The 72,089-nt window shown below is 46.0% G+C and overlaps 2 protein-coding genes across 2 annotated transcripts in view; both read right to left on the reverse strand.

Annotated features, from left to right (window-relative positions):
- Positions 1-13,835: 13,835 nt before the first annotated feature.
- LOC109884359 (transcription regulator protein BACH1-like) lies at positions 13,836-43,317 on the reverse strand. Its single transcript, XM_031809057.1, has 5 exons — positions 43,147-43,317; positions 33,166-33,420; positions 21,608-23,467; positions 17,003-17,209; positions 13,836-16,356 (listed from the first exon to the last, which is right to left on the reverse strand). The coding sequence occupies exons 2-5, from the start codon at positions 33,418-33,420 to the stop codon at positions 16,114-16,116; spliced, it is 2,565 nt and encodes an 854-aa protein (XP_031664917.1). The 5' UTR covers positions 43,147-43,317; the 3' UTR covers positions 13,836-16,113.
- Positions 43,318-51,080: 7,763 nt separating this feature from the next.
- Positions 51,081-72,089, reverse strand: part of LOC116358323 (MAP3K7 C-terminal-like protein) — a 29,495-nt gene continuing 8,486 nt past the window's right edge. The window contains exons 2-3 of the mRNA XM_031809636.1: positions 65,831-65,946; positions 51,081-52,818 (exon numbers count right to left, since the gene is read on the reverse strand). Of these exons, the coding sequence (XP_031665496.1) occupies positions 52,626-52,818; positions 65,831-65,946 (309 nt within the window). The 3' untranslated portion in view covers positions 51,081-52,625. The remainder of the gene's footprint in view (positions 52,819-65,830; positions 65,947-72,089) is intronic.

Genomic DNA, 72,089 nt, shown 5'->3' on the forward strand with positions numbered 1-72,089 from the left:
AAATTCCTCTCCTTCCCTGGCCGAGGCAAGTTGTCAGACTTGTCTCAGATAATTACTGAGATAAATTAGATAAGTCATGTTTTTAAATCAGCATTTTATCTCTGCAGGCTTTTTATTTGAAATAAATGGCGGCTTAATTGACCCTGATCAGTCAATCGACTGTCTGCTCTTCTTCTAGCCTCTCCCCAGGGTCTGGAAAGAGGCCCATAGACTCCCCCTGGTACCCTCCCCAGGGTCTGGAAGGAGGCCCATAGACTCCCCCTGGTACCCTCCCCAGGGTCTGGAAGGAGGCCTATAGACTCCCCCTGGTACTATCCCCAGGGTCTGGAAGGAGGCCCATAGACTCCCCCTGGTACCCACCCCAGGGTCTGGAAGGAGGCCCATAGACTCCCCCTTCACAAAGGTGGTGACCCGTGTGACCTAAATAAGTATCGCCCCATTTACAAACTCTTTTGCCTAGTTAAAATCTTAGATTCCATGGTAAATACTCAACTAAGATCCATTTATTCTAAATGTACACCAGTAAGGTTTCAGACCAGTTCATAGCACCATCTCTGCTACTTCGTTGGTTTCGAACGATGTTGTTAAATTGTATGGATAAGAGGAGTAAACACTGTGTGGTCCTTTTTATTGACTTGTCTAAAGCCTTCAACACTGTGGATCACACATTACTCATTCAGAGACTTTCATCAATTGGTCTGAACCAGGTTGCTGTACTGTCGTTGGTTGGAATGTTATTTAAAGGACTGAACAGTGTGAATTTACTGATGTTATTGAATCAGGTTTTCTGTACATAAAAAAAAGGGTGTCCCACAGGGATCCATTCTTGGTCCAGTTCTTTTCACTATTTACATTAATAATAATGGTTTATCTGTAAAAATAAATAATATTTTTCACCTGTATTCAGATGACACTGTGGTGTATGTATTTATTGTCCTGCAGAAAGCCTTTGTTGAATTGAAATCAGTACTTAATGCAGGTAAAAACTAAGTTTGTTATTTTCCAAATCACATAAGGATGTATCTGATGATTTATTCATACATACTTTGGATGGTGCCCTCTTTGACCGTGTCCCCTCTTATAAATATCTGGGCGTCTGGATTGACAACAAAAAACTATCTTTCAAAAAAGCATATTGATGAGTTAGTTAAGAAATTAAGAACTAAAATAGTCTTCTTCTATCGGAACAAGACATGTCTTTTCATTAAAAAGCAGAAAACAAAATCATTCAGTCAGCATTCATTCTGGTTATTGACTATGGTGATGTCGTCTATATGACTATATGGTGATGTCGTCTATATGACTCTATGGTGATGTCGTCTATATGACTCTATGGTGATGTCGTCTATATGACTCTATGGTGATGTCATCTATATGACTATATGGTGATGTCGTCTATATGACTCTATGGTGATGTCGTCTATATGACTCTATGGTGATGTCGTCTATATGACTCTATGGTGATGTCGTCTATATGACTCTATGGTGATGTCGTCTATATGACTATATGGTGATGTCATCTATATGACTCTATGGTGATGTCGTCTATATGACTCTATGGTGATGTCGTCTATATGACTCTATGGTGATGTCGTCTATATGACTCTATGGTGATGTCGTCTATATGACTCTATGGTGATGTCGTCTATATGACTCTATGGTGATGTCGTCTATATGACTATATGGTGATGTCGTCTATATGACTCTATGGTGATGTCGTCTATATGACTCTGGTGATGTCGTCTATATGACTCTATGGTGATGTCGTCTATATGACTATATGGTGATGTCGTCTATATGACTCTATGGTGATGTCGTCTATATGACTCTATGGTGATGTCGTCTATATGACTCTATGGTGATGTCGTCTATATGACTATATGGTGATGGCGTCTATATGACTATATGGTGATGGCGTCTATATGACTATATGGTGATGTCGTCTATATGACTCTATGGTGATGTCGTCTATATGACTCTATGGTGATGTCGTCTATATGACTCTATGGTGATGTCGTCTATATGACTATATGGTGATGTCATCTATATGACTCTATGGTGATGTCATCTATATGACTCTATGGTGATGTCGTCTATATGACTCTATGGTGATGTCGTCTATATGACTCTATGGTGATGTCGTCTATATGACTATATGGTGATGTCGTCTATATGACTATATGGTGATGGCGTCTATATGACTCTATGGTGATGGCGTCTATATGACTCTATGGTGATGTCGTCTATATGACTGTATGGTGATGTCGTCTATATGAATACTGTATGAATGCTGTGTGAATGCTGTGTGAATGCTGTGTGAATGCTGTGTGAATGCTGTGTGAATGTTGTGTGAATGCTGTGTGAATGCTGTGTGAATGCTGTGCGAATGTTGTGTGAATGCTGTGAATGCTGTGTGAATGCTGTGTGAATGCTGCTGCCACTGTATTGAAGCCATTTGGACAACGTTTTATTGCAATGCATTGCGCTTTAATACGAGTGATATGTTCAGTACACGTCGATGCATTTTGTATCAGAAAGTAGACTGGCCCTCCCTTGAGGTCTCGTTGTTTGATGCATTGCACTCTTTTTGGCTATAAAGAGCCTCTTGCATAGACCTCCGCCATACCTTACCTCATTGTTATCCTTCAGACGTATACGTTACCAGACCCGGACTCAGGGATGGCCTGGAGATCCATTCAATCACCACCCAGTTAGGTAAATCTGCTTTTAGTTTTTTTTTCACCTCGTGGGGGTGACAGGTAGCCTAGTGGTTAGAGTGTAGAGGCGGCAGGTAGCCTAGTGGTTAGAGCGTAGAGGCGACAGGTAGCCTAGTGGTTAGAGTGTAGAGGCTGCAGGTAGCCTAGTGGTTAGAGTGTAGAGGCTGCAGGTAGCCTAGTGGTTAGAGTGTAGAGGTGGCAGGTAGCCTAGTGGTTAGAGTGTAGAGGTGGCAGGGTAGCCTAGTGGTTAGAGTGTAGAGGCGGCAGGTAGCCTAGTGGTTAGAGCGTGGGGACGGCAGGTAGCCTAGTGGTTAGAGCGTAGGGGCGGCAGGTAGCCTAGTGGGTAGAGTGTAGGGACAGGTAGACTAGTGGTTAGAGTGTAGAGGCAGCAGGTAGCCTAGTGGTTAGAGCATAGAGGTGGCAGGTAGCCTAGTGGTTAGAGTGTAGAGGTGGCAGGGTAGCCTAGTGGTTAGAGTGTAGAGGTGGCAGGTAGCCTAGTGGTTAGAGCGTAGAGGAGGCAGGTAGCCTAGTGGTTAGAGCGTAGAGGCGGCAGGTAGCCTAGTGGTTAGAGCGTGGGGACGGCAGGTAGCCTAGTGGTTAGAGCGTAGAGGCGGCAGGGTAGCCTAGTGGTTAGAGCGTAGAGGCGACAGGTAGCCTAGTGGTTAGAGTGTAGAGGCGGCAGGTAGCCTAGTGGTTAGAGTGTAGAGGTGGCAGGGTAGCCTAGTGGTTAGAGTGTAGAGTCGGCAGGTAGACTAGTGGTTAGAGTGTAGAGTCGGCAGGGTAGCCTAGTGGGTAGAGTGTAGGGACGGCAGGTAGCCTAGTGGTTAGAGTGTAGGGACGGCAGGTAGCGTAGTGGTTAGAGTGTAGAGGCGGCAGGGTAGCCTAGTGGTTAGAGTGTAGAGGCGGCAGGGTAGCCTAGTGGTTAGAGCGTAGAGGCGACAGGTAGCCTAGTGGTTAGAGCGTAGAGGCGGCAGGTAGCCTAGTGGTTAGAGCGTAGAGGCGGCAGGTAGCCTAGTGGTTAGAGCGTAGAGGCGGCAGGTAGCCTAGTGGTTAGAGCGTAGAGGCGGCAGGTAGCCTAGTGGTTATAGTGTAGAGGCGGCAGGTAGCCTAGTGGTTAGAGCGTGGAGGCGGCAGGTAGCCTAGTTGTTAGAGCGTAGAGGCGGCAGGTAGCCTAGTGGTTAGAGTGTAGAGTCGGCAGGTAGACTAGTGGTTAGAGTGTAGAGGCGGCAGGTAGCCTAGTGGGTAGAGTGTAGGGACGGCAGGTAGCCTAGTGGTTAGAGTGTAGAGGCGGCAGGTAGCCTAGTGGTTAGAGTGTAGAGGCGGCAGGTAGCCTAGTGGTTAGAGTGTAGAGGCGACAGGTAGCCTAGTGGTTAGAGTGTAGAGGCGGCAGGTAGCCTAGTGGTTAGAGCGTTGGACTAGTAACCAAAAGGTTGCAAGATCGAATCCCCGAGCTGACAAGGTAAAAATCTGTCGTTTTGCCCCCTGAACAGGCAGTTAACCCACTGTTCCCCGTTAGGCCGTCACTGTAAATAAAAATTTGCTCTTAACTGACTTGCCTAGTTAAATAAAGATTTTTTTTAAATGTGGAATGGTCTTTAAAGAACAATATGTTTCTCTCACATGATTGTATATTGTGTAATTGATGTGTATATCGATATGTATACTACCCTACCAAGCAGTAAAAAGGCAGTAACACACCTCATGTAGCCTCGCTCATTCTGTCCTATCAAGCAAAAAGGCAGTAACTGCTCAGAGTGGAACTGAGAAAAAGGGCTTTTAATTTACCTTTTGGTTTCACAGTAACTTCATCCAGTTACTGGCTAACATGACCCCCATTGTCTCCTAAACACAATACGAGGCAGGATACTTGTCCACATGATTAAGCATGTATTTAATGTAGCAAAAAATGACATTAACTCATTGTTGACCAAATGAGCAGTTACTGTCTTTTTTTGCTTGGTAGGGCAATATAGTGTAATTGATGTTTATATAGTTGTGTTGGATATTGATGTGTTTGATGGGTCATCATTGTAACTAATAATTTGTTCTTAATTGACTTACCTGTATAAATTTGATTTACCTGTATAAATACATGTGAAATAAAATACGCTGTCTTGGCACTGTAATCTGTAATCTGTAATCGACATTGATAATGAAATGTGACGCGTTGGTTAAGAGACCATGATTGAATTTAACCTTTTGTTCATCCTACCTGGTTCATCCTACCTGGTTCATCCTACCTGGTTCATCCTACCTGGTTCATCCTACCTTGTACACCCTACCTGGTTCATCCTACCTGGTTCATCCTACCTGGTTCATCCTACCTGGTACATCCTACCTGGTTCATCCTACCTTGTTCATCCTACCTTGTTCATCCTACCCTGTTTATCCTACCCTGTTCATCCTACCTTGTTCATCCTACCTTGTTCATCCTACCTTGTGCATCCTACCTTGTGCATCCTACCGTGTTCATCCTACCTTGTTCATCCTACCTTGTTCATCCTACCTTGTTCATCCTACCTTGTTTTCAAAATAAAACATTGAACATTTTTCCAGGAATATGAACTGTCTCTCAGTAAGTAGAGATTCTCAACTCCAAGGCTGTGTCCCAAGTTTGGTGCCCTGGTGAAAAGTCCTGAACTTTAGGGAAATCCTACTCTGTAAACATGTGTCCCTTGTTTGTCCTTGACATTTTAAAAGATGGAGACAGGTGTGACCTCTATAAGACAGTAGACAGCATCTTGGGTGATATCAGTAGCGAGTGTGTGAACACACACTCTGAAGCTTTAAGACCTGTGTAGAGACAGGCAGAGAATCAGAAATCAACACACACACACACAGAGAGACAATCAGCTATCCATCTCTATCTCTCCATCTATAAGTCTCTACTGTAGTTCAGAGGCTCACCCTAAACCCTATAGCCCCTTCTGGACAACAAACCCTAAAGCCACTTATAGACAATAAACCCTATAGCCCCTTATAGACAATAAACCCTATAGCCCCTTATAGACAATAAACCCTATAGCCCCTTATAGACAATAAACCCTATATAGCCCCTTATAGACAATAAACCCTATAGCCCCTTATAGACAATAAACACTAAAGCCCCTTATAGACAATAAACACTAAAGCCCCTTATAGACAATAAACCCTATAGCCCCTTATAGACAATAAACCCTATAGCCCATTATAGACAATAAACCCTATAGACAATAAACCCTATAGCCCCTTATAGACAATAAACCCTATAGCCCCTTATAGACAATAAACCCTATAGCCCCTTATAGACAATAAACCCTATAGCCCCTTATAGACAATAAACCATATAGCCCCTTATAGACAATAAACCCTATAGACAATAAACCCTATAGCCCCTTATAGACAATAAACCCTATAGACCCTTATAGACAATAAACCCTATAGCCCCTTATAGACAATAAACCCTATAGCCCCTTATAGACAATAAACCCTATAGACCCTTATAGACAATAAACCCTATAGCCCCCTATAGACAATAAACCCTATAGCCCCTTATAGACAATAAACCCTATAGCCCCCTATAGACAATAAACCCTATAGCCACTAAGTAATAATGGTGATGGAGTGGAGGGCTGCCGTTGGCACTTTTTGTTTTTTTTCACGTTGTTCGTAACTTGTTTTGTATATAATGTTGCTGCTACCGACCGAAAACAGCTTCTGGACATCAGAACTGCGATTACTCACCTCAGATTAGACAATAAGTCTTTCTTCAATGGGTCGGACGGGAAGAATATACTACAGACACCCGACCAGGCCAAGATCCCCGTCATTCGCTGGAGAAGGAAACAGAGATATTGCGTGGAAAGATAAGGGTGCCTTGTTGAGGATCAGGCGACCAGTAGCTAATCTGCTTTTGCCCTTCGTTTTGCTAGCTAACCTTCAATCACTGGAAAATAAATGGGACGAACTGATAGCACGTATATCCTACCAAAGGGACAATAAAAACTGTAAAATCTTATGTTTCACTGAGTCGTGGCTGAACGACGACATTAAGAACATACAGCTGGCGGGTTACCGCTGGTGCACGGTATCTAAGGAAGTTTCGCCGTTTTGCTCACCTAAGGTAGAGTATCTCATGATAAGCTGTAGAGCACACTATCTACCTAGAGAGTTTTCCATCTGTATTTTTCGTAGCTGTCTACATACCACTGGCTGATGCCGACACGAAAACCGCACTCAATGAGCTGTAAAAAGGAAAACAGGAAAACGCTCATTCAGAGGCAGCGCTCCTAGTGGCCGGGGACTTTAATGCAGGGAAACTTTAAATCAGTTTTACCTCATTTCTACCAGCATGTTAAATGTGCAACCAGAGGGAAAACATTTTTAGACCACCTTTACTCCACACACAGAGATGCGTACAAAGCTCTCCCTCCATTTGGCAAATCTGACCATAATTATATAATTCCAACCTCCTGATTCCTGCTTACAATCTTAAATGAAAGCAGGAAGCACCAGTGACTCGATCAATAAAAAAGTGGTCAGATGAAGCAGATGCTAAACTACAGGACTGTTTTGCTAGAACAGTCTGGAATATGTTCAGGGATTCTTCCGATGGCATTGAGGAGTACACCACATCAGTCACTGGCTTTATTAATAAGTGCATCGAGGACGTTGTCCCCACAGTGACTGTACGTACATACCCCAACCAGAAGCCATGTATTACAGGCAACATTCGCACTGACCTAAAGGGTATAGCTGCCGCTTTCAAGGAGCGGGACTCTGACCTGGAAGCTTATAAGAAATCCCGCTATGCCCTCCGACAAACCATCAAACAGGCAAAGTGTCAATACAGGACTAAGATCAAATCGTACTACACCGGCTCTGACGCTTGTCGGATGTGGCAGGACTTGCAAACTATTACAGACTACAAAGAGTAGCACAGCCACGAGCTGCCCAGTGGCACGAGTTAAATAACTTCTATGCTCGCTTCGAGGCAAGTAACACTGAAACATGCTTGAGAGCATCAGATGTTCCGGACAACTGTGTGATCACGCTCTCCGCAGTCGATGTGAGTAAGACTTTTAAACAGGCCAACATTCACAAGGCCGCAGGGCCAGACGGATATCCAGGACGTGTACTCTGAGCATGCGCTGACCAACTAGCAAGTGTCTTCACTGACATTTTCAACCTGTCCCTGTCCGAGTCTGTAATACCAACTTGTTTCAAGCAGACCACCATAGTCCCTGTGCCCAAGAACACTAAGGTAACCTGCCTAAATGACTACAGACCCGTAGCACTCACGTCTGTTGCCATGAAGTGCTTTGAAAGGCTGGTCATTGCTCACATCAACACCATAATCCCAGAAACCCTAGACCCACTCCAATTTGCATACCGCACGAACAGATCCACAGATGATGCAATCTCTATTACACTCCACACTCCCCTTTCCCACCTGGACAAAAGGAACACCTATGTGAGAATGTTATTCATTGACTACAGCTCAGCGTTCAACACCATAGTGCCCTCCATGCGCATCACTCAGCTAAGGACCCTGGTACTAAACACCTCCATCTGCAACTGGATCCTGGACTCCCTGACGGGGTAGGTAACAACACAATCCGCCAAGCTGATCCATGGGGACCACTCAGGGGTGCATGCTCAGTCCCCTCCTGTACTCCCTGTTCACTCATAACTGCACGGCCAGGCACGACTCCAACACCATCATTAAGTTTGCTGATGACAACAGTGGCAGGCCTGATCATTGACAACAATGAGACAGCCTATAGGGAGGAGGTCAGAGACCTGACCGTGAAGTGCAAGGACAACAACCTCTCCCTCAATGTGATCAAGACAAAGGAGATGATTGTGGACTACAGGAAAAGGAGGACCGAGCACGCCCCCATTCTCATCAACAGGGCTGTAGTGGAGCAGGTTGAGAGCTTCAAGTTCCTTGGTGTCCCCATCATCAACAAACTAACATGGTCCAAGCACACCAAGACAGTCATGAAGAGGGCACAACAAAACCTATTCCCCCTCAGGAGACTGAAAAGATTTGGCATGGGTCCTCAGATCTTCAAAAGTTTTACAGCTGCACCATCGAGAGTATCCTGACGGGTTGCATCACTGCCTGGTATGGCAACTGCTCGGCCTCCGACCACAAGGCACTACAGAGGGTAGTGCGAACGGCCCAGTACATCACTGCAGCTAATCTTCCTGCCATCCAGGACCTCTATACCAGGCGGTGTCAGAGGAAGGCCCTAAAAATTGTCAAAGACTCCAGCAAACCCCAGTCATAGACTGTTCTCTCTGCTACAGCATGGCAAGCGGTACCGGACTGCCAAGTCTAGGTCCAAGAGGCTGCTAAACAGCTTCCACCCCCAAGCCATTAGACTCCTGAACAGCTGATTAAATGGATACCCAGACTATTAGCATCACCCCCCCCCCCCCCGCCCCAACCTCTTCTTCACTGCTGCTACTCTGTTATTATCTATGCATAGTCACTTTTATAACTCCTACATGTACATAATTACCTCAATTACCTCGACACCGGTGCCCCCGCACATTGACTCTGTACCGGGAACCACTGTACATAGCCTCTCTATTGTTATGTACTGCTGCTCTTTAATTAGGAAGAGGGAGGGGGGGGGGGGAGAAGAATGAGTTCCACACCGAGGCTAGGAGAGGAGAAGAGTGTTTGGGAGAGAGACGCAATTGGAACAGACCGACAAACACCCAATAATGAGATCCTAGTGTGACTAGGAAAGAATGGACAGATAGCTGAATCAATGACCAGATAGCTGAATCACTGCTGAATCAATGACCAGATAGCTGAATCACTGCTGAATCAATGACCAGATAGCTGAATCAATGACCAGATAGCTGAATCACAAAACTCTAAAAACACAAGCTCTCAGGAATACTAACTTTCAATTAAATGCAGTTATCATGTCAAAGGGGGTGAATTATGTAATGGGGCTTTGTCAGTCAGTGGTATCAGAAAGAATTACAATCTCCATGATGCTTTTTGTTCTCCCAAAGAGAGAGAGAGCGAGAGAGAGAGAGAGAGAGCGAGAGCGAGAGCGAGAGAGAGAGAGAGAGATAGAGAATTTAGAGATCGATTAACACACTTGTTCCTTCGATTTTTTTTTTTTAAAGAACATTACTGCAAACTCCAATCGTAAACATACCACGTCTCATCTCAGAAATACCATTAGATCTCCCCAGAAACATTTCAAAACCCTGTGACTACGTAATATCCCAGAGCCGATCCTCAGAGGTGTATTGCTTGTGCTTGCGCACCACAGACAAATTCAACCCAGGCTTCTCCTTCCTTAATCTCACCATGTAATGAAAGATTAGGATTTTTGCTATTCAGATTAATTCCAGGATTGGGCAAGGGCCAATGTAATAAAAGCATTAGCTTGCCCTCTAATCCCCTGACCCATCATTCTTAATCAAAACCAGGAGCGTTTTTCTATCTAATCCAGCATTAGATCTAGCATTACCAATCTGAGTTTGGAATTCTACTTTAGTGACATCAGACCTCCCATGCTCCAATAGGATGGCCACACCTGACCTCCTCTGCTCCAATAGGATGGCCACACCTGACCTCCTCTGCTCCAATAGGATGGCCACACTTGACCAGCTGACCTCCTCTGCTCCAATAGGATGTCCACACCTGACCAGCTGACCTCCTCTGCTCCAATAGGATGGCCACACCTGACCAGCTGACCTCCCCTGCTCCAATAGGATGGCCACACCTGACCACCTGACCTCCCCTGCTCCAATAGGATGGCCACACTTGACCAGCTGACCTCCTCTGCTCCAATAGGATGGCCACACCTGACCAGTTGACCTCCTCTGCTTGGTTGATGGATGCAATGTCTAAGCAGGGGAACGTGAACCAAGGCTGCGTCCCAAATGCCACCCTATCCTAGTGCACTACTTTAGACCAGAGTCCTATGGCACCCCTATATCCCTACATAGTGCACTACTATAGAGTCAGAGCCCTATGGACCCCTATTCCATATATAGTGCACTACTTTAGACCAGAGCCCTATGGAACCCTACTATTCCCTATATAGTACACTACTTTAGACCAGAGTCCTATGCCACCCTATTCCCTATATAGTATACTACCCATACTCCTCTGGTCAAAAGTAGTGCACTGCACACACAGGCCCCTAAGGAGAGGAGTACACTACCAACCACCTACACCCCTACCATAGAGGGTGGTGAATTTATTTAGGGAGTGCTGCCATCTTCTGGAAGTTTCTACAGCCTGTGAAAAGTTAGGCTTTACTATAGAATAGAAAACTCCTCATACATAGTCACTGCCACAGAGCCGCTTAAGTAGGTGGTGGTCATCTATAGGTCAAACCCTCCTGACTGTAGTAAATAGCAACAATGCCTAGCCTCTTGGGGGCTATAGTGGTCATCTATAGGTCAAACCCTCCTGACTGTAGTAAATAGCAACAATGCCTAGCCTCTTGGGGGCTATAGTGGTCATCTATAGATCAGACCCTCCTGACTGTAGTAAATAGCAACAATGCCTAGCCTCTTGGGGGCTATAGTGGTCATCTATAGATCAGACCCGCCTGACTGTAGTAAATAGCAACAATGCCTAGCCTCTTGGGGGCTATAGTGGTCATCTATAGATCAGACCCTCCTGACTGTAGTAAATAGCAACAATGCCTAGCCTCTTGGGGGCTATAGTGGTCATCTATAGATCAGACCCTCCTGACTGTAGTAAATAGCAACAATGCCTAGCCTCTTGGGGGCTATAGTGGTCATCTATAGATCAGACCCGCCTGACTGTAGTAAATAGCAACAATGCCTAGCCTCTTGGGGGCTATAGTGGTCATCTATAGATCAGACCCTCCTGACTGTAGTAAATAGCAACAATGCCTAGCCTCTTGGGGGCTATAGTGGTCATCTATAGATCAGACCCGCCTGACTGTAGTAAATAGCAACAATGCCTAGCCTCTTGGGGGCTATAGTGGTCATCTATAGATCAGACCCTCCTGACTGTAGTAAATAGCAACAATGCCTAGCCTCTTGGGGGCTATAGTGGTCATCTATAGATCAGACCCTCCTGACTGTAGTAAATAGCAACAATGCCTAGCCTCTTGGGGGCTATAGTGGTCATCTATAGATCAGACCCTCCTGACTGTAGTAAATAGCAACAATGCCTAGCCTCTTGGGGGCTATAGTGGTCATCTATAGATCAGACCCTCCTGACTGTAGTAAATAGCAACAATGCCTAGCCTCTTGGGGGCTATAGTGGTCATCTATAGATCAGACCCTCCTGACTGTAGTAAATAGCAACAATGCCTAGCCTCTTGGGGGCTATAGTGGTCATCTATAGATCAGACCCTCCTGACTGTAGTAAATAGCAACAATGCCTAGCCTCTTGGGGGCTATACTGGTCCATCTATAGATCAGACCCTCCTGACTGTAGTAAATAGCAACAATGCCTAGCCTCTTGGGGGCTATAGTGGTCATCTATAGATCAGACCCTCCTGACTGTAGTAAATAGCAACAATGCCTAGCCTCTTGGGGGCTATAGTGGTCATCTATAGATCAGACCCTCCTGACTGTAGTAAATAGCAACAATGCCTAGCCTCTTGGGGGCTATAGTGGTCATCTATAGATCAGACCCTCCTGACTGTAGTAAATAGCAACAATGCCTAGCCTCTTGGGGGCTATAGTGGTCATCTATAGATCAGACCCTCCTGACTGTAGTAAATAGCAACAATGCCTAGCCTCTTGGGGGCTATAGTGGTCATCTATAGATCAGACCCTCCTGACTGTAGTAAATAGCAACAATGCCTAGCCTCTTGGGGGCTATACTGGTCCATCTATAGATCAGACCCTCCTGACTGTAGTAAATAGCAACAATGCCTAGCCTCTTGGGGGCTATAGTGGTCATCTATAGATCAGACCCTCCTGACTGTAGTAAATAGCAACAATGCCTAGCCTCTTGGGGGCTATAGTGGTCATCTATAGATCAGACCCTCCTGACTGTAGTAAATAGCAACAATGCCTAGCCTCTTGGGGGCTATAGTGGTCATCTATAGATCAGACCCTCCTGACTGTAGTAAATAGCAACAATGCCTAGCCTCTTGGGGGCTATAGTGGTCATCTATAGATCAGACCCTCCTGACTGTAGTAAATAGCAACAAAGCTCTCAGCTACTCTACACATGTACAATAGGGCCTATGTTTAACTGGCAATGTGCTAAAATGCTGAGTAGTAAACCTTGGGGGGGGGGGGGGGGGGGGGGGGGTGTTCAACGAAACATCTATGTAGTCCGTCAGCCAGGCACGCTTTTTTTTTTTTTGCAAGCCTAAATGACTGAATGGCAGAGTGACTGAATGACAGAATGACTGAATGACAGAACGGCAGAGTGACTGAATGACAGAATGACTGAATGACAGAACGGCAGAGTGACTGAATGACAGAACAACAGAATGACTGAATGGCAGAACGGCAGAGTGACTGAATGGCAGAGTGACTGAATGGCAGAGTGACTGAATGGCAGAACGGCAGAGTGACTGAATGACAGAACGGCAGAGTGACTGAATGACAGAACAACAGAATGACTGAATGGCAGATTGACTGAATGGCAGAACGGCAGAGTGACTGAATGACAGAACGGCAGAGTGACTGAATGGCAGAACGGCAGAGTGACTGAATGGCAGAACGGCAGAATGACTGAATGGCAGAACGGCAGAGTGACTGAATGACAGAACGGCAGAGTGACTGAATGACAGAACAACAGAATGACTGAATGGCAGATTGACTGAATGGCAGAACGGCAGAGTGACTGAATGACAGAACGGCAGAGTGACTGAATGGCAGAACGGCAGAGTGACTGAATGGCAGAACGGCAGAATGACTGAATGGCAGAACGGCAGAGTGACTGAATAGGAGAACAACAGAATGACTGAATGACCGAACGGCAGAATGACCGAACGGCTGAATGACCGAACGGCAGAGTGACTGAACAGCTGAATGACCGAACGGCAGAGTGACTGAACGGCTGAATGACTGAATAGGAGAATGCATACAGATAGTAGAAGAGGAGGAAGACCAATTCTCCTCCTGATTTAAAAGTTGAATAAGTTGAATATTTAATTAGTTAAATGACATTAATTTATTCCACATCAATCATTTTAAAAGACATACCATTGAGAGATACAAAATATGTTTAAAAGATGCTGTTGGTGGTTGGTTCCTCTGTTGACCCCATCGCAGCCAGTAATCACAGACAGGGGGTTCAAAGGTCACGTTTTTTTCTATGCTCACTTTTGGCGTGTTCACATGCTAGTCGGAATTAGGGGCCTCCGAGTTAAAAATGAGCTTCCTATTGGTTAACTCTTGATACTTATCAAGTGGGAAAATCGAGATCATCGTTTTATAATGAGTTAGCAAGTCGGGAAATTTCAGAGTTTTCAAGTTCCCGACTAGCTTTCCTAGTTCTCACTAGCACGTGACCGAGTTTCCTAGTTCTGACTAGCACGCGACCGAGTTGCCTAGTTCTCACTAGCACGTGACCAAGTTTCCTAGTTCTCACTAGCACGTAACCGAGTTTCCTAGTTCTGACTAGCGCGTGACCAAGTTTCCTAGTTCTCACTAGCACGTGAATGTGAACAGTAAACACATTCACGTGTAGGTCGACATCTGAGATGAAGATTAAGAAAAAAGAGATTGAGATATAGAGAGACAAAGAACAAGGAAGAGAGAGGGACAAAGACAGATGTTTTTTTAATTTTAATTTTAAAGTGAGTTCTGTACATTGCATTGCTATACCTGAGAAGACACTCTCTCCATGAGGTGTGTTGTATGTTTTGGAATAGGTCATATACTAGAATTTTCCAGAATTTAAAATAGTATTGTCCCCCAAGCCCAGTGTAATGTTTTCCGGAATCCTTCAGAGTTCTAGAACACACGGTCCAGAGGTCACCACAGCCGCCTCCTGAGATAGATATAGACGATCAATGACCACAGGTTCACCACAGCTGTCCTTAACTTAACCAAAAGGTAACCCAAAGGAATGCTCGTTATAACAAAATAAGGCACAAGTAACAAAACACTAAAATTAGCGGTTTGAGGTGTAAAGCTGTCAAAGAAGACACAGAGAAATATAACTTTAGTAGTAATTACATTCTTCATGTTCCACGAATATTCATATTCATTAAGGTGCATAGGTTTGGATTGTAATATGGTATTATTTCACACAGGTTACGTCCCAACTTTTCAACTCCTTCCTCCCAAAAGTGTGCACTTGTTCACTCCCCTTCATGGATTTCAAAGGAAAAGACTGGTGTCATGAATCGATAGGATGGTCGCCTCGATAATCTAGATGACGTCACTAAAGTTCTGCTTCTAATTTCCAACATGTTGTTGGCTATTCGTCTATGATATAAACATCAGACTAAATATAGTGCTTCTCATGTGTATATACAGTACCAGTCAAAAGTTTGGACACACCTCCTCATTTAAGGGTTTAAAAAATATATAATTATACTATTTTCTACATTGTAGAATAACAGTGAAGACATCAACACTATGAAGTAACACATATGGAATCATGTAGTAACCATAAAAGTGTTAATAAAATCAAAATATATTTTAGATTCTTCAAAGTAGCCACCCTTTGCCTTGATGACAGCTTTGAACACTCTTGGTATTCTCTCAACCAGCTTTGAGGTAGTCACCTGGAATGCATTTAAATGATCAGGTGTGCCTCGGTAAAAGTTAGTTTGTGGAATTTCTTTCCTTAATGTGTTTGAGCCAATCATTTGTGTTGTGACAAGGTAGGGATGGTAGACAGAAGATTTGGTAAAATATCAAGTCCATATTATGGCAAGAACAGCACAAAACTGGTACTGTACACACACACACACACACACACACACACACACACACACACACACACACAGACACAGTTTATCTCTGGTGGTAGATTTCAGTTCATCTTGCATAAATATTTTCATGTGGTTGAAATACTGTCAGCTTGTATGTAACCATGTCAACCGTGGGAAAATACTCTCCTGTTTCATTCATCCCTGCTCAGTGCCTACAACAATCTGATGCTTTAGTGAGTAACCGAGCGCACCTCTGAGGAAAGAGAGATTATTGGAACACAACCACAGTCTTTGCCTGTAGAAGAAAGTCTATGAAATGGTGATGATGACGATGATGAAGGTGTCCAGACTCACACTCATCCGTGGGCAGGGCATCCAAGTCAACTGATCACACAGCTGTATATACCTGAGGGCTTGTTCAATCACCTGAGAGCTCCTCCCCTGTGGGTGTGTCCCTGGAGCAGCTGGCCGAGGGTTCCGAAGGTTCTAAAGGTTCCTGAAGGCTTCTGACAGGTATCTGAGGCTAGGCCTGAGGAGGAGCAGGCCTAGGGAGAGGCCTGGGATTGTAGTAGTCCTCCTAGCCCAGGGGAGGTTGGGTCTGTAGGGGAGATGAGAGCAGAGAGCGGGCAGTCTGGGGAGGTGTACTTGGCTAGGACCTGGAGTTGTTCTGGTCTCAGGGCGGCCTCGTTGCAGACTCTCTGACAAAGAGCGGACACACTGTGCCAAGTGTTCAGCTTCATCTGGTTCAGATGGCTCCTCTCTGATATCAGCTGGTTCTTCTCTGTCCTCTGGGAGACACAGAGACACACACAGAGACACACACACAGAGACACAGACAGACAGACAGACACACAGAGACACAGACAGACACACACACAGAGACACACATGGAGACACAGAGACACCATGCAGAAATCACAAACACACACATGAAGACATTACACAAACACAGAGATACAGAGATACAGAGATACAGACAGACAGACAGACAGACAGAGATACAGACAGACAGAGATACAGACAGACAGACAGAGATACAGACAGACAGACAGAGATACAGACAGACAGAGATACAGAGATACAGAGATACAGACAGACAGACGGACGGACAGGACAGACAGGACAGACAGGACAGACAGGACAGACAGGACAGACAGGACAGTAATAAGTCTCATTCTATTCATAACACTCTCTGCTGAATGTTCCAAATCAATAGTATAATATATATAATTATATATTATATAATTCCGATAGATGTTTTTATAGGAGGGTTTCTGCACTACACACCTGATTCCACTAATCAGTAATTTGACGATGCAATGGTTATTGGAGGCAGCTGGAGCAGAAACTATATTTTAAAATGTGTCCCCGGGACAAGAATTAAACAACAAACTACTCCTAGGAAGTCATTTTAAGAAGTCATTTCCACCTCACCAGTTTGTCTATCTCACACTCCAGATTGTGTATACAGTCCAGCTTCCTCTTGCGACAGCGCTGCGCTGCGATACGGTTCTTACTCCTGCGTCTGACGTCGTGGACGAAGTCCAGCTGTTCTCTGTTCAGAGTCTGGTGCCTCAGCATCAGCTGGAAGTCATTCCTGCTCAACCCCACGATGCGACCCACAGAGAACGGCAGCTGCACCTTGAAAATATGGGGGGACGGGATCAGACATTTAACATTTTAGTCATTTATCAGATGATCAGACATCTTCAGATAGCTGGCTCTCTCTCCCTCTCTGACCAGTCATAGTCTTGACATTCATCTTCAGATAGCTAGGTGGACCAGTCATAGTCAGTACATTCATCTACAGATAGCTAGGTGGACCAGTCATAGTCAGTACATTCATCTTCAGATAGCTAGGTGGACCAGTCATAGTTAGTACATTCATCTCCAGATAGCTAGGTGGACCAGTCATAGTCAGTACATTCATCTCCAGATAGCTAGGTGGACCAGTCATAGTCAGGACATTCATCTTCAGATAGCTAGGTGGACCAGTCATAGTCAGGACATTCATCTTCAGATAGCTAGGTGGACCAGTCATAGTCAGTACATTCATCTCCAGATAGCTAGGTGGACCAGTCATAGTCAGGACATTCATCTCCAGATAGCTAGGTGGACCAGTCATAGTCAGTACATTCATCTCCAGATAGCTAGGTGGACCAGTAATAGTCAGTACATTCATCTCCAGATAGCTAGGTGGACCAGTCATAGTCAGGACATTCATCTTCAGATAGCTAGGTGGACCAGTCATAGTCAGTACATTCATCTACAGATAGCTAGGTGGACCAGTCATAGTCAGTACATTCATCTTCAGATAGCTAGGTGGACCAGTCATAGTCAGTACATTCATCTTCAGATAGCTAGGTGGACCAGTCATAGTCAGTACATTCATCTTCAGATAGCTAGGTGGACCAGTCATAGTCAGTACATTCATCTCCAGATAGCTAGGTGGACCTGTCATAGTCAGTACATTCATCTCCAGATAGCTAGGTGGACCAGTCATAGTCAGGACATTCATCTTCAGATAGCTAGGTGGACCCGTCATAGTCAGTACATTCATCTTCAGATAGCTAGGTGGACCAGTCATAGTCAGTACATTCATCTCCAGATAGCTAGGTGGACCAGTCATAGTCAGTACATTCATCTCCAGATAGCTAGGTGGACCAGTCATAGTCAGTACATTCATCTCCAGATAGCTAGGTGGACCAGTAATAGTCAGTACATTCATCTTCAGATCGCTAGGTGGATCAGTCATAGTCAGTACATTCATCTCCAGATAGCTAGGTGGACCAGTCATAGTCAGTACATTCATCTCCAGATAGCTAGGTGGACCAGTCATTGTCAGTACATTCATCTTCAGATAGCTAGGTGGACCAGTCATAGTCAGTACATTCATCTTCAGATAGCTAGGTGGACCAGTCATAGTCAGTACATTCATCTCCAGATAGCTAGGTGGACCAGTCATAGCCAGTACATTCATCTCCAGATAGCTAGGTGGACCAGTCATAGCCACTACATTCATCTCCAGATAGCTAGGTGGACCAGTCATAGTCAGTACATTCATCTCCAGATAGCTAGGTGGACCAGTCATAGTCAGTACATTCATCTTCAGATAGCTAGGTGGACCAGTCATAGTCAGTACATTCATCTACAGATAGCTAGGTGGACCAGTCATAGTCAGGACATTCATCTTCAGATAGCTAGGTGGACCAGTCATAGTCAGTACATTCATCTCCAGATAGCTAGGTGGACCAGTCATAGTCAGTACATTAATCTCCAGATAGCTAGGTGGACCAGTCATAGTCAGGACATTCATCTTCAGATAGCTAGGTGGACCAGTCATAGTCAGTACATTCATCTACAGATAGCTAGGTGGACCAGTCATAGTCAGTACATTCATCTCCAGATAGCTAGGTGGACCAGTCACAGTCAGTACATTCATCTCCAGATAGCTAGGTGGACCAGTCATAGTCAGTACATTCATCTCCAGATAGCTAGGTGGACCAGTCATAGCCAGTACATTCATCTCCAGATAGCTAGGTGGACCAGTCATAGCCAGTACATTCATCTCCAGATAGCTAGGTGGACCAGTCATAGCCACTACATTCATCTCCAGATAGCTAGGTGGACCAGTCATAGTCAGTCATAGTCAGGACATTCATCTCCAGATAGCTAGGTGGACCAGTCATAGTCAGTACATTCATCTCCAGATAGCTAGGTGGACCAGTCATAGTCAGTACATTCATCTCCAGATAGCTAGGTGGACCAGTCATAGTCAGTACATTCATCTCCAGATAGCTAGGTGGACCAGTCATAGTCAGTACATTCATCTTCAGATAGCTAGGTGGACCAGTCATAGTCAGTACATTCATCTCCAGATAGCTAGGTGGACCAGTCATAGCCACTACATTCATCTCCAGATAGCTAGGTGGACCAGTCATAGTCAGTACATTCATCTCCAGATAGCTAGGTGGACCAGTCATAGTCAGTACATTCATCTTCAGATAGCTAGGTGGACCAGTCATAGTCAGTACATTCATCTACAGATAGCTAGGTGGACCAGTCATAGTCAGGACATTCATCTTCAGATAGCTAGGTGGACCAGTCATAGTCAGTACATTCATCTCCAGATAGCTAGGTGGACCAGTCATAGTCAGTACATTAATCTCCAGATAGCTAGGTGGACCAGTCATAGTCAGGACATTCATCTTCAGATAGCTAGGTGGACCAGTCATAGTCAGTACATTCATCTACAGATAGCTAGGTGGACCAGTCATAGTCAGTACATTCATCTCCAGATAGCTAGGTGGACCAGTCACAGTCAGTACATTCATCTCCAGATAGCTAGGTGGACCAGTCATAGTCAGTACATTCATCTCCAGATAGCTAGGTGGACCAGTCATAGCCAGTACATTCATCTCCAGATAGCTAGGTGGACCAGTCATAGCCAGTACATTCATCTCCAGATAGCTAGGTGGACCAGTCATAGCCACTACATTCATCTCCAGATAGCTAGGTGGACCAGTCATAGTCAGTCATAGTCAGGACATTCATCTCCAGATAGCTAGGTGGACCAGTCATAGTCAGTACATTCATCTCCAGATAGCTAGGTGGACCAGTCATAGTCAGTACATTCATCTCCAGATAGCTAGGTGGACCAGTCATAGTCAGTACATTCATCTCCAGATAGCTAGGTGGACCAGTCATAGTCAGTACATTCATCTTCAGATAGCTAGGTGGACCAGTCATAGTCAGTACATTCATCTCCAGATAGCTAGGTGGACCAGTCATAGCCAGTACATTCATCTACAGATAGCTAGGTGGACCAGTCATTGTCAGTACATTCATCTCCAGATAGCTAGGTGGACCAGTCATAGTCAGTACATTCATCTTCAGATAGCTAGGTGGACCAGTCATAGTCAGTACATTAATCTCCAGATACAGTGCCTTGCGAAAGTATTCGGCCCCCTTGAACTTTGCGACCTTTTGCCACATTTCAGGCTTCAAACATAAAGATATAAAACAGTTTTTTTTTTGTGAAGAATCAACAACAAGTGGGACACAATCATGAAGTGGAACGACATTTATTGGATATTTCAAACTTTTTTAACAAATCAAAAAGTGAAAAATTGGGCGTGCAAAATTATTCATACAATACTCATGTTTTAAGCGTACAGAGATTTGACCTTTCGGTTAATTAGACAAAACCCAAATATATATGCCTACCTGTCTCCTTATAAATGGAGGTTTCCTCTGGTCTTATTAAAGCAGGACAACCCAGGGTGACAGCCCTGGGCATGCTCTAGTTCCAGCCCTGCTCTAACACACCTGGTCCAGATGATAAGTAGAATCAGTTCTGTTTAGACCTGGGCTGGAACATGCACTATGCACACTCAGAAGCTCTTGTCCCGTTCAGCCGAGTCCTAAGCCTCTCTCTGTCTCCCTCTAGTTTAACTCACCTCCCTGACTCTCTGGGTGTAGGAACAGGACTCCCTGTCTCCCTCTAGTTTAACTCACCCCCCTGACTCTCTGGCTGTAGGAACAGGACTCTCTGTCTCCCTCTAGTTTAACTCACCCTTCTGACTCTCTGGCTGTAGGAACAGTACTCACTGTCTCCCTCTAGTTTAACTCACCCCCCTGACTCTCTGGCTGTAGGAACAGTACTCGCTGTCTCCCTCTAGTTTAACTCACCTCTTTGACTCTCTGGCTGTAGGAACAGTACTCGCTGTCTCCCTCTAGTTTAACTCACCTCCCTGACTCTCTGGCTGTAGGAACAGTACTCTCTGTCTCCCTCTAGTTTAACTCACCTCCCTGACTCTCTGGGTGTAGGAACAGTACTCGCTGTCTCCCTCTAGTTTAACTCACCTCCCTGACTCTCTGGCTGTAGGAACAGTACTCGCTGTCTCCCTCTAGTTTAACTCACCTCCCTGACTCTCTGGCTGTAGGAACAGTACTCGCTGTCTCCCTCTAGTTTAACTCACCTCTTTGACTCTCTGGCTGTAGGAACAGTACTAGCTGTCTCCCTCTAGTTTAACTCACCTCTTTGACTCTCTGGCTGTAGGAACAGGACTCGCTGTCTCCCTCCGTATCGAAGCAGTCGGAGTCTCCATCGTCTCCAGATGTCAGGGAGGACACACAGGGACTCTTCTCTAACTGGGACGACCCCTCGCGCCCCAGCCCAGTCGCGCTCATTGTCCCACTGTCTGTCCCCTCCCCTGTCCCTCTGTCCGTCCCTCCGTCTGTCTCCCTGTCCAAGCCGTGGAGGAAAGGACAGCCCCCGGTACTGGAGCTGATGTCAAGCTGGTGAAGCCAGTCCAAGGTGGAGCTGCTGCTCCGGAGGTTCCCAGACTCAGTCCCAGGGAAGTCCTGGAGGAGGGGAGGAGAAGAGGGGAGCTCTGACCAGGGGCCATGTGCCAAGTGTTCAGCCACCTCTCTTTCCACGCTGCTCCTCTCTTCCCATCCTCGCTCTCCTCTCTCTCCCTGCTCCTGTTCTGTCTGTGGCAGGCAGGATACACCTGGATCTATCCCTTCATGGTGTCCTCTACCCTCTAGAACACAACCTCCTTCCCCCACACCTCCAGGGCTCTGCTTGTCCAGCCCGGGTGCCTCCAGGGGACATCGGTGTGGGGCTGTACCCAACCCTGGGCTCTCTTCACAGCTGACAAGCCGACCACTAGACACCTCCACGAGAGGAAGGATAGAGCTGTGACAGTCAACTCCAGAAGCCCTCTCTCCTCTCCTCCTCTCTTCTGTTTCTCCTCTGCTCCTCTCTTCTGTCTCTCCTCTCCTCCTCTCTTCTGTCTCTCCTCTCCTCCTCTCTTCTGTCTCTCCTCTCCTCTCATACTTCTCTGTGTTCTCTTCATCTGCCTCTCTCCTTCTCTCGTCCATCTCTCTCTTCTCCTCATCATCCTCTTCTCCAGTCTTCTGCTCCACCTCTCCCTGTCCTGCCTGGTCAGTCCTCTGCTCCACCTCTCCCTGTCCTGCCTGGTCAGTCCTCTGCTCCACCTCTCCCTGTCCTGCCTGGTCAGTCCTCTGCTCCACCTCTCCCTGTCCTGCCTGGTCAGTCCTCTGCTCCACCTCTCCCTGTCCTGCCTGGTCAGTCCTCTGCTCCACCTCTCCCTGTCCTGCCTGGTCAGTCCTCTGCTCCACCTCTCCCTGTCCTGCCTGGTCAGTCCTCTGCTCCACCTCTCCCTGTCCTGCCTGGTCACTCCTCTGCTCCACCTCTCCCTGTCCTGCCTGGTCAGTCTGTGTCTGTGAGAGAAGTGAATAGTTTTCTCCAGAAGTCTCCACTGCAGGACCTTCCCTAAATCCTCCACCACTGGAACAGGGTAGCAAGGACTTGGGAAGGTGCAGGGGTAGAGGGCAGCCCTCCTCTCTCACCACTGGGGAGTCATGGTTTGTTTCTGGGACACAGATCTCCACACACGGCCTCACCTTCCCACAAGCCTGCTGGAACTTACGGTACTTGGGGCATTGTAGGGAGTAGTCAGTCTGGCCGTCTGATTGGATATCGGCTTCAGGAGGATGGGTGAGATTTTTGCTTTCACGTACCGTCTCGCCATTTGCTGGTTGTCCACTCACATCCTGTTCAACGGGCGAATCAGAAACCACCTGGACCCCTTTGTCATCATCTAAGACATCCTTGTTCGTGTGGATATCGCTGAGCTCTGGCCCGGGGGACTGTCTCCTGCACCGTGTCTTACAGCAGGTCTTCCTCTGGAAGGAGGCCGAACTGCTGCTGAAGAACTTGGGCAGGAGGAAGTCAAAACAGGCCGAGTCCAGATCCCTGAAACCCAGAATAGAGGCACAGTGTCGTATCTCCATGACATTATCTTTACTGAAGAGCAGCTTGGAGGTGTAAGCAAACTGCAGCAGGGGCTCCAAGCCACTCACCGTCACCTTTAGAGAGGGATGGAAAGGAAGAGAAACAGATGGTGATGACAGTCCCATATACAACCTGTTATATAACGTCATTAGCTAGGGAGCCAGCCAGATAATGTTAGCGAGCTAGCTAACAGTACACCTTAGCTTGCAATGAAACCACTTTCTGTCAAAATTAGGGTTAGGGTTAGGGGTAGTGACACCTCTAGCACTGAGAAGCAGTGACTGAGACCACTGCGCCACTTAAGACCCCACGCTTGTGGCAACAGGTCACAAATCCTGCTGCTGTGATAGTCACACTGTGGTATTTCACCCAGTAGATATGGGAGTTTATACACTCAGCGCTCAACACTACTGTCGATTCAGAATATACCATATCTTTCCTATCTGACAGAACTGAGTTCATCTCATCTCTTAGACAAACTATGCCCGCGTGATGAATACCACTCAGTTGCCTGACAACCACTCAGTTGCCTGACAACCACTCAGTTGCCTGACAACCACTCAGTTGCCTGACAACCACTCAGTTGCCTGACAACCACTCAGTTGCCTGACAACCACTCAGTTGCCTGACAACCACTCAGTTGCCTGACAACCACTCAGTTGCCTGACAACCACTCAGTTGCCTGACAACCACTCAGTTGCCTGACAACTACTCAGTTGCCTGACAACTACTTTAATTATATATTTTTTTTTATTGGCAAACTTAGGCATGACATGCCAGCAGCACACATCCAAGTATAACTGACCAACTTATGAAAGACAAGTCGTGTAATTATGAATTCTGTAAAGTCAGTGTGGAAGAGGTGGGGGGGAAATGATTGTTGTCAATCAACCTGGGTCTGACAACTTGGATGGACATTTACTGAGCATGGTAGCAGACTATATTGCAAAAAAATATTTAGTCTAAGTCTACAGGAAAGTGTGTGTGGTCAAGCAAAAGTCATTCCGTTACCCAAGAATAGCGAAGCACCCTTTACTGGCTAAAACAGCCGACCAAAATCAGCCTGTTAACAATTTTTGATGTTTGACCAGATACATTTCACAGCAAACAGATATTCAGCACGCGTATAGGGAAGGGCATTCAACATGTATGGCACTTACACAAATGACTGATGATTGGCTGTTTTGTCAGACTGCAGCTTTTGACATTATTGATCATTGTCGATCTGTTGCTGGAAAAACTTGTATTATGGCTTTACACCCCCTGCTATAATGTGGATAAAGAGTTACCTGTCTAACAGAACACAGAGGGTGTTGTGGCTTTACACCCCCTGCTATAATGTGGATAAAGAGTTACCTGTCTAACAGAACACAGAGGGTGTTGTGGCTTTACACCCCCTGCTATAATGTGGATAAAGAGTTACCTGTCTAACAGAACACACAGGGTGTTGTGGCTTTACACCCCCTGCTATAATGTGGATAAAGAGTTACCTGTCTAACAGAACACAGAGGGTGTTGTGGCTTTACACCCCCTGCTATAATGTGGATAAAGAGTTACCTGTCTAACAGAACACAGAGGGTGTTGTGGCTTTACACCCCCTGCTATAATGTGGATAAAGAGTTACCTGTCTAACAGAACACAGAGGGTGTTCTAGAATGGAAGCCTCTCCAGCATAATCCAGGTAGAGTGAGGCATTCCCCAGGGCAGCTGTCTAGGCCCCTTCATTTTTTTCAATTTTTACGAACGACATGCCACAGGCTTTGAGTAAAGCCAGTGTGTCTATGTATGCAGATGACTCAACACTATACACGTCAGCTACCACAGCGACTGAAATGACTGCAACACTTAACAAAGAGCTGCAGTTAGTTTCAGAATGGGTGACAAGAAATAGGTTAGTCCTAAATATTTCTAAAACTAACAGTATTGTATTTGAGACAAATCATTCACTAAACCCTAAACCTCAACTAAATCTTGTAATGAATAATGTGGAAATTGAGCAAGCTGATGTGACTAACTGCTTGGAGTAAGCCTGGATCGTAAACTGTCATGGTCAAAACATATTGATACAACAGTAGCTAAGATGGGGAGAAGTCTGTCCATAATAAAGTGCTGCTCTACCTTCTTAACAACACTATCAACAAGGCAGGTCCTACAGGCCCTAGTTTCTACCTTCTTAACAACACTATCAACAAGGCAGGTCCTACAGGCCCTAGTTTCTACCTTCTTAACAACACTATCAACAAGGCAGGTCCTACAGGCCCTAGTTTCTACCTTATTCACAACACTATCAACAAGGCAGGTCCTATAGGCCCTAGTTTCTACCTTCTTAACAACACTATCAATAAGGCAGGTCCTATAGGCCCTAGTTTCTACCTTATTCACAACACTATCAACAAGGCAGGTCCTAGTTTCTACCTTATTCACAACACTATCAACAAGGCAGGTCCTATAGGCCCTAGTTTCTACCTTCTTAACACTATCACCAAGGCAGGTCCTACAGGCCCTAGTTTCTACCTTATTCACAACACTATCACCAAGGCAGGTCCTACAGGCCCTAGTTTCTACCTTCTTAACACTATCAACAAGGCAGGTCCTACAGGCCCTAGTTTCTACCTTCTTAACAACACTATCAACAAGGCAGGTCCTACAGGCCCTAGTTTCTACCTTCTTAACAACACTATCAACAAGGCAGGTCCTACAGGCCCTAGTTTCTACCTTCTTAACAACACTATCAACAAGGCAGGTCCTACAGGCCCTAGTTTCTACCTTCTTAACAGCACTATCAACCAGGCAGGTCCTACAGGTCCGCCTCTACGCTCTAACCACTAGGCTACCTGCCGCCTCTACACTCTAACCACTAACCACTAGGCTACCTGCCACCTCTACGCTCTAACCACTAGGCTTCCTGCCGCCTCTACGCTCTAACCACTAGGCTTCCTGCCTCTAACCACTAGGCTACCTGCCGCCTCTACGCTCTAACCACTAGGCTACCTGCCGCCTCTACGCTCTAACCACTATGCTTCCTGCCTCTAACCACTAGGCTACCTGCCGCCTCTACGCTCTAACCACTAGGCTTCCTGCCGCCTCTACGCTCTAACCACTAGGCTACCTGCCTCTAACCACTAGGCTACCTGCCGCCTCTACGCTCTAACCACTAGGCTTCCTGCCGCCTCTACGCTCTAACCACTAGGCTACCTGCCGCCTCTACACTCTAACCACTAGGCTTCCTGCCTCCTCTACACTCTAACCACTAGGCTACCTGCCTCCTCTACACTCTAACCACTAGGCTACCTGCCGCCTCTGCGCTCTAACCACTAGGTTACCTGCCTCCTCTACACTAACCACTAGGCTACCTGCCACCTCTATGCTCTAACCACTAGGCTACCTGCCGCCTCTACACTCTAACCACTAGGCTACCTGCCGCCTCTACACTCTAACCACTAGGCTTCCTGCCTCCTCTACACTCTAACCACTAGGCTACCTGCCGCCTCTACACTCTAACCACTAGGCTACCCTGCCACCTCTACACTCTAACCACTAGGCTACCCTGCCACCTCTACACTCTAACCACTAGGCTACCTGCCGCCTCTACACTCTAACCACTAGGCTACCTGCCGCCTCTACACTCTAACCACTAGGCTACCTGCCACCTCTACACTCTAACCACTAGAACTAGCATCAATGACATGCATGTCCATCTCTCCTGGCTCAAAGTAGAGGAGAAATGTTGAAAGCACTGAGCTGTCTGTTCATACAACTAGCACACAGATCAGACACCCATAGATACACCACAAGACATGCCAGCAGAGGTCACAGTCTCCATGTCCAGACTAGCACACACCCATGCATACCCCCACAATGCCACCAGAGGTCCCTTCACAATCCCCAATTCAAGAAAAGACTATGCGAAGTGCACAGTTTACATATTTTAATTTAACCTTTATTTAATTACATAGAGCCATGACACAGTACTACATAGAGCCATGACACAGTACTACATAGAGCCATGACACAGTACTACATAGAGCCATGACACAGTACTACATAGAGCCATGACACAGTACTACATAGAGCCATGACACAGTACTACATAGAGCCATGACACAGTACTACATAGAGCCATGACACAGTACTACATAGAGCCATGACACAGTACTACATAGAGCCATGACACAGTACTACATAGAGCCATGACACAGTACGACATAGAGCCATGACACAGTACTACATAGAGCCATGACACAGTACGACATAGAGCCATGACACAGTACTACATAGAGCCATGACACAGTACTACATAGAGCCATGACACAGTACTACATAGAGCCATGACACAGTACTACATAGAGCCATGACACAGTACGACATAGAGCCATGACACAGTACTACATAGAGCCATGACACAGTACGACATAGAGCCATGACACAGTACTACATAGAGCCATGACACAGTACTACATAGAGCCATGACACAGTACTACATAGAGCCATGACACAGTACTACATAGAGCCATGACACAGTACTACATAGAGCCATGACACAGTACTACATAGAGCCATGACACAGTACTACATAGAGCCATGACTACATGGAACTCTATTCCACAGTACTACATAGAACCATGACACAGTACTACATAGAACCATGACACAGTACTACATAGAACCATGACACAGTACTACATAGAACCATGACACAGTACTACATAGAGCCATGACACAGTACTACATAGAGCCATGACACAGTACTACATAGAGCCATGACACAGTACTACATAGAGCCATGACTACATGGAACTCTATTCCACAGTACTACATAGAGTCATGACTACATGGAACTCTATTCCACAGTACTACATAGAGCCATGACACAGTATTACATAGAGCCATGACACAGTACGACATAGAGCCATGACACAGTACTACATAGAGCCATGACACAGTACTACATAGAGCCATGACACAGTACTACATAGAGCCATGACACAGTACTACATAGAGCCATGACTACATGGAACTCTATTCCACAGTACTACATAGAGCCATGACTACATGGAACTCTATTCCACAGTACTACATAGAGCCATGACTACATGGAACTCTATTCCACAGTACTACATAGAGCCATGACTACATGGAAACTCTATTCCACAGTACTACATAGAGCCATGACTACATGGAACTCTATTCCACAGTACTACATAGAGCCATGACTACATGGAACTCTATTCCACAGTACTACATAGAGCCATGACTACATGGAACTCTATTCCACAGTACTACATAGAGCCATGACTACATGGAACTCTATTCCACAGTACTACATAGAGCCATGACTACATGGAACTCTATTCCACAGTACTACATAGAGCCATGACTACATGGAACTCTATTCCACAGTACTACATAGAGCCATGACTACATGGAACTCTATTCCACAGTACTACATAGAGCCATGACTACATGGAACTCTATTCCACAGTACTACATAGAGCCATGACTACATGGAACTCTATTCCACAGTACTACATAGAGCCATGACTACATGGAACTCTATTCCACAGTACTACATAGAGCCATGACTACATGGAACTCTATTCCACAGTACTACATAGAGCCATGACTACATGGAACTCTGTTCCACAGTACTACATAGAGCCATGACTACATGGAACTCTATTCCACAGTACTACATAGAGACATGACTACATGGAACTCTATTCCACAGTACTACATAGAGCCATGACTACATGGAACTCTATTCCACAGTACTACATAGAGCCATGACTACATGGAACTCTATTCCACAGTACTACATAGAGCCATGACTACATGGAACTCTATTCCACAGTACTACATAGAGCCATGACTACATGGAACTCTATTCCACAGTACTACATAGAGCCATGACTACATGGAACTCTATTCCACAGTACTACATAGAGCCATGACTACATGGAACTCTATTCCACAGTACTACATAGAGCCATGACTACATGGAACTCTATTCCACAGTACTACATAGAGCCATGACTACATGGAACTCTATTCCACAGTACTACATAGAGCCATGACTACATGGAACTCTGTTCCACAGTACTACATAGAGCCATGACTACATGGAACTCTGTTCCACAGTACTACATAGAAACATGACTACATGGAACTCTGTTCCACAGTACTACATAGAGCCATGACTACATGGAACTCTGTTCCACAGTACTACATAGAGACATGACTACATGGAACTCTATTCCACAGTATTACATAGAGCCATGACTACATGGAACTCTATTCCACAGTACTACATAGAGACATGACTACATGGAACTCTATTCCACAGTACTACATAGAGCCATGACTACATGGAACTCTATTCCACAGTACTACATAGAGCCATGACTACATGGAACTCTGTTCCACAGTACTACATAGAGCCATGACTACATGGAACTCTGTTCCACAGTACTACATAGAAACATGACTACATGGAACTCTGTTCCACAGTACTATATAGAGCCATGACTACATGGAACTCTGTTCCACAGTACTACATAGAGACATGACTACATGGAACTCTATTCCACAGTATTACATAGAGCCATGACTACATGGAACTCTATTCCACAGTACTACATAGAGACATGACTACATGGAACTCTATTCCACAGTACTACATAGAGCCATGACTACATGGAACTCTATTCCACAGTACTACATAGAGCCATGACTACATGGAACTCTGTTCCACAGTACTACATAGAGCCATGACTACATGGAACTCTGTTCCACAGTACTACATAGAAACATGACTACATGGAACTCTGTTCCACAGTACTACATAGAGCCATGACTACATGGAACTCTGTTCCACAGTACTACATAGAGACATGACTACATGGAACTCTATTCCACAGTACTACATAGAGCCATGACTACATGGAACTCTATTCCACAGTACTACATAGAGCCATGACTACATGGAACTCTATTCCACAGTACTACATAGAGCCATGACTACATGGAACTCTATTCCACAGTTACTATATAGAGCCATGACTACATGGAACTCTATTCCACAGTACTACATAGAGCCATGACTACATGGAACTCTATTCCACAGTACTACATAGAGCCATGACTACATGGAACTCTATTCCACAGTACTACATGGAGCCATGACTGCATGGAACTCTATTCCACAGTACTACATAGAGCCATGACTACATGGAACTCTATTCCACAGTACTACATAGAGCCATGACTACATGGAACTCTATTCCACAGTACTACATAGAGCCATGACTACATGGAACTCTGTTCCACAGTACTACATAGAGCCATGACTACATGGAACTCTATTCCACAGTACTACATAGAGCCATGACTACATGGAACTCTATTCCACAGTACTACATAGAGCCATGACTACATGGAACTCTATTCCACAGTACTACATAGAGCCATGACTACATGGAACTCTATTCCACAGTACTACATAGAGCCATGACTACATGGAACTCTATTCCACAGTACTACATAGAGCCATGACTACATGGAACTCTGTTCCACAGTACTACATAGAGCCATGACTACATGGAACTCTATTCCACAGTACTACATAGAGCCATGACTACATGGAACTCTATTCCACAGTACTACATAGAGCCATGACTACATGGAACTCTATTCCACAGTACTACATAGAGCCATGACTACATGGAACTCTATTCCACAGTACTACATAGAGCCATGACTACATGGAACTCTATTCCACAGTACTACATAGAGCCATGACTACATGGAACTCTATTCCACAGTACTACATAGAGCCATGACTACATGGAACTCTATTCCACAGTACTACATAGAGCCATGACTACATGGAACTCTATTCCACAGTACTACATAGAAACATGACTACATGGAACTCTATTCCACAGTACTACATAGAGCCATGACTACATGGAACTCTATTCCACAGTACTACATAGAAACATGACTACATGGAACTCTATTCCACAGTACTACATAGAGCCATGACTACATGGAACTCTATTCCACAGTACTACATAGAGCCATGACTACATGGAACTCTATTCCACAGTACTACATAGAGCCATGACTACATGGAACTCTATTCCACAGTACTACATAGAGCCATGACTACATGGAACTCTATTCCACAGTACTACATAGAAACATGACTACATGGAACTCTATTCCACAGTACTACATAGAGCCATGACTACATGGAACTCTATTCCACAGTACTACATAGAAACATGACTACATGGAACTCTATTCCACAGTAATACATAGAGCCATGACTACATGGAACTCTATTCCACAGTACTACATAGAGCCATGACTACATGGAACTCTATTCCACAGTACTACATAGAGCCATGACTACATGGAACTCTATTCCACATCACGTAACTGATGAAAGCAGTAGAATCAGATGAAAAAAATATATATAAAATACACCTTACGGAACAGCAGGGACACACACACACACACACACACACACACACACACACACACACACACACACACACACACACACACACACACACACACACACACACACACACACACACACACACACACACACACACACACACACACACACACACACATACACACACATACACACACATACACATGGATGTTGTATTGTAGATATGTGGTTGTAGAGATGAGGTGATAATGAACCCCAGGAAGAGTAGCTGCTGCCTTGACAGGAACTAATGGCGATCCATAATAAACCCCAGGAAGAGTAGCTGCTGCCTTGACAGGAACTAATGGGGATCCATAATAAACCCCAGGAAGAGTAGCTGCTGCCTTGACAGGAACTAATGGGGATCCATAATAAACCCCAGGAAGAGTAGCTGCTGCCTTGACGGGAACTAATGGGGATCCATAATAAACCCCAGGCAGAGTAGCTGCTGCCTTGACAGGAACTAATGAGGATCCATAATAAACCCCAGGAAGAGTAGCTGCTGCCTTGGCAGGAACTAATGGGGATCCATAATAAACCCCGGGAAGAGTAGCTGCTGCCTTGGCAGGAACTAATGGGGATCCATAATAAACCCCAGGAAGAGTAGCTGCTGCCTTGGCAGGAACTAATGGGGATCCATAATAAACCCCAGGAAGAGTAGCTGCTGCCTTGGCAGGAACTAATGGGGATCCATAATGAACCCCAGGAAGAGTAGCTGCTGCCTTGGCAGGAACTAATGGGGATCCATAATAAACCCCAGGAAGAGTAGCTGCTGCCTTGGCAGGAACTAATGGGGATCCATAATGAACCCCAGGAAGAGTAGCTGCTGCCTTGGCAGGAACTAATGGGGATCCATAATAAACCCCAGGAAGAGTAGCTGCTGCCTTGGCAGGAACTAATGGGGATCCATAATAAACCCCAGGAAGAGTAGCTGCTGCCTTGGCAGGAAATAATGGGGGATCCTTAATAAATACAAATACTAATACTTGTGTTAAATAGGCTTTAGCTCAGTTGGCTAACAGCTAAATCAGTCAAATTCCTATGTGGATCTGGAAGCCAGTTCCATTACTGATTTTCATTATCTCCCTTTAAACCAGGGACTGATTTAGACCTGGGGACACCAGGTGGAAGCGATGAATTATCAGGTAGAACAGAAAACCTGAAAACCATCAGTACTCCAGATCTCGTATGGTAAGATTGGAAAACTCCTGGCCTAAAGTGGACTAATGTGATCCTGGACTCCTAGGCTCATGGTCCCTCCCTTCTCACCTCCTGAGGCAGGGTGACGACAAGTCCCTGTGGTGCGTGGGAGGAGACCCTGTGTGTGAAGTAGTCGCTGCAGGAGGCCAGCACAGAACGGTGGGCCCTGAAACTCCTCCCTTCGGCCAGCACAGTGATGTCACACAGTAGGTCAAGCCTCCGCTGGTCGTCCAGACAACGCAGCACATGGCAGCTGTGCACGGAGGACTCAAAGGTAAACACAGAGGACCGCAGGCTCTCCAGACTAGACATGGCAACGGACATCTGTGGAACACACACACACACACACACACAGAGGTGAGTACAAACACAAAGAAAGAGAGAAAAGAAGATGACAAAATTATACTACTTCCTGTAGCTTAACCTACTACTTCCTGTAGCCTAACCTACTACTCCCTGTAGCCTAACCTACTACTCCCTGTAGCCTAACCTACTACTTCCTGTAGCCTAACCTACTACTTCCTGTAGTCTAACCTACTACTTCCTGTAGCCTAACCTACTACTTCCTGTAGCTTAACCTACTACTTCCTGTAGCTTAACCTACTACTTCCTGTAGCTTAACCTACTACTTCCTGTAGCCTAACCTACTACTTCCTGTAGCCTAACCTACTACTTCCTGTAGCTTAACCTACTACTCCCTGTAGCCTAACCTACTACTCCCTGTAGCCTAACCTACTACTCCCTGTAGCCTAACCTACTACTTCCTGTAGCCTAACCTACTACTCCCTGTAGCCTAACCTACTACTCCCTGTAGCCTAACCTACTACTCCCTGTAGCCTAACCTACTACTTCCTGTAGCCTAACCTACTCCTTCCTGTAGCCTAACCTACTCCTCCCTGTACCTAACCTACTACTCCCTGTAGCCTAACCTACTACTTCCTGTAGCCTAACCTACTACTTCCTGTAGCCTAACCTACTACTTCCTGTAGCTTAACCTACTACTTCCTGTAGCCTAACCTACTACTCCCTGTAGCCTAACCTACTACTTCCTGTAGCCTAAACTACTACTTCCTCAAAACAATGGTGTCAGTCAAACAGCTGTAGCCTAACCTACTATTGATCTGCAGGCTATCGTGGTAAATTAAAACAAATCTAATCACAACTAGTCAAATCAAAATCCCCCCCAGCAGTAAAAACAGACCTGTAAACAGAAACAGCTCGTGGTAACCAACAGATTTAACAGCTAGTTGACGACATCTCAATGTCAGTATTTAGCATAATACACTTCCAAATCCGTCACATCTGTCTGCCACTCATATCCAGTCATCTGTCTGCCACTCATATCCAGTCATCTGTCTGCCACTCATATCCAATAATCTGTCTGCCACTCATATCCAGTCATCTGTCTGCCACTCATATCCAGTCATCTGTCTGCCACTCATATCCAGTCATCTGTCTGCCACTCATATCCAGTCATCTGTCTGCCACTCATATCCAGTCATCTGTCTGCCACTCATATCCAGTCATCTGTCTGTGGCTCATATCCAGTCATCAGTCAGCCACTCATATCCAGTCATCTGTCTGCCACTCATATCCAGTCATCTGTCTGCCACTCATATCCAGTCATCTGTCAGCCACTCATATCCAGTCATCTGTCAGCCACTCATATCCAGTCATCTGTCAGCCACTCATATCCAATCATCTGTCAGCCACTCATATCCAGTCATCAGTCAGCCACTCATATCCAGTCATCTGTCTGCCACTCATATCCAGTCATCTGTCTGCCACTCATATCCAGTCATCTGTCTGCCACTCATTTCCAGTCATCTGTCTGCCACTCATATCCAGTCATCTGTCTGCCACTCATATCCAGTCATCTGTCTGCCACTCATATCCAGTCATCTGTCTGCCACTCATATCCAGTCATCAGTCAGCCACTCATATCCAGTCATCTGTCTGCCACTCATATCCAGTCATCTGTCTGCCACTCATATCCAGTCATCTGTCTGCCACTCATATCCAGTCATCTGTCAGCCACTCATATCCAGTCATCTGCCTGCCACTCATATCCAATCATCTGTCTGCCACTCATATCCAGTCATCTGTCTGCCACTCATATCCAGTCATCAGTCAGCCACTCATATCCAGTCATCTGTCTGCCACTCATATCCAGTCATCTGTCTGCCACTCATATCCAGTCATCTGTCTGCCACTCATATCCAGTCACCTGTCTGCCACTCATATCCAGTCATCTGTCTGCCACTCATATCCAATCATGTCTGCCACTCATATCCAGTCTTCTGTCTGCCACTCATATCCAGTCATCTGTCTGCCACTCATATCCAATCATGTCCGCCACTCATATCCAGTCGTCTGTCTGCCACTCATATCCAGTCATCTGTCTGCCACTCATATCCAGTCATCTGTCTGCCACTCATATCCAGTCATCAGTCAGCCACTCATATCCAGTCATCTGTCTGCCACTCATATCCAGTCATCTGTCTGCCACTCATATCCACTCATATCCAGTCATCAGTCAGCCACTCATATCCAGTCATCAGTCAGCCACTCATATCCAGTCATCTGTCACCTGTCTGCCACTCATATCCAGTCACCTGTCTGCCACTCATATCCAGTCATCTGTCTGCGGCTCATATCCAGTCATCTGTCTGCCACTCATATCCAGTCATCTGTCTGCCACTCATATCCAGTCATCAGTCAGCCACTCATATCCAGTCATCTGTCTGCCACTCATATCCAATCATCTGTCTGCCACTCATATCCAATCATCTGTCTGCCACTCATATCCAGTCATCTGTCTGCCACTCATATCCAGTCATCAGTCAGCCACTCATATCCAGTCATCTGTCTGCCACTCATATCCAATCATCTGTCTGCCACTCATATCCAGTCATCTGTCTGCCACTCATATCCAGTCATCTGTCAGCCACTCATATCCAGTCATCTGTCAGCCACTCATATCCAGTCATCTGTCAGCCACTCATATCCAGTCATCTGTCAGCCACTCATATCCAGTCATCTGTCAGCCACTCATATCCAGTCATCTGTCTGCCACTCATATCCAGTCATCGGTCTCCTGTCTGCCACTCATATCCAGTCACCTGCCTGCCACTCATATCCAGTCATATGTCTGCCACTCATTTCCAGTCATCTGTCTGCCACTCACATCCAGTCATCTGTCTGCCACTCACATCCAGTCATATGTCTGCCACTCACATCCAGTCATCTGCCACTCATATCCAGTCATCTGTCTGCCACTCATATCCAGTCATCTGTCTGTCTCTTTTCCTCACCTGTCTATCTCCTCATTTTGAATGCCATGTTGTCATTGTCACTTGTCCACTGGAGTTTAACATTGTTGTAATCTATCGCCCATCAGGTGCCCTTGGGGAGTTCCTCAATGAGCTTGATACGTTGATAAGCACATTTCCTGATGATAGCTCACCGCTCATTGGATCAAAAGGCAATCAATCGCACATCGGAACTGTTAGTTGCAGGTGCATGGTAGCAGATGAACGAGATGAGAAAAAATAAACCCGCACACTGCTCTGGAGTTAGTACCACCGCTCTAGGAGTTAGCACCACCGCTCTGGAGTTAGCACCACCGCTCTGGAGTTAGCACCACCGCTCTGGAGTTAGCACCACCGCTCTGGAGTTAGCACCACCGCTCTGGAGTTAGCACCACCGCTCTGGAGTTAGCACCACCGCTCTGGAGTTAGCACCACCGCTCTGGAGTTAGCACCACCGCTCTGGAGTTAGCACCACCGCTCTGGAGTTAGCACCACCGCTCTGGAGTTAGCACCACCGCTCTGGAGTTAGCACCACCGCTCTGGAGTTAGCACCACCGCTCTGGAGTTAGCACCACCGCTCTGGAGTTAGCACCACCGCTCTGGAGTTAGCACCACCGCTCTGGAGTTAGCACCACCGCTCTGGAGTTAGCACCACCGCTCTGGAGTTAGCACCACGCTCTGGAGTTAGCACCACCGCTCTGGAGTTAGCACCACCGCTCTGGAGTTAGCACCACCGCTCTGGAGTTAGCACCACCGCTCTGGAGTTAGCACCACCGCTCTGGAGTTAGCACCACCGCTCTGGAGTTAGTACCACTGCTCTGGAGTACTGCTCTGGAGTTAGTACCACCGCTCTGGAGTTAGTACCACTGCTCTGGAGTACTGCTCTGGAGTTAGTACCACTGCTCTGGAGTACTGCTCTGGAGTTAGTACCACTGCGATGGAGTTAGTACCACCGCTCTGGAGTTAGTACCACCGCTCTGGAGTTGGTACCACCGCTCTGGAGTTGGTACCACCGCTCTGGAGTTGGTACCACCGCTCTGGAGTTGGTACCACCGCTCTGGAGTTAGCACCACCGCTCTGGAGTTAGCACCACCGCTCTGGAGTTAGCACCACCGCTCTGGAGTTAGCACCACCGCTCTGGAGTTAGCACCACCGCTCTGGAGTTGGCACCACCGCTCTGGAGTTGGTACCACCGCTCTGGAGTTAGCACCACCGCTCTGGAGTTAGCACCACCGCTCTGGAGTTGGTACCACCGCTCTGGAGTTGGTACCACCGCTCTGGAGTTAGTACCACCGCTCTGGAGTTAGTACCACCGCTCTGGAGTTAGTACCACCGCTCTGGAGTTGGTACCACCGCTCTGGAGTTGGTACCACCGCTCTGGAGTTGGTACCACCGCTCTGGAGTTGGTAGCACCGCTCTGGAGTTGGTAGCACTGCTCTGGAGTTGGTAGCACTGCTCTGGAGTTAGTACCACTGCTCTTGATTAAGCTTTACGTATCGGCCTCGAGGCCTTCGTCAGACTTCAACCTCCCGATGTCTGCTTTCAATTCATTTCTTTCCACTTTTTTCCTTTGCCCTCCTTGCCTCTTCTGACCTCACCTTTTCCCAGTCCCCTCCCTCTCACAAGGCAGGCAATACGCTTGACCTCACCTTTTCCCAGTCCCCTCACTCTCACAAGGCAGGCAATACGCTTGACCTCACCTTTTCCCAGTCCCCTCACTCTCACAAGGCAGGCAATACGCTTGACCTCACCTTTTCCCAGTCCCCTCACTCTCACAAGGCAGACAATATGCTTGACCTCACCTTTTCCCAGTCCCCTCACTCTCACAAGGCAGACAATACGCTTGACCTCACCTTTTCCCAGTCCCCTCACTCTCACAAGGCAGACAATACGCTTGACCTCACCTTTTCCCAGTCCCCTCCCACTCCCAAGGCAGGCAATACACTTGACCTCATCTTTACTAGATTGGCTGTTTGTTCACTAATCTCACTGCAATCCCACTCTGTCATTGATCACTACTTTGTTTCAATTTCTGTCTCCCTCTTCCTCAAACCTACACACCCAGATGGTAGGGGCTGAGCGCTCTTTCTCCCACTACTCTCTCCTGTTCTATCATCTCTCCTTTCTGCTAAATCCTTCTCCATCATGTCTGCCTATTCGACCCTGCTCTCCTCCCTTTCCGTATTTTATGACTCACACTGTTCCCATTCCTTCCTCTTCCTCTTGCTCCGTGGCTGAGTGATTCATTACGAAGCTTACAGAACAGGGATGCGGGCAGCTGAGCGAAAAATTTAGAAAAACTCAACTTCTGGAGGACCTATCATCCTTCCACTCCCTCCTCTCTACCTCTGGATCTGCTGCTAAAGCCACTTTCTATCACTCTAAATGTCAAGCTTCTGCCTCTAACCCCAGGAAACTATTTTCCACCTTCTCCTCCCTCCTAAATCCTCCCCCCCCCCCCCCTCTGCGGGAGACTTTGAAAAGAAGGTTGACAACATCCCCTTTTAATTCACTCGGCAAATTGAGTCCACTGGTCTCACTCACGCATAACTACCCTCCAGATGACATCCTGTGACTAGTGAGGTCTGCCCGCTCGACCCCCCCCCCCCGCCCCCCATCCCCTCCTCCAGACCATCTCTAGAGACCTTACTGACATTCCTCACTTCCCTCATCAGCTCATCCCTGACCACTGGCTCTGTCCTCTCCAACTTCAAAATGGGCGGAGTCCCTCCCCTCCAAAAAACAAAAATTCAACAAAAACTTTCTGTATCTATTCTTTCCAAAAACACAACGAGACTCTGACCAACACTCTCGTTATCTCGCTCAGAACAAGTCAGCCTACAAGACGGGTCACTTAACCGAGACTGCTCTCCTCTTGTGTCACGGAGGCTCTCCACACTGCCAAAGCAGACTCTTTCTGCTCTGTTCTCCCTCCTAAATCTATCCCGCTGCCTTCCGACACTGTGAACCATGATCCTCTTCCTCTTCCATCTCAGAGCGTCTCCGGCTCTGCACACTCCTGGATTACATCCTACCTGGCGGGCCGCTCCCTACCAGGTGACGTGGAGAGGATCTGTGTCTGTACCACGTACTCGCACTCCTGGATTACATCCTACCTGGCGGGCCACTCCCTACCAGGTGACGTGGAGAGGATCTGTGTCTGTACCACGTACTCGCACTACTGGTGTCCCCCAGGGATCGGTTCTAGGCCCTCTCCTCTTCTCTCTATACACCAAGTCACTTGGCTCTGTCATATCCTCACATGGCCTCTCCTATCATTGCTATGCGGATGACACAACTACTTTTCTCCTTCCCATCCCCCCTTCTGAAACCCAGTGGTGACACGCATCTCTGTGTGCCTGGCAGATATCTCTGCTTGGGTGTCGGCAAAGAGCCTTGGCGTGACCCTGGACCACACCCTGTCGTTCGCTGCAAACATCAGAGCAGTGACTCGCTACTGCAGGTTTATGGTCTACAACATCCTTAGAGTACGACCCCTACCTCACACAGGAGGCAGCGCCGGTTCTTATCCAGGCACTCCTCCAGTCTGGACTGCTACAACTGTCTGTTGGCTGGGCTCTGCCATCAAACCCTTGCAACCCTTGCAACCCAGAACGCTGGAGCCCGCCTGGTGTTCAACCTTCCCAGGTTCTCCCATGTCACCCCGCTCCTCCTCACACTCCACTGGCTTTCAATCGAATCTCGCATCAACTACAAGGCCATGATTCTTTCCTACGGCGCAGCAAGAGGAACTCGGGCTATGCCCAAACGCTACACCCCAACCTAAATACACAGTTTTGGCCCTCCCACCCCTACAGGAGGGAAGCTGCCATCTCAGCCCAGTCAGAGCTCTGTCCTGGCACCCCAATGGTGGAACCAGCTTCCCCCCTGACACTAGGACAGTAGATTCTCTGCCCAGCTTGCCCCCTGACACTAGGACAGCAGAGTCCCTGCCCAGCTTCCCCCCCCTGACACTAGGACAGCAGAGTCCCTGTCCAGCGTACCCCCTGACACTAGGACAGCAGAGTCCCTGCCCAGCTTCCCCCCCCTGACACTAGGACAGCAGAGTCCCTGCCCAACTTCTCCCCTGACACTAGGACAGCAGAGTCCCTGCACAGCTTCCCTGACTGAAGTAAGGACAGCAGAGTCCCTGCCCAGCTTCCCGACTGAAGTAAGGATAGAAGAGTCCCTGCCCAGCTTCCCCCCTGACACTAGGACAGTAGAGTCCCTGCCCAGCGTCCCCCCTGACACTAGGACAGCAGAGTCCCTGCCCAGCTTCCCCCCCCCCCCTGACACTAGGACAGTGAAGTCCCTGCCCAGCTTCCCCCCCTGACACTAGGACAGCAGAGTCCCTGCCCAGCGTCCCCCCTGACACTAGGACAGCAGAGTCCCTGCCCAGCGTCCCCCCTGACACTAGGACAGCAGAGTCCATGCCCAGCGTCCCCCCTGACACTAGGACAGCAGAGTCCCTGCCCAGCTTCCCCCCCTGACACTAGGACAGCAGAGTCCCTGCCCAGCGTCCCCCCTGACACTAGGACAGCAGAGTCCCTGCCCAGCGTCCCCCCTGACACTATGACAGCAGAGTCCCTGCCCAGCGTCCCCCCTGACACTAGGACAGCAGAGTCCCTGCCCAGCTTCCCCCCTGACACTAGGACAGCAGAGACCCTGCCCAGCTTCCCCCCTGACGCTAGGACAGCAGAGTCCCTGCCCAGCTTCCCCCCTGACACTAGGACAGCAGAGTCCCTGCCCAGCTTCCTCCCTGACACTAGGACAGCAGAGTCCCTGCCAAGCTTCTCCCCTGACACTAGGACAGCAGAGTCCCTGCCCAGCGTCCCCCCTGACACTAGGACAGCAGAGTCCCTGCCCAGCGTCCCCCCCCTGACACTAGGACAGCAGAGTCCCTGCCCAGTGTCCCCCCTGACACTAGGACAGCAGAGTCCCTGCCCAGCGTCCCCCCTGACACTAGGACAGCAGAGTCCCTGCCCAGCGTCCCCCCTGACACTAGGACAGCAGAGTCCCTGCCCAGCTTCCCCCCCTGACACTAGGACAGCAGAGTCCATCTTCTGAAAACATCTGAACCCCCCCCCCCCTCTTCAGAGGATCTCTTACTAGCTCTGACTTTATTTTATTGAAGAAAAATGTAAATATTGTGATATGTGGTCGTCTCACCTAGCTATCTGAAGATGAATGTCCTGACTATGACTGGTCCACCTAGCTATCTGAAGATGAATGTACTGACTATGACTGGTCCACCTAGCTATCTGAAGATGAATGTCCTGACTATGACTGGTCCACCTAGCTATCTGAAGATGAATGTACTGACGATGACTGGTCCACCTAGCTATCTGAAGATGAATGTACTGACTATGACTGGTCCACCTAGCTATCTGGAGATGAATGTACTGACTATGACTGGTCCACCTAGCTATCTGGAGATGAATGTACTGACTATGACTGGTCCACCTAGCTATCTGAAGATGAATGTACTGACTATGACTGGTCCACCTAGCTATCTGAAGATGAATGTACTGACGATGACTGGTCCACCTAGCTATCTGAAGATGAATGTACTGACTATGACTGGTCCACCTAGCTATCTGGAGATGAATGTACTGACTATGACTGGTCCACCTAGCTATCTGGAGATGAATGTACTGACTATGACTGGTCCACCTAGCTATCTGGAGATGAATGTACTGACTATGACTGGTCCACCTAGCTATCTGAAGATGAATGTACTGACTATGACTGGTCCACCTAGCTATCTGGAGATGAATGTACTGACTATAGGTAAACAAAGGTGGAAATATGCAATATCCTTATTTAGCGTATTTGAGTATTCTAATGCACCCCGCCCCCAAACAAGACAACAATTGGTTGGTCCAGGCCAGACCACATCTGAACCAATCATAGACGTCTATGTTTTACCATTTTGTACAGTACACTATACTCTAGTGCTCTACTGTTCTGTACGGTCTGTGATTGGTTCAGATTTGGTCCAGCCAGGGCGAACTGACTAAATGTCAACTACTTTTTAATGGCTGTCCGGTGGGTGGGTGTCAGTAAGAGCTGGGATATAGGTGACATTAGCTGGAGAGAGTGAGGGGGGACGACATTATCCAATTTGAAATGTGTTGATATTAGTTGTCAGGGAGTCTTTTTCTTCTTGTCTTTCTAATGCCTTTTTAAAGACTTCTTCTGGTAGATGTTGTCTAAGACCACTTTTTAATCTGTTTGAGAAGAAATCAAGGCCTTTACTTATTCTTTTTAAGAATGGAATTTTTTAAATATATTTTTTTATTATAATAATAAGTGTGTGTAGTTTTGTCTGCATTTATTTCTCAAATACACTATTAGCTTTAAGTTGACACGCATGACAATAAATAATAATTTTTTACACAGGTGTCAGCCGTTTTTGTCAAATCAACCAATCTGTAACCATGTCGGGGTGAGATGGTCACACCCTGTCTAGCCGATGTCTGGCATATGTTTAGAAACTAGAATCCACGTTAACTAGTGTAGCCGTATAGAACTACCCATAGCACGCTGTCACATAATGTAAGTCATATTTCCAATAAGGGACATTGTCTAATAATAAGACAAAACACAACAAATGTAAGATTGTATAGCCTAAATACTGACAAATCAACCAATCTCAAAACAAATCAACTTTGTGATCAACTCCGAGTACTGACGCGTCGTGTGTTTCCCAAACAGTAGAACTATAAATGGAACTAACCTGACATTGGTTATCCTAGGACGACGGTGAGCTGAAATCCTAAATAGGTTTATGAGGCTGACATATTCAGTGTGACAACCTCCCGAACAGTTTAAACCTCGGGACGGAAACTTGGACTGTTGTTGACAACTGTAAATGACTGTACCCAATTCTGCGGAACCACAAGTCATAAGTCATATGACTTTTCCTAACTGGTATTCTGCCAGAAGCGCGCGTGATGACGTCACTTTGTATGGTAAATGAAGGAAGACTTTCAAAATAAAAGCTTGCATTTCTAAATATTGCAATGTGAATAACTCATTCAAAAGATATTGAATTTTAATCAACGGGCCACTTTTATTGTAACAACAAGAAAAGGCAATGAGTAATTTCATTTAAAAAAAATATGATGGTTTAAAAAAAGACAAACAATGGAAAAATTACTATGTTCACATGGGTATTTTGAGAATCTAAAGATAACTTCTCTACCTGCTAAAGTGATGTGGGAAATACTCCGTAGGATCTCTACTCAACAAAGACAGTTCGTTTTGGAAGGGGACTGTAATTGCCAGGCCTGCTGCTGGCTTTTAAAGGGGAATATTTTACCCTGTCTCTGCCACGGCATATAGTCATTACTATATTAACAACGTTGTGTGTTTTTTTGTCATAAACATCACAATTATCCAAGCTGGGTAGTTTCAACTTCCCTGTGTATTCGTCTGCTCATAGTGATCATAGGGTAATGCCGTAGATGCCACCCTGCTAGGTAGATGGGGACGTGCCCACAAACTTGGATAATGGTGTTGTGTACTTCGATCGAACAACACACAGTCATCTCAGAAACGTCTCTATGCATTTTTTTTAAGCGTTTGTTTTTCACTAACATTTGTCATCATGCCTGTGTGGTTTTTCTGTGCCTGGCTGTGTTAATTACAAACAAGCGTGAAGTTCTACCTACCAGAAATTTACCCTGATGCTGCCAGTTGTTTCAAATCAAATCAAATCAAATTGTATATGTCACATACACATGGTTAGCAGATGTTAATGCGAGTGTAGTGAAATGCTTCTGTTTCTAGTTCCGACAATGCAGTAATAACCAACAAGTAATCTATCAATTCCACAACTACCTAATAGACACAAATCTAAGTAAAGGAATGGAATAAGAATATATACATAAAAATATGTAAATGAGCGATGACAGAGCGGCATTGGCAAGATGCAATAGATGGTAAAAAATACAGTGTAGTCATATGGGATGAGTAATGCAAGATATGTAAACATTATTAAAGTGGCATTGTTAAAGTTACTAGTGAGCCATTTGAGCCTCTCTGTGTTAGTGGTGGCTGTTTAACAGTCTGATGGCCTTGAGCTAGAAGCTGTTTTTCAGTCTCTCGGTCCCTGCTTTGACGCACCTGTACTGACCTCGCCTTGTGGATGATAGCGGGGTGAACAGGCAGTGGCTCGGGTGGTTGTTGTTCTTGATGATCTTTTTGGCCTTCCTGTGACATCGGGTGCTGTAGGTGTCATGGAGGGCAAGTAGTTTGCCCCCGGTGATGCGTTGTGCAGACCGCACCACCCTCTGGAGAGCCTTGTGGTTGTGGGCGGTGCAGTTGCCGTGTCAGGCGGTGATACAGCCCGACAGGATGCTCTCAATTGTGCATCCGTGAACATTTGTGAGGGTTTTAGGTGACAGGAGGCTGAATAAATTTGGCTTGAGGTTGAAGAGGCGTCGTTGCGCCTTCTTCACCACACTCTGTGTGGGTGGACTATTTCAGTTTGTCTGTGATGTGTACACAGAGGAACTTAAAACTTTCCCCCCTCTCCACTGCTGTCCCATTGATGTGGATAAGGGGTGCTCCCACTGCTGTTTCCTGAAGTCCACGATCATCTCCTTTGTTGTATTGACGTTGAGTGAGAGGTTATTTTCCTGACACCACACACCGAGAGCCCACACCTCCTCCCTGTAGGCTGTCTCGTCGTTGTTGGTAATCAAGCCTATTACTGGTGTGTCGTCCGCAAACTTGATGATTGAGTTGAAGGGGTGCATGGCCATGCAGTCATGGGTGAGCAGGGAGTATAGGAAGGGGCTGAGCACGCACCCTTGTGGAGCCCCTGTGTTGAGGATCAGCGAAGTGGAGATGTTGTTTCCTACATTCACCATCTGGGAGGCGGTCGTTCAGGATTGTGTGAATGGAGTTGCCTTGATCAAGCGTGTGTGTATGTGTGTTTAACAGAGAGAGAGAGAGAGAGAGAGAGAGAGAGAAGAATAGATATGATGAATTTAAATGTATTTTAAGCCGTGTATACACTTGACGCTTTCTCAAAACATTAAGAACCTAATATTGAGTTGCACCCCTCCCTTTTTGCCCTCAGAACAGCCTCAATTCATCAGGGCATGGACACTAACAATGTTCATAATGTTTTGTACACTCAGTGTACATGCGATTTCTGCGATGAAAAAGACAGAGACTCATTGTGTTCAGATCTAGCTGGTCAGGGACTCATTGTGTTCAGATCTAGCTGGTCAGGGACTCATTGTGTTCAGATCTAGCTGGTCGGGGACTCATTGTGTTCAGATCTAGCTGGTCAGGGACTCATTGTATTCAGATCTAGCTGGTCAGGGACTCATTGTGTTCAGATCTAGCTGGTCAGGGACTCATTGTGTTCAGATCTAGCTGGGCGGGGACTCATTGTGTTCAGATCTAGCTGGTCGGGGACTCATTGTGTTCAGATCTAGCTGGGCGGGGACTCATTGTGTTCAGATCTAGCTGGGCGGGGACTCATTGTGTTCAGATCTAGCTGGTCGGGGACTCATTGTGTTCAGATCTAGCTGGTCGGGGACTCATTGTGTTCAGATCTAGCTGGTCAGGGACTCATTGTATTCAGATCTAGCTGGTCAGGGACTCATTGTGTTCAGATCTATCTGGTCGGGGACTCATTGTGTTCAGATCTAGCTGGGCAGGGACTCATTGTGTTCAGATCTAGCTGGTCAGGGACTTATTGTGTTCAGATCTAGCTGGTCAGGGACTCATTGTGTTCAGATCTAGCTGGTCAGGGACTCATTGTGTTCAGATTCCTCCTCAGTCTGGATGGAATCAGGCTACTGAAGGTCCATACAGGTCCCACAGTGTGTAATGTCATTTTTCATTTTTAAAAGGACAACTTCCGTATCCTTTTCTACAACCAACTTTACCCGTTGCACTTGAAAGATCGTCTCTTCCTTTCTGCTTGAAGTCCCGCTAGCTAGCTAATAAAATGGACGCCAGTGGTAGGAGACTTTGGACAAAGTTGGAGACCAAAATGTTTGCTGGCATTGTGGTCAGACATTACTTTACAGTAGCTACCCGGGGGAAAAGGGCCATATTTGAGGGCGTAGCCAGGAAGATTAGAGGGGAAAGGATACCTGGCTCCTGTGCCAGCGAAATATTCAACATTTGAAAGGGGTGTGCACAAGAAGGCAAAAGATGATAACAATCGGAGCGAGAATGGAAGGGTGGCATGTCCACTTTTTTTTATGTGCTGGACAGTGTGTTAGGCGGTCGACCAACAATCCATCAATCGGTGGTCCTGGATAGCGCAGACACCGATAATGAGGATGATAATGACGGGGACAGTCTGGAGCTTGAAAGTAATGTTAACTAGATAACTAGCTGGTGTAACAGTATAACTTTAGACCGTCCCCTCACCCATACCCGGGCGCGAACCAGGGACCCTCTGCACACATCAACAACAGTCACCCACGAAGCATCGTTACCCCTCGCTCCACAAAAGCCGCAGACCTTGCAGAGCAAGGGGAACTACTACTTCAAGGTCTCAGAGCAAGTGACGTCACCGATTGAAACGCTATTTAGCGCGCACCACGGCTAACTAAGCTAGCTGTTTCACATCCGTTACACTGGCTAACGTGTTGCTAAATTGCATGCTATGTTTATTATCTTGAAGTTAGCTAGCTATTGTTATTTAACTAGCTGTTATCCTTTTCATCAACATTGTTAGCTAGCTATGTTGACTAGCCGTTATAACATTAGCTAATAATAGCAATGTAGCTAATTTCTTCTCCATACAGTAATTTATGCTTGGCCTGCTAAGTTAGATGGGTAATATGACAACTCTACTGTGGGGCTCTATTAGGACACAGATAAAGCAACTTGTGATGAACGCCACGGGGGTGTTGTAAGTGCAGCTATGAGCTTGAATGCTCCTTTCAAATAAATATTTGAGGGTCTTATTCCAGTGACACGATGATCGATGCTTGACAGGGGTTTGACAAATACAAAACATTTCGCTTTTATCCATAATAATCTCATCATGTAGACTAGCCTACCCAGCACTGTACTGTATGTGTGAGCTGTTGGCTAGAGAGCAGGCACTAAGACCAGAGTAACACATCGAACTTTAGATTCTTATTCGGTGCATGAAATATTAAGTGAAAAAATACATTATGTCGTCAACACTGATTTTTATCCGCAACAAGTCAGTTTGGTGGAATCACTATAATAACCATCCTATTGAAGTAAACATGGAGTTAAGTGGTAGCTTTGTGTGGTCCTCCCACTACGACTCCTTGGGAAAACCTGCATTTTATTAGGTTACAGATCAAATAAGTTATGATGAACTTCACAGGGGGGTGAAAGGTCACGGTGATGAGCTTGATGCTCCTTTCCAATAAATATCGAGGGTCTTATTCTGATGACAAGATGATCGATGATTGACCGTCAATTTGACAAATAAAAATAATCTTGCTCTTTAGTCCATAATAATCTCATCAGGAAGGCTATATACGTGCACTCTGACCAACAGTACTGTATCTACACCTGGGGTGCTGCTGGCTAGAGAGCACAGGCCAATACTAGAGGGGGCACTGTACTAGAGGGGGCACCCGTTGGTGCTGTACTAGAGGGGGTACACGCAATATAATGCTAAATGTTCTTTAGAGTTAAACATTTGATGGAAACCCACTTAACAATAAATGTTTTATTAGGTAAAATAGGAATTTAACCCATAAAAGGTATTTTTATGTGCACTAAATCGTCAAGCACAGGCTTTTAATCTGCAACAAGTCAATTGATTTGAAACATCTCTGGTGGGGAAATGAGCAGAGTTTTTATGCAGATCTATACATTTTGGCATGAAAATCTGTCGCCAATTGAATGGAAACCTTGAAATTCCGTTACCAAAAAAAACCCACATATCTAGAAGATTTTTTAACACGTTTCTTGATGAATTAAGTGATTCAAACTCGTAATTCTGTTAACAAATTGGTAACGGAATTACTAACAAAACTGTAATGGAATTACTGCAATTGAATTGGCTAAATCATAGTAGTCACCTGCTACTGTCCTTCCTTCCACTGAGAGAGAGAGAGGTAAAGAAAGATGTAGAATATATATACACTGCTCAAAAAAATAAAGGGAACACTTAAACAACACAATGTAACTCCAAGTCAATCACACTTCTGTGAAATCAAACTGTCCACTTAGGAAGCAACACTGATTGACAATAAATGTCACATGCTGTTGTGCAAATGGAATAGACAACAGGTGGAAATTAAAGGCAATTAGCCAGACATCCCCCAATAAAGGAGTGGTTCTGCAGGTGGTGACCACAGACCACTTCTCAGTTCCTATGCTTCCTGGCTGATGTTTTGGTCACTTTTGAATGCTGGCGGTGCTTTCACTCTAGTGGTAGCATGAGACGGAGTCTACAACCCACACAAGTGGCTCAGGTAGTGCAGCTCATCCAGGATGGAACATCAATGCGAGCTGTGGCAAGAAGGTTTGCTGTGTCTGTCAGCATAGTGTCCAGCGCATGGAGGCGCTACCAGGAGACAGGCCAGTACATCAGGAGACGTGGAGGAGGCCATAGGAGGGCAACAACCCAGCAGCAGGACCGCTACCTCCGCCTTTGTGCAAGGAGGAGCAGGAGGAGCACTGCCAGAGCCCTGCAAAATGACCTCCAGCAGGCCACAAATGTGCATGTGTCTGCTCAAACAGTCAGAAACAGACTCCATGAGGGTGGTATGAGGGCCTGATGTCCACGGGTGGGGGTTGTGCTTACAGCCCAACACCGTGCAGGACGTTTGGCATTTGCCTGAGAACACCAAGATTGGCAAATTCGCCACTGGCGCCCTGTGCTCTTCACAGATGAAAGCAGGTTCACACTGAGCACATGTGACAGAGTCTGGAGACGCCGTGGAGAACGTTCTGCCGCCTGCAACATCCTCCAGCATGACCGGTTTGGCGGTGGGTCAGTCATGGTGTGGGGTGGCATTTCTTTGGGGGTCCGCACAGCCCTCCATGTGCTCGCCAGAGGTAGCCTGACTGCCATTAGGTACCGAGATGAGATCCTCAGACCCCTTGTGAGACCATATGCTGGTGCAGTTGGCCCTGGGTTCCTCCTAATGCAAGACAATGCTAGACCTCATGTGGCTGGAGTGTGTCAGCAGTTCCTGCAAGGGGAAGGCATTGATGCTATGGACTGGCCCGCCCGTTCCCCAGACCTGAATCCAATTGAGCACATCTGGGACATCATGTCTCGCTCCATCCACCAACGCCACGTTGCACCACAGACTGTCCAGGAGTTGGCGGATGCTTTAGTCCAGGTCTGGGAGGAGATCCCTCAGGAGACCATCCGCCACCTCATCAGGAGCATTCCCAGGCGTTGTAGGGAGGTCATACAGGCACGTGGAGGCCACACACACTACTGAGCCTCATTTTGACTTATTTTAAGGACATTACATCAAAGTTGGATCAGCCTGTAGTGTGGTTTTCCACTTTAATGTTGAGTGTGACTCCAAATCCAGACCTCCATGGGTTGATAAATTTGATTTCCATTGATCATTTTTGTGTGATTTTGTTGTCAGCACATTCAACTATGTAAAGAAAAAAGTATTTAATAAGAATATTTCATTCATTCAGATCTAGGATGTGTTATTTTAGTGTTCCCTTTATTTTTTTGAGCAGTGTATATACAGTATATCACAAAAGTGTGTACACCCCTCACATTTTTGTAAATATTTCAGTGTATCTTTTCATGTGAAGAAATGACACTTTGCTACAATGTAAAGTAGTGAGTGTACAGCTTGTATAACAGTGTAAATTTGCTGTCCCCTCAAAATAACTCAACACACAGCCATTAATGTCTAAACTGCTGGGAAAAAAAGTGGGTACACCCGTAAGTGACAATGTCCAAATTGGGCCCAATTAGCCTTTTTCCCTCCCCGGTGTCATGTGACTCGTTAGTGTTACAAGGTCTCAGGTGTGAATGGGGAGCAGGTGTGTTAAATTTGGTGTCATCGCTCACACACTCCCTCATACTGTCTGGTCACTGGAAGTTCAACATGGCACCTCATGGCAAAGAACTCTCTGAGGAAAAGAATTGTTGCTCTACATTTTACATTTCATACAATTTGGACATTTTCACTTAGGGGTGTACTCACTTTTGTTTCCAGCGGTTTAGACATTAATGGCTGTGTGTTGAGTTATTTTGAGGGGACATCAAATTTACACTGTTATACAAGCTGTACACTCACTACTTTACATTGTAGCAAAGTGTCATTTCTTCACATGAAAAGATATACTGAAATATTTACAAAAATGTGAGGGGTGTACTCACTTTTGTGATATACTGTATATATATATATATATAGAGAGAGAGAGATCAAAAGAGATGGAGAAAGGAAAGCAAGAGAGAGAGAGAGAGAGACAGACAACGAGGAGGAGAGAGCAAAAGTGAGAGTCAATATGGGGGCGAGAGTCAGACATAATGTTAACAGCTGATGTCAAGTTTCACAATCCTAGAATAATTCAATGTCATTGTGAAACAGACAGTTCCCTATTCCGTGGTAGTGGAGTGTTGCCATGAAGTGAGGTCATCAATACGCAAACATTTGACAGGAAATGAAACTAAAGGATCGTGCTGAAGGACATTAATTACCATTAAAAAAAAAAACATTGTCATTCTCACAAACCCCACTCCTTCTTTTATTAACAAATACAATTGATTTATTTTGTCCACGCTACCATTATTTCACTACAGAATATCTATTGAGTTCGCTCCACAACATCCATATGTCTTACAGTGTATTGCATTTCTACCTCATACAGAATCATCAACTCAGAGTTGATCCTGGGTGGTATAGTATGAACCTGGGGAACTGATGGGGATCCTTTAGATCCATGGAGGGGAGAGGAAAGGGGGGGGAGAGAGAGTGGGGAAGCCCCCCCTGAAAACATTTTGGACCACATCACACCACCTGTATGTCTCCACAAGCCCAGAGACTCACAGAGCCTACTACTACTACTACTGCTACTACTACTACTACTACTACTACTACTATTATTACTACTACTGCTACTACTACTACTACTACTACTATTACTACTACTACTACTACTACTACTACTACTACTACTACTACTACTACTACTACTACTATTATTACTACTACTACTACTACTACTACTACTACTACTACTACTACTACTACTAGGTCCTTGCTTCCTCTGTCCTTGTTTCCTTAGCAGGGTTGGGATTCATTCCATTTGAGTTCCGGTCAATTGAGAAAGTTCCGCTCATTGAAAATTCCAAATTGCGCTCATTGAAACGCAAAGAAGAGGAATTCGAGTTAGGATTTCAGTGTACTTCCTGAATCGACTCCAGTTAGATAGTAAAACTCACGGACGATTAGTCAAACTTAAACCAAGTTTATTCACCCATTGGGTCAGTGCAGCTGTATAAGACAAAGTCTTATGTGCTTCTCTCTAAACATCTTTATACTAGACAGGAAGTAAAGTCATGCGGGCAACGCACAGTTCCTTCTCCCTTAATGTGACCTGACCTGACCTCTACATTCTTTACTAATCCACAGCTCTCCGCCATAATCATGCGATTGCCTCTCCTCTACTCAGCACCTCCCAAAGCCCCCTGGCTCCTATTTAACCTTTCTTGACTCCAACCTTATACATTACTCCTACAGATACCCATTAACTTCTGGTGTAGAAACCAGACTATGACACTCCTCGTGTCTCTAGTATAACTGATGATTAACAATATATTTTTTTAAAGTTTAGAAATCAGAAACCCATCATTGGAATTGAAATAGAATTGGCCCCAAACCCTGGTCCGTAAGTTCCTCTCAAAGTGCATTGGAAGAGAAGGTCCCAAACGAGGGACCTTGTATCCTCTTCTCCTTTGCTCTTAGAAAAGGAGATAAGGAAACAAAACACTCTTAGAAAGGAGATAAGGAAACAAGGACAGATGAAGCAAGGATTTGACAGCTATCGGTAGTAATGTTTTCAGGGACCCATATCCACGTTGAGGCTCAGAGCAAGAGTGCTGATTTAGGATCAGTTTGGCATTTTTAGATCTTAATAAATATGAATATATGAACAGAGGGGAACTGATCCTAGATCAGCACTTTTGGAATACGGGCCGTAGCGTCGGTTTGAAGGTCTCGAGCGAGGTCATCGTCTCTCGGGGTCAAGTCGAGTTCAAGGGGGTCACGTGGAGGAGCTGTCCTGGCTTGTCCGATTCCGATTGGTGGAGCTGAGCGTCTCCAGTTGCTGAGCTCGCTCAGTGTGGACGTTGAGCAGCGTGGCGTTCTCCTCCGACAGGACACGGAACTCATCCTCCAGACAGGCCATTTCCACGGCAACAAACTCGTCCCCCGCCAGCTCTGCCAGCAGCTCACGCCTGGAGAGTAAAGGGGGGAGGTTAAATGTGGCAGTGGGAACCAGGTGAATTCACAGATTAAAAGCTGGGCCATGGGGCAAACGTAGGGCATTTACATAGGGAATAGGGTTTCAACTACAAGTGCCTTCAATGCCAGATGTTTATCTGAATGGGACTTCCTGGTTTAAATGGTTAAAAAGTAAATGGTTAAAAAGTCAAGTAAGTAGTCTGGTAGCCAGCGTGTTGTGACCTAATCTGGCAGACCGCCATCCCACTCTCTAAACAAACTATGGCCTTTGGACTGTGGTAGTGGGGTGTGTGTGTGTGTGTGTGTGTGTTGGTTCTTCTATCCTTGTGGGGACCTAAAATCCCCAGAAGTCCACAAAAGGGTATAGGTAGTTAAACAAGGGGGAAATTCTCCCCGTGAGGACAAAGGCTATTCTAAGTTTAGGGGTTAGGTATACAATTAGGGTTTGAATTGGGGTGAGGGGTATGGGGTTAAGGGGTGAGGGGTATGGGGTTAAGGGGTGAGGGGTATGGGGTTAAGGGGTGAGGGGTTAGGGTTAAGGTTAAGGGGTGAGGGGTTAGGGTTAAGGGGTGAGGGGTATGGGGTTAAGGGGTGAGGGGTTAGGGTTAAGGTTAAGGGTTGAGGGGTTAGGGTTAAGGGGGTGAGGGGTTAGGGTTAAGGGGTGAGGAGTATGGGGTTAAGGGGTGAGGGGTATGGGGTTAAGGTTAAGGTGTGAGGGGTATGGGGTTAAGGGGTGAGGGGTATGGGGTTAAGGGGTGAGGGGTATGGGGTTAAGGTGTGAGGGGTTAGGGTTAAGGTTAAGGTGTGAGGGGTATGGGGTTAAGGTGTGAGGGGTTAGGGTTAAGGTTAAGGTGTGAGGGGTATGGGGTTAAGGTGTGAGGGGTTAGGGTTAAGGTTAAGGGGTGAGGGGTTAGGGTTAAGGTGTGAGGGGTTAGGGTTAAGGTTAAGGGGTGAGGGGTTAGGGTTAAGGTGTGAGGGGTATTGGGTTAAGGTGTGAGGGGTTAGGGTTAAGGTTAAGGGGTGAGGGGTTAGGGTTAAGGGGTGAGGGGTATGGGGTTAAGGTGTGAGGGGTTAGGGTTAAGGTTAAGGGGTGAGGGGTATGGGGTTAAGGGGTGAGGGGTTAGGGGTATGGGGTTAAGGGGTGAGGGGTTAGGGTTAAGGAAAATAGGATTTTGAAAGTAAATTCATTTGAGGTCCCTACGAGGATAGAACATATCGTATATCGGTGTCTGTTTGAATGTGTGTGGGTGTTTTTCTGTGCCAACATGTGAGGCAGAGCAGGTGTTGCAATCCTAAACACTCGGCTCCTCTCTCTCTCACTCACTCTAACTCTCTCTCTCTTTCTGTCTCTCCAACTCTCTCTCTGTCTCTGTCGCTCTCTCACACACACCTACATACAGGTCTGGGATCAGTCTCAACGTCTGCAGGGTTATTTACAGTTAACCAGTCTCAGACCAGTCACACATGATGTGTCATCTTCTTGTGTAACAGTGTAATATCCGTAAGAGGTGTTGCATTGCACTGCAGTTCTCATCACCAGGTTTGCCATGAATATGTGTGCTTGATGATAAACATTGTGTTGAACACCATTGTACTGTACTATACCCACCGATAGGCAGAAATGACAAAAATACAACTACAAAGTTACCCCCAAAGACTAACGTATAGAAATAAAATCTACGATACTTTAGCAAAGTATTGTATTTAATTAAAATACTTGAAACCGGCCCGAACAGCAGCACCGTACTCAGTACCGTACTCAATACCGTACTCAGTACCGTACTCAATACCGTACTCAGTACCGTACTCAATACCGTACTCAATACCGTACTCAGTACCGTACTCAATACCGTACTCAGTACCGTACTCAGTACCGTACTCAATACTGTACTCAGTACCGTACTCAGTACCGTACTCAGTACCGTACTCAATACCGTACTCAGTACCGTACTCAATACCGTACTCAGTACCGTACTCAATACCGTACTCAGTACCGTACTCAGTACCGTACTCAATACTGTACTCAGTACCGTACTCAGTACCGTACTCAATACCGTACTCAGTACCGTACTCAGTACCGTACTCAGCACCGTACTCAATACTGTACTCAGTACCGTACTCAGTACCGTACTCAATACCGTACTCAATACCGTACTCAATACTGTACTCAGTACCGTACTCAGTACCGTACTCAGTACCGTACTCAATACCGTACTCAATACTGTACTCAGTACCGTACTCAGTACCGTACTCAATACCGTACTCAGTACCGTACTCAGTACCGTACTCAATACCGTACTCAGTACCGTACTCAATACCGTACTCAGTACCGTACTCAATACCGTACTCAGTACCGTACTCAATACCGTACTCAGTACCGTACTCAATACCGTACTCAGTACCGTACTCAATACCGTACTCAGTACCGTACTCAATACCGTACTCAATACCGTACTCAGTACCGTACTCAGTACCGTACTCAATACCGTACTCAATACTGTACTCAGTACCGTACTCAATACCGTACTCAGTACCGTACTCAGTACCGTACTCAATACCGTACTCAGTACCGTACTCAATACCGTACTCAGTACCGTACTTAATACCGTACTCAGTACCGTACTCAGTACCGTACTCAATACCGTACTCAGTACCGTACTCAGTACCGTACTCAGTACCGTACTCAATACCGTACTCAATACCGTACTCAGTACTGTACTCAATACCGTACTCAATACCATACTCAATACCGTACTCAGTACCGTACTCAATACCGTACTCAGTACCGTACTCAATACCGTACTCAGTACCGTACTCAATACCGTACTCAGTACCGTACTCAGTACCGTTACAAAAGCACCTTGACTGTGACTGTGACTGTGATATGTTGTTGTCTATCAGCTGAATGCACTGTCACTCTGGATAAAAGCATTGGGAACACCTGCTCTTTCCATGACGTAGACTGACCAGGTGAATCCAGGTGAAAGCTATGATCCCTTATTGATGTCACTTGTTAAATCTACTTCAAATCAGTGTACAGTCGTGGCCAAAAGTTTTGAGAATGACACAAATATTAATTTTCACAATGTCTGCTGCTTCAGTGTCTTTAGATATTTTTGTCAGATGTTACTATGGATACTGAAGTATAATTACAGGCATTTCATAAGTGTCAAAGGCTTTTATTGACAATTACATGAAGTTGATTCAAAGAGTCAATATTTGCAGTGTCGACCCTTCTTTTTCAAGACCTCTGCAATCCGCCCTGGCATGCTGTCAATTAACTTCTGGGCCACATCCTGACTGATGGCAGCCCATTCTTGCATAATCAATGCTTGGAGTTTGTCAGAATTTGTGGGGTTTTGTTTGTCCACCCGCCTCTTGAGGATTGACCACAAGTTCTCAATAGGATTAAGGTCTGGGGAGTTTCCTGGCCATGGACCCCAAATGTTAATGTTTTGTTCCCCTAGCCACTTAGTTATCACTTTTGCCTTATGGCAAGGTGCTCCATCATGCTGGACAAGGCATTGTTCGTCGCCAAACTGTTCCTGGATGGTTGGGAGAAGTTGCTCTCGGAGGATGTGTTGGTACCATTCTTTATTCATGGCTGTGTTCTTAGGCAAAATTGTGAGTCCATTCCTCAGACGAATTGAGCTTCTGAGGGCTAAAGGGGGGGGAGCAACTCAATATTAGGTGTTCCTAATGTTTTGTATACTCAGTGTTGTTAATGTAGCAGCCGCTCTTATCACACCATAGTGCCATCAGACTGATACCAATGTACGGTGAAAGGGGGCCACAATATGGTGAACAGTTATAAATAATATTGTACAGAAAAGTATTTTATTTTTAGGCTCCTATGGAACCTCAGGGGAGGGAAATTAAATCTATGGAAAACTCCTCCTATGGAACCTCAGGGGAGGGGAATTAAATCTATGGAAAACTCCTCCTATGGAACCTCAGGGGAGGGGAATTAAATCTATGGAAAACTCCTCCTATGGAACCTCAGGGGAGGGGAATTAAATCTATGGAAAACTCCTCCTATGGAACCTCAGGGGAGGGAAATTAAATCTATGAAAAGCTCCTCCTATGGAACCTCAGGGGAGGGAAATTATATCTATGGAAAACTTGTCTACATTTTCCCTTGTCTTCTCTGACATTTTACCCAAATATCTGAACCAATATACAACCTCATCTTCTCTGACATTTTGCCCAAATATCTAAACTAATATACAACCTCGTCTTCTCTGACATTTTACTCAATATCTTAACTAATATACAACCTCGTCTTCTCTGACATTTTACCCAAATATCTGAACCAATATACAACCTCGTCTTCTCTGACATTTTGCCCAAATATCTAAACTAATATACAACCTCGTCTTCTATCTCAGTGTAAATCCCTGTGCCACAATTATCAAGTTTTCACAGGTGTCATTATTAACCTTTAACAGCATGTTGTAACCTAAAGAGGTAGACCGTACAGAACTCGGTAGTGAAAATGCATCTTCAACAACATTGTTGCCTTTTGACATAATGGCACCACCTAGTGTTTAATTAACAGCATTAATTAGCACATCACTCCATACGTCATTATCACACCGCCTTGATTTGCATATATCACCATACGTCATTATCACACCGCCTTGATTAGCATATATCTCCATACGGCATTATCACACCGCCTTGATTTGCATATATCACCATACGGCTTTATCACACCGCCTTGATTTGCATATATCACCATACGGCATTATCACACCGCCTTGATTTGCATATATCACCATACGTCATTATCACACCGCCTTGATTTGCATATATCACCATACGTCATTATCACACCGCCTTGATTTGCATATATCTCCATACGTCATTATCACACCGCCTTGATTTGCATATATCACCATACGTCATTATCACACCGCCTTGATTAGCATATATCTCCATACGGCATTATCACACCGCCTTGATTTGCATATATCACCATACGGCTTTATCACACCGCCTTGATTTGCATATATCACCATACGGCATTATCACACCGCCTTGATTTGCATATATCACCATACGGCATTATCACACCGCCTTGATTTGCATATATCACCATACGGCTTTATCACACCGCCTTGATTTGCATATATCTCCATACGTCATTATCATAAAGTTTATACTTATTCCCCATTTTTTCAAATGACAGAAATACCTCATTCTTGTGCAGGTCTCCCAGAGTATGAACCCCTTCTCTTACCCATTTTCCCCAAATGATTGACTCCTTCCCCAATAGAAGGATTATACCATTTAGAGGCATACATGTTTCTGTTGAGAGACTCTTTGATCCTTTAATGAAATGACAACCACACTTCTCTAGAATGGCATATAATTGGATTGATGCCTTGTATTTCTGTATCATCGGCTCGAATTTGGGGATAGAATATGTAAGGATCCGAAAGCAGCTGTCAAACCACGTTCCAACCCATCTCTCCTCAACATCCTCTCTTCTCCGGTACTGAAACATTCTAGATAGCTGGAAAGCCACATTGTACAGTTCCACATCTGAGAGTCCTAACCCTCCCTAGTCCTCACCCTCCCTAGTCCTAACCCTCCCTAGTCCTAACCCTCCCTAGTCCTAACCCTCCCTAGTTCTCACCCTCCCTAGTCCTAACCCTCCTGAGTCCTAACCCTCCCTAGTCCTACCCCTCCCTAGTCCTAACCCTCCCTAGTCCTAACCCTCCCTAGTCCTACCCCTCCCTAGTCCTAACCCTCCCTAGTCCTAACCCTCCCTAGTCCTAACCCTCCCTAGTTCTCACCCTCCCTAGTCCTAACCCTCCCTAGTTCTCACCCTCCCTAGTCCTAACCCTCCCGAGTCCTAACCCTCCCTAGTCCTCACCCTCCCTAGTCCTAACCCTCCCTAGTCCTAACCCTCCCTAGTTCTCACCCTCCCTAGTCCTAACCCTCCCGAGTCCTAACCCTCCCTAGTCCTACCCCTCCCTAGTCCTAACCCTCCCTAGTCCTAAACCTCCCTAGTTCTCACCCTCCCTAGTCCTAACCCTCCCTAGTCCTAACCCTCCCTAGTCCTAAACCTCCCTAGTTCTCACCCTCCCTAGTCCTAACCCTCCCTAGTCCTAACCCTCCCTAGTCCTAACCCTCCCGAGTCCTAACCCTCCCTTGTTCTCACCCTCCCGAGTCCTAACCCTCCCGAGTCCAAACCCTCCCTAGTCCTAACCCTCCCTAGTCCTAACCCTCCCGAGTCCAAACCCACCCTAGTCCTAACCCTCCCTAGTCCTAACCCTCCCGAGTCCAAACCCACCCTAGTCCTAACCCTCCCTAGTCCTAACCCTCCCTAGTCCTAACCCTCCCGAGTCCTAACCCTCCCTAGTCCTAACCCTCCCTAGCCCTAACCCTAAACTTCATTCTGATTTTGCTGATGAACATTAGTCGCCTTGCAAACTTGCCAACTGCTGGTCGCTAATGACCTGGTACTCAGCACTCTATTGTCCCTCTAATCACTCTGACATCAATGCAATTGTATTCGGAAATCAAATCATACATTCGATGAGAGGTAATGAGCTCATGTTGCGCAACATTTCTATAGGCTGTGCAATTGCGTGAGAAAACAGAGTGATGGCCTCTATTAAAAAGAGGAGGGTCCCATCAGCTTTCTATAGGCTAGGCCTACTATACTTATTTCTCAACTTTCCTAGTATTACAGTATGACATAGCACTGTGATAAAGTCTCTCTCACTACACTGGAAGTTATTAATAGGAATACCATAGTGAAAACGTCTATCATACATGTCAGATTTCAATACTGGCAAAATGTCATAAGTCAGGAGGATGTCTTCTCTCGAATGTGCCATTGATCATATCTGTGCGATATTCCTACCAATTTAACGGAGGGTTTAGCAAATTTTCCTATTTTTCTGCCGCTGCCAGAGATGTTATAGACAGGAGATAGGAAACCAATGAACAAACCAATGACCAATATCATTCACGTTGACATGCTGCGTCACGCGGTTGCTATCGTCACACAATCCCTTCTCAAAGTCAGTGGATATGTCGAGAAACGTGCCTATTTTTGTCCAAAGAAGAAGAAGCCTGAAGGAGAAGAGATTACTAGAAACTAACTTGGTTTTCCCTTTTATCTGTGGATTCATTGTCAGAGTAGAGGACCTTGTGGTTAAATAACAACCCAATGTTTATATCCCAGGAAACAATTGCTAGCAACAGCAAGCTAGCTGTTAATATAATATGAATATAGTTGCTTCAGAGTTGGTTTTGACATTTCAACCTGCGTGTCCTGATCGCGTCTGATGTGGATGGACAATATTTGCATGTGCACGATGGCGAACGCACGTGCGCGAGTGGTCTGCCCAAATTGCACGGTGCTGCCTTCCGTCTGTAGGCATTGCGATTTAAAAACAAGAACTAGAACCACAAGCATTTCACTACACACGCATTAACATCTGCTAACCATGTGTATGTGACCAATACAATTTTATTCGATTTGGGGTCAGCCCGCAGGCACCCGGCACGCCAGAAGGAGTCGCTAGAGCTCAATGAGCCAAGTAAAGTCCAAACCCTCCCTTATGGCTTGGTGGTAGAGGCTGTTTAGAAGCCTCTTGGACCTAGACTTGGCACTCCGGTACCGCTTGCCGCGTGGTAGCAGAGAGAACAGTCTTTGACTAGGGTGGCTGAGGTCTATGACAATTTTTAGGGCCTTCCTCTGACACCGCCTGGTGTAGAGGTCCTGGATGGCAGGAAGCTTGGCCCTAGTGATGTACTGGGCCGTACGCACTGCCCTCTGTAGTACCTTGCGGTCAGAGGCCTAGCAGTTGCCATACCAGGCAGTGATGCAACCCGTCAGTAATTTTCATCATAGGTACACTTCAACTATGACAGACAAAATTAGAAAAAAAAATCCAGAAAATTACATTGTAGGATTTTTAATGAATTTATTTGCAAATTATGGTGGAAAATAAGTATTTGGTCAATAACAAAAGTTTATCTCAATACTTTGTTATATACCCTTTGTTGGCAATGACAGAGGTCAAATGTTTTCTGTAAGTCTTCACAAGGTTTTCACACACTGTTGCTGCTATTTTGGCCCATTCCTCCATGCAGATCTCCTCTAGAGCAGTGATGTTTTGGGGCTGTTGCTGGGCAACACAGACTTTCAACTCCCTCCAAAGATTTTCTATGGGGTTGAGATCTGGAGACTGGCTAGGCCACTCCAGGACCTTGAAATGCTTCTTACGAAGCCACTCCTTCGTTGCCCGGGCGGTGTGTTTGGGATCATTGCCATGCTGAAAGTCCCAGCCACGTTTCATCTTCAATGCCCTTGCTGATGGAAGGAGGTTTTCACTCAAAAGCTCACGATACATGGCCCCATTCATTATTTCCTTTACACGGATCAGTCGTCCTGGTCCCTTTACAGAAAAACAGCCCCAAAGCATGATGTTTCCACCCCCATGCTTCACAGTAGGTATGGTGTTTTTGGATGCAACTCAGCATTCTTTGTCCTCCAAACACGCCGAGTTGAGTTTTTACCAAAAAGTTATATTTTGGTTTCATCTGACCATATGAAATTCCCCCAATCTTCTTCTGGATCATCCAAATGCTCTCTAGCAAACTTCAGACAGGCCTGGACATGTACTGGTTTAAGCAGGGGGACATGTCTGGCACTGCAGGATTTGAGTCCCTGGTGGCATAGTGTGTTACTGATGGTAGGCTTTGTTACTTTGGTCCCAGCTCTCTGCAGGTCATTCACTAGGTCCCCCCGTGTGGTTCTGGGATTTTTGCTCACCGTTCTTGTTATCATTTTGACCCCACGGGGTGAGATCTTGCTTGGAGCCTCAGATCGAGGGAGATTATCAGTGGTCTTGTATGTTGCTCCTGTAATAATTGCTCCCACAGTTGATGTCTTCAAACCAAGCTGCTTACCTATTGCAGATTCAGTCTTCCCAGCCTGGTGCAGGTCTACGTTTTTGTTTCTGGTGTCCTTTGACAGCTCTTTGGTCTTGGCCATAGTGGAGTTTGGAGTGTGACTGTTTGAGGTTGTGGACAGGTGTCTTTTATACTGATAAATTCAAACAGGTGCCATTAATACAGGTAATGAGTGGAGGACAGAGGAGCCTCTTAAAGAAGAAGTTACAGGTCTGTGAGAGCTAGAAATCTTGCCAAATACTTATTTTCCACCATAATTTGCAAATCAATTCATTAAAAATCCTACAATGTGATTTTCTGGATTTTTTATCTCATTTTGTCTGTCATAGTTGAAGTGTACCTATGATGAAAATTACAGGCCTCTCTCATCTTTTTAAGTGGGAGAACTTGCACAATTGGTGGCTGACTAAATACTTTTTTGCCCCACTGTACCTCAATGTCCTGGATTACAATATCAGTAATATATATACCTCAATGTCCCGGATTACAGCACCAGTAATATGTACCTCAATGTTCTGGATTACAGCACCAGTAATATGTATCTCAATGTCCTGGATTACAGCACCAGTAATATGTACCTCAATGTCCTGGATTACAGCACCAGTAATATGTACCTCAATGTCCCGGATTACAGCACCAGTAACATGTACCTCAATGTCCTGGATTACAGCACCAGTAATATGTACCTCAATGTCCTGGATTACAGCACCAGTAATATGTACCTCAATGTCCTGGATTACAATATCAGTAATATATATACCTCAATGTCCCGGATTACAGCACCAGTAATATGTACCTCAATGTCCTGGATTACAGCACCAGTAATATGTACCTCAATGTCCCGGATTACAGCACCAGTAACATGTACCTCAATGTCCCGGATTACAGCACCAGTAACATGTACCTCAATGTCCCGGATTACAGCACCAGTAATATGTACCTCAATGTCCTGGATTACAGCACCAGTAATATGTACCTCAATGTCCTGGATTACAGCACCAGTAAAATGTACCTCAATGTCCTGGATTACAGCACCAGTAATATGTACCTCAATGTCCTGGATTACAGCACCAGTAACATAGCTACCTCAATGTCCCGGATTACAGCACCAGTAATATGTACCTCAATGTCCCGGATTACAGCACCAGTAACATAGCTACCTCAATGTCCTGGATTACAGCACCAGTAACATAGCTACTGTACCCCACTAAACCATAAACCACACGTATTCAACTATCCCTGTAAAAGCAGTGGTATTAAAAATTGGGGTAACCGGGGAATTACAGCGGGGTCGCCACATTTAGAAAAGTAATAGAGCAGATAAGACTACAGATTATTGTAATGTACCTTTTTTGAGAATTGTTTTATTTATTTAATTGTATTGTGTTAAATGTATTAATTGGTTCTATTGATTTTTATGGGAAAGATGACAATGTGAATTGAAGTGTATTTGTCAATATAAATAACTACATTTACAGATTTTAAGGTGTCATTAGATTTGGGATGGGGTGGGGTCATTGGATATGGGGTGGAGTCATTAGATATGGGGTGGTGTCATTAGATTTGGGATGGGGTGGGGTCATTGGATATGGGGTGGAGTCATTAGATATGGGGTGGGGGTCATTGGATATGGGGTGGAGTCATTAGATATGGGGTGGGGTCATTAGATATGGGGTGGGGTCATTGGATATGGGGTGGAGTCATTAGATATGGGGTGGGGTCATTGGATATGGGGTGGAGTCATTAGATATGGGGTGGGGTCATTAGATATGGGGTGGGGTCATTGGATATGGGGTGGAGTCATTAGATATGGGGTGGGGTCATTGGATATGGGGTGGAGTCATTAGATATGGGGTGGGGTCATTAGATATGGGGTGGGGTCATTGGATATGGGGTGGGGTGGGGTCATTGGATATGGGGTGGGGTGGGGTCATTGGATATGGGGTGGAGTCATTAGATATGGGGTGGAGTCATTAGATATGGGGTGGGGTGGGGTCATTGGATATGGGGTGGAGTCATTAGATATGGGGTGGGGTCATTAGATTTGGGATGGGGTGGGGTCATTGGATATGGGGTGGAGTCATTAGATATGGGGTGGGGTCATTAGATTTGGGGTATGGTCATTAGATTTGGGGTGGGGTCATTGGATATGGGGTGGAGTCATTAGATTTGGGGTATGGTCATTAGATTTGGGGTATGGTCATTAGATTTGGGGTGGGGTCATTAGATTTGGGATGGGGTGGGGCCGTTGGATTTGGGGTGGGGTCATTAGATTTGGGATGGGGTGGGGCCATTGGATTTGGGATGGGGGGGTAATTAGATTTGGGATGGGGTGGTGTCATTAGGTTTGGGGTGGGGTCATTAGATTTGGGGTATGGTCATTAGATTTGGGGTATGGTCATTAGATTTGGGGTGGGGTCATTAGATTTGGGATGGGGTGGGGCCGTTGGATTTGGGGTGGGGTCATTAGATTTGGGATGGGGTGGGGCCATTGGATTTGGGATGGGGGGGTAATTAGATTTGGGATGGGGTTAGGTCATTAGCTCACTGGTCACGATGGCAACACCCATCCGTAGCACGCGCTCCAGCAGGTGTATCTCACTGATCATCCCTAAAGCCAACACCTCATTTGGCCGCCTTTCGTTCCAGTACTCTGCTGCCTGTGACTGGAACGAATTGCAAAAATCGCTGAAGTTGGAGACTTTTATCTCCCTCACCAACTTCAAACATCAGCTATCTGAGCAGCTAACCGATCGCTGCAGCTGTACATAGTCTATTGGTAAATAGCCCACCCTTTTCACCTACCTCATCCCCATACTGTTTTTATTTATTTACTTTTCTGCTCTTCTGCACACCAATATCTCTACCTGTACATGACCATCTGATCTTTTATCACTCCAGTGTTAATCTGCAAAATTGTAATTATTTGCCTACCTCCTCATGCCTTTTGCACACATTGTATATAGACCCCCCCTTTGTTTTCTACTGTGTTATTGACTTGTTAATAGTTTACTCCATGTGTAACTCTTTGTTGTATGCTCACACTGCTATGCTTTATCTTGGCCAGGTCGCAGTTGCAAATGAGAACTTGTTCTCAACTAGCCTACCTGGTTAAATAAAGGTGAAATAAAAAAATAAAAATAAAAAAGTTTGGGGTGGGGTCATTAGATTTGGGGTATGGTCATTAGATTTGGGGTATGGTCATTAGATTTGGGGTGGGGTCATTAGATTTGGGATGGGGTGGGGCCATTGGATTTGGGGTGGGGTGGTGTCATTAGGTTTGGGGTGGGGTCATTAGATTTGGGGTATGGTCATTAGTTTTGGGGTGGGGTCATTAGATTTGGGGTGGGGTGGTGTCATTAGGTTTGGGGTGGGGTCATAAGATTTGGGATGGGGTGGGGGCATTGGATTTGGGGTGGGGTGGTGTCATTAGGTTTGGGGTGGGGTCATTAGATTTGGGATGGGGTGGGGCCATTGGATTTGGGATGGGGTGGGGCCATTGGATTTGGGATGGGGGGTATAATAAGATTTGGGATGGGGTGGTGTCATTAGGTTTGGGGTGGGATGGGGTCATTAGGTTTGGGGTGGGGTCGTTAGATTTGGGATGGGGTGGGGCCATTGGATTTGGGATGGGGTCATTAGGTTTGGGATGGGGTCATTCGATTTGGGATGGGGTCATTAGATTTGGGATGGGGTGGGGCCGTTGGATTTGGGGTGGGGTCATTAGATTTGGGATGGGGTGGGGCCATTGGATTTGGGATGGGGGGGTAATTAGATTTGGGATGGGGTGGTGTCATTAGGTTTGGGGTGGGGTCATTAGGTTTGGGGTAGGGTCATTAGATTTGGGATGGGGTCATTAGATTTGGGATGGGGTGGGGTCATTAGATTTGGGATGGGGTCGTTAGATTTGGGATGGGGTGGGGTCATTCGTTTTGGGGTGGGGTCATTCGTTTTGGGATGGGGTCATTAGATTTGGAGTGGGGTGGGGTCATTAGATTTGGGATGGGGGTCTCCAGAAAGGAATGTGTGATTTCCGTGATCAGTAAAGTTGTATGGACAGTGATTTACTTGCGGTCCTCGAGCAGCGAGATCTGGTGTTTGACCTGGTGGAGCTCCTTGGCCATCTTACAGTGGTCCCTGTAAACCTGGACTGACTCTCTCAGAGAGGAGCAGGGAGACACCGGCTAGAAGGGAACAGATAAGATCATGTCACCCATCCTAACACACCCTAACCCCTCCTAGCACACCCTAACACCTCCTAGAACACCCTAACCACTCCTAGCACACCCTAACCCACCCTAACCCCTCCTAACCCACCCTAACCCCTCCTAGCACACCCTAACCCCTCCTAACACACCCTAACCCACCGTAACCCACAGTAACCCTAACCCATCATAACCCACCGTATTCCTAACCCACCGTAACCCACAGTAACCCTAACCCACCCTAACCCACCGTAACCCACCGTAACCCTAACCCATCATAACCCACCGTATCCCACCGTAACCCTAACCCATCATAACCCACCGTAACCCTAACCCATCATAACCCACCGTATCCCACCGTAACCCTAACCCATAATAACCCACCATATCCCACCGTAACCCTAACCCATCATAACCCACCGTATCCCACCGTAACCCTAACCCATCATAACCCACCGTATCCCTAACCCATCATAACCCACCCTAACCCACCGTAACCCACCGTAACCCTAACCCATCATAACCCACCCTAACCCACCCTAACCCACCCTAACCCACCGTAACCCACCGTAACCCTAACCCATCATAACCCATCCTAACCCAAACCCATCCTATCCCTAACACCTCCTAGCTCTAAACCCCCCCCAACCCATCCTAACCCAAACCCCTCCTATCCCTAACGCCTCCTAGCTCTAACCCATCCTAACCCAAACCCCTCCTATCCCTAACGCCTCCTAGCTCTAACCCATCCTAACCCAAACCCCTCCTATCCCTAACGCCTCCTAGCTCTAAACCCCCCCCAACCCATCCTAACCCAAACCCCTCCTATCCCTAACGCCTCCTAGCTCTAAACACCCCCCCTAACCCTGCCTAACCCAAACCCCCCTAACCCCTCCTAACCCTCACACCATCTAGAAGAGAAAAGATAAGATCATGTTAACACACCTATCACACAATACAGAGACACAGACTGATTCTCTCATCAGTGACATACAGGGGGGCACCGGCTACAGCAGTTTCTACAGGGGGGCACCGGCTACAGCAGTTTCTACAGGGGGGCACCGGCTACAGCAGTTTCTACAGGGGGGCACCGGCTACAGCAGTTTATACAGGGGGGCACCCCTGTCCCCCCAACAGCCCAACTCCAGTCCCAACAGCCCATCTCCAGTCCCCCCAACAGCCCAACTCCAATCCTCCAGTGCCCCCCAACAGCCCTCCTCCAGTGCCCCCCAACAGCCCTCCTCCAGTGCCCCCCAACAGCCCAACTCCAGTCCCCCCAACAGCCCAACTCCAGTCCCAACAGCCCATCTTCAGTCCCCCCAACAGCCCAACTCCAATCCTCCAGTGCCCCCCAACAGCCCTCCTCCAGTGCCCCCCAACAGCCCAACTCCAGTCCCCCCAACAGCCCAACTCCAGTCTTCCAGTCCCCCCAACAGCTCATCTCCAGTCCTCCCCAACAGCCCAACTCCAGTCCCCCAACAGCCCAACTCCAGTCCCCCAACAGCCCAACTCCAGTCCCCCCAACAGCCCAACTCCAGTCCCCCCAACAGCCCATCTCCAGTCCTCCCCAACAGCCCAACTCCAGTCCCCCAACAGCCCAACTCCAGTCCCCCAACAGCCCTACTCCAGTCCCCCAACAGCCCAACTCCAGTCCTCCCAACAGCCCAACTCCAGTCCTCCCAACAGCCCATCTCCAGTCCTCCAGTGCCCCCCAACAGCCCTCCTCCAGTCCCCCCAACAGCCCAACTCCAGTCCCCCCAACAGCCCAACTCCAGTCCCCCCACCTATCTAATTACATTTATCCTTCCATCCTTACAATCTAATTACATGTATCCTTCCATCCTTACAATCTAATTACATAGACCCTCGTATGATTCAAATTTTGAACATAAATTAAATCAAATGTTCTATTTACAACAACGTGGCTAAATGTGTTTATGTAGATGTTACTGTTGTGTCCCATGTTTATATATTGTACCTTTGTTTAACTAGGCAAGTCAGTTAAGAACAAATTCTTATTTTCAATGACAGCCTAGGAACAGTGGGTTAACTGCCTTGTTCAGGGGCAGAACGACAGATTTGAACCTTGTCAGCTCGGGGATTTGAACTTGCAACCTTCCGGTTACTAGTCCAACAGTCTAACCACTAGGCTACCCTACCGCCTCTACACTCTAACCGCTAGGCTACCCTACCGCCTCTACACTCTAACCACTAGGCTACTTTGAATCACATTCTGTTCTTCACATGCTTACTGACAAAAACAAAAACATTTTATTTATTTATTTATTTAAGGCAAGTCCAGTTAAGAACAAATTCTTATTTTACAATGACGGCTTACACTGGCCAAACCCAGGACGACGCCGGGCCAATTGTGCTCCGCCCTATGGGACACCCAATCACAGCCCGGTTGTGATACAGCCTGGATTCGAACCAGGGTGTCTGTAGTGACTCCTCTAGCACTAGAGATGCAGTGTCTTAGACCGCTGCGACACTCGGGAGCCCGTAAAGGTTGAGAATGTAAGGAATGCACAACAGGCTACAGTGATGCTATCAATTACCATACAGAAAGATGACCATACAGAAAGATGACCATACAGAAAGATGACCATACAGAAAGATTACCATACAGAAAGATTACCATACAGAAAGATTACCATACAGAAAGATTACCATACAGAAAGATTACCATACAGAAAGATTCTTTGTGGACTCCATTTAAATCACGTCTGATACAATACCATGTTGCACAATCACAAATAATAATGAGGAAGGTACAAGGACATGAAGTCATGACACACACAACTGAGAATATCCCACATGCTGCAGAAACAACAGGGGTAGGCCTGAACAACGACGAGAGACTATCCTATAGGGAGGAGGTCAGAGACCTGGCCGGGTGGTGCCAGAATAACAACCTCTCCCTCAACGTAACCAAGACTAAGGAGATGATTGTGGACGACGGGAAAAGGAGGACCGAGCACGCCTCATTCTCATCGACGGGGCTGCTGTGAAGCAGGTTGAGAGCCTCATGTTCCTTGGTGTCCACATCAACACCAAACTAACATGGTCCAAACACACCAAGATAGTCGTGGAAAGGGCACGACAAAACCTATTCCCCTCAGGAAATTAAAAAGATTTGGCATGGGTCCTGAGATCCTCAAAAGGTTCTACAGCTGCACCATCGAGAGCATCCTGACGGGTTGCATCACTGCCTGGTATGGCAACTGCTCGGTCTGCGACTACAAGGCACTACAGAGTGTAGTGCGAAAGGCCCAGTACATCCCTGGGGCAAAGCTGCCTGCAATCCAGGACCTCTACACCAGGCGGTGTCAGAGGAAGGCCCTAAAAATGGTCAAAGACCCGAGCCACCCCAGTCATAGACTGTTCTCTCTACTACCACATGGCAAGTGACACCGGAGCACCAAGTCTAGGACCAAAAGGCTTCTCAACAGTTTTTACCCCCAAAGCCAGAAGACTCCTGAACACTCCTGCCTACCCCCAAACATCTCTTTTACGCTACTGCTACTCTCTGTTCATTATATATGCATAGTCACTTTAACCATATCTACATGTACATACTACCTCAATCAGCCTGACTAACCGGTGCCTGTATATAGCCTCTCTACTGTATATAGCCTCTCTACTGTATATAGCCTCTCTACTGTATATAGCCTCTCTACTGTATATAGCCTCCCTACTGTATATAGTCTCGCTACTGTTATAGCCTCTCTACTGTATATAGCCTCCCTACTGTATATAGTCTCCCTACTGTTATAGCCTCTCTACTGTATATAGCCTCCCTACTGTATATAGTCTCGCTACTGTATATAGCCTCTCTACTGTATATAGCCTCTCTACTGTATATAGTCTCTCTACTGTATATAGCCTCTCTACTGTATATAGCCTCTCTACTGTTATAGCCTCTCTACTGTATGTAGCCTCTCTACTGTATATAGCCTCTCTACTGTATATAGTCTCTCTACTGTATATAGCCTCTCTACTGTATATAGCCTCTCTACTGTTATAGCCTCTCTACTGTATGTAGCCTCTCTACTGTATATAGCCTCTCTACTGTATATAACCTCTCTACTGTATGTAGCCTCTCTACTGTTATAGCCTCTCTACTGTATATAGCCTCTCTACTGTTATAGCCTCTCTACTGTATATAGCCTCTCTACTGTATATAGCCTCTCTACTGTATATAGCCTCTCTACTGTATATAGCCTGTCTACTGTATATAGTCTCTCTACTGTATATACTGTATATAGCCTATATAGCCTAGAGAGTCTTAACTCTCTACTGTATATAGCCTCTCTACTGTATATAGTCTCTCTACTGTATATAGCCTCTCTACTGTATATAGTCTCTCTACTGTATATAGCCTCTCTACTGTATATAGCCTCTCTATTGTATATAGCCTCTCTACTGTATATAGCCTCTCTACTGTATATAGCCTCTCTACTGTATATAACCTCTCTACTGTATATAGCCCCTCTACTGTATATAGCCCCTCTACTGTATATAGCCTCTCTACTGTATATAGCCTCTCTACTGTATATAGCCCCTCTACTGTATATAGCCTCTCTACTGTATATAGCCTCTCTATTGTATATAGCCTCTCTACTGTATATAGCCCCTCTACTGTATATAGCCTCTCTACTGTATATAGCCTCTCTACTGTATATAACCTCTCTACTGTATATAGCCTCTCTACTCTATATAACCTCTCTACTGTATATAGCCTCTCTACTGTATATAGCCTCTCTACTGTATATAGCCTCTCTACTGTATATAGCCTCTCTACTGTATATAGCCTCTACTGTATATAGCCTCTCTACTGTATATAGCCTCTCTACTGTATATAGCCTCTCTACTGTATATAGCCTCTCTACTGTATATAGCCCCTCTACTGTATATAGCCTCTCTACTGTATATAGCCTCTCTACTGTATATAGCCTCTCTACTGTATATAGCCTCTCTACTGTGTATAGCCTCTCTACTGTATATAGCCTCTCTACTGTATATAGCCTCTCTACTGTTATAGCCCCTCTACTGTATGTAGCCTCTCTACTGTATAGAGCCTCTCTACTGTTATAGCCTCTCTACTGTATATAACCTCTCTACTGTATATAGCCTCTCTACTGTATATAGCCTCTCTACTGTATATAGCCTCTCTACTGTATATAGCCTCTACTGTATATAGCCTCTCTACTGTATATAGCCTCTCTACTGTATATAGCCTCTCTACTGTATATAGCCCCTCTACTGTATATAGCCTCTACTGTATATAGCCTCTCTACTGTATATAGCCTCTCTACTGTATATAGCCTCTCTACTGTATATAGCCTCTCTACTGTATAGAGCCTCTCTACTGTATATAGCCTCTCTACTGTATATAGCCTCTCTACTGTATATAACCTCTCTACTGTATATAGCCTCTCTACTGTATAGAGCCTCTCTACTGTATATAGCCTCTCTACTGTATATAGCCTCTCTACTGTATATAACCTCTCTACTGTATATAGCCTCTCTACTGTATATAGCCTCTCTACTGTATATAGCCTCTCTACTGTATATAGCCCCTCTACTGTATATAGCCTCTCTACTGTATAGAGCCTCTCTACTGTATATAGCCTCTCTACTGTATATAGCCTCTCTACTGTATATAGCCTCTCTACTGTGTATAGCCTCTCTACTGTATATAGCCTCTCTACTGTATATAGCCTCTCTACTGTATATAGCCTCTCTACTGTATATAGCCTCTCTACTGTATATAGCCTCTCTACTGTATATAGCCTCTCTACTGTATATAGCCCCTCTACTGTATATAACCTCTCTACTGTATATAGCCTCTCTACTGTATATAGCCTCTCTACTGTATATAGCCTCTCTACTGTATATAGCCTCTCTACTGTATATAGCCTCTCTACTGTATATAACCTCTCTACTGTATATAGCCTCTCTACTGTATATAGCCTCTCTACTGTATATAGCCTCGCTACCGTATATAGCCTCATAGCCTCTCTACTGTATATAGCCTCTCTACTGTATATAGCCTCTCTACTGTATATAGCCTCTCTACTGTATATAGCCTCTCTACTGTATTTAGCCTCTCTACTGTA

Source organism: Oncorhynchus kisutch, linkage group LG29 (genome assembly GCF_002021735.2).
Source record: "Oncorhynchus kisutch isolate 150728-3 linkage group LG29, Okis_V2, whole genome shotgun sequence".
Lineage (NCBI taxonomy): Eukaryota > Metazoa > Chordata > Actinopteri > Salmoniformes > Salmonidae > Oncorhynchus > Oncorhynchus kisutch.

Excerpts from the sequence above, each read along its gene's own strand:
- LOC109884359 (XM_031809057.1), bottom strand. The coding sequence starts at position 33,420 with ATGTCCGTTGCCATGTCTAGTCTGGAGAGCCTGCGGTCCTCTGTGTTT. Across the intron at positions 17,210-21,607 it reads ACAGCCAGAGAGTCAAAGAG|GTGCAGCTGCCGTTCTCTGT; the intron begins GTGAGTTAAACT and ends CATATTTTCAAG. Across the intron at positions 16,357-17,002 it reads AGTGTGAGATAGACAAACTG|AGGACAGAGAAGAACCAGCT; the intron begins GTGAGGTGGAAA and ends TGTGTCTCCCAG.